Below are 70,214 nucleotides of genomic sequence, written 5' to 3'. Positions count from 1 at the left end.
GGGCTGCAGCGGCAGTCTGTGATCCTGCTGCCATTCATGAACCTCCACCAGATGCCAGAGCATGTCCGTTTGATCCCGCAGTAGCCCCAGCGTTGCCTCATGCCGCCTCTGATCTTCCTGCCACCACCTCTCCTCACGTTCATCGGCCACTTTCCTGTACTCTGCTATTGTGTCCCTCCACACATTCTGCTGAACTCTGTCAGTGCGGGATGACTGCATGAGCTCAGAGAACATGTCATCGCGCGTGTGTTTTTTTTTGCCACCCTATCTGAGATAGCCTTTGGGATGGAGGAGGGAGGCTTGAAACATTTGCAGCTGTTGGAGGAAAAAAAGGGAGTGAAGTATTTAAAAAGATACATTTTACAGAACAATGGCTATACTCTTTCATGGTGAACAACACTATTCATATTACATAGCACATGTGATTTTGGTACAAGGTCGCATTTTGCATCTTATATTGAGTGCCTGCGGCTTTGGTGTTAGAGATCACACATGCGGTGCCGGGCAACAGAATTCGGGTTGCAGGCGGCCATGGTAAGCCATAGTCTTTCGGCTTCTGCAACCTTCATAAGAGCAGCGCCCTCCTCTCCCCTACCAAGCAAAGCACACTGAGTTGGCCATTTAGTGCTGCAGTTTTCCTGTTAATGTGCAGCAGCAGAAACCAAACTAACCCCCCCCCATCCAATTCTCTGGGATGATTGCTTTACCCCTCACACCACCGCGTGGCTGGTATAAGGGAAGATCCCTGCTAGCCAAACGCGAACAGCTCAGTGCCAATGGCCTCCCCCCAACACCGCGTGGCTAACTGCAGGGAACATTTCTGTTCAGCCACAGGCAAACAGCCCAGTAGGAACGGGCACCTCTGAATGTCCCCTTAATTAAATTCCCCTATTTCAACCAGGTTACCATGAATGATGTCACTCTCCTGAGGATAACACAGAGAGATAAAGAACAGATGTTGGTTGAATGCCAGCAAACACCGGGACCATACGCTACCAGGCTTTGTCATGCAATGATACCAGATTACTTGCTACTAGCATGGCGTGGTAAAGTGTCCTACCATGGAGGACAGAATAAGGCTGCTCTCCCCAGAAACCTTATGCAAAGGCTTTTAGAGTACCTCCAGGAGAGCTTCATGGAGATGTCCCAAGAGGATTTCCGCTCCATCCCCAGACATAGAATCATAGAATCATAGAATATCAGGGTTGGAAGGGACCTCAGGAGGTCATCTAGTCCAACCCTCTGCTCAAAGCAGGACCAATCCCCGACTAAATCATCCCAGCCAGGGCTTTGTCAAGCCTGACCTTAAAAACCTCTAAGGGGCTGGTGATGCCCCCCCCAATATATTTGAGGCCTGGAGCCATGAAGGGAGGCAGAGCTACCCAGCTCTCTGACTGGCTGGCACGGCGGAGCTTGCTGGCTACGTTGAGTGAGCAGCATAAATTTGCTGGGTTTGACTTTGGGAGACAGGAGATGCGAGTGCAGAGGAGGGGGGCTGGGAGAGCAGCCAGCACCTGGGGGGAGGGGCCTGCCCCCCCAGCTAGCCCTTGACCCAGAGGTTGGGGATTTCCCCCAGCCAGCCCAATCTCCACCCCATCACCCTGGGGAGAGAGAACTTTCTGCTCTGCTCCCATCCCCATCCCAGGAAGTGGCAAGTGGGAAAAAAGATGGGTCCATGTCACCGGCAATGTATTGGGCAGGGCCCTCCATAGTGTCCCCTCCAGCAGCCGCAGCTTGGAGGAGCAGCTCAGGATCAGCATCTCTGGTGGGGATGGGCCCTCGGCAAATTCCAGCCAGGATGGCACGGGATGCCCTGTGTGAGAGACCTATCAGTTCCTGTGACCTTCCCCCCTACACTCCCTCTGCACACACCTTCCTGGTGACACAAGGGATGTCTGCAACATTCCAGCCCTGCCAAAATAACAAATGCTGTGGATAGACCCTACAATAACAAACCAGTCTGGTTACAACACCTGTGCCCACCAGAGACCCCAATAACAAACCCAACGTGTATACATGTTGTTCATGCTATGGCACCAATGGTTGTATTCTCAGTGTAGCACTTCCTGTGGATTTTCCTCTCCCCTAAGTATCAGCACTTCCTTGCAGTTTTGATGAGAATTTGCACAATTGGCGCTTAGATGTTCCCAGAGCACAAGGAGTTGCAGGTCAGGACCTCAACTAAGTCTATTTTCTCTTGTGAGGGGCAACAAATCTTCACAACATGTTTTCCCCACAATTTGCTAAGCTGTGTTTGTGAGTCAAGCTCCTACAATAACAAACCAGTCTGGGTGCAGCCTCTGTGATCACTACAGACCCTACAATAACAATCTCTGTTTGTGGCCCCAGCCATGCCAGGGCTGGCATGTACAGGGCGAAGGTGGTCCCAGTAGCTCCCACATACCTGGGCAGTCTCTGTGCTGGGATAATGGGCATCCCCAGAAAAGTTGGAGGGACTCGGTGCCCTTGGGGCAGTGAGGTCCCTGGCTGGTAGCAGCTAGTCCTGTCCCCGGGTCTCTCCCTTGTAGGCAGCTCCGGCCTCTTATCCCTGAGCGAATGAGCCATTAACAGAGTCTGTGCCTGACCAGGAGCTGGGACAGCCACATCCCTGCAGTTGCAAGGCATGATCGAGCTCCTTCTGTGGGCAGGGAGGAGTGAGAGCATTGGGGTAAGCGGAGTGGGACTAATACACACAGGGCAATGCACACCAGGATATGCCAGTCCCAGCCTCTGCCAGCAGGGGGCGCTGTAGGGAACAGGACAGGAGCCCCCCATTTCTGTTTCAGCTGCTGAACTGTTCTCTTGTCACACAGGATGACATGAAGCTGCTTCCAAGCAGAGTGCCCTGGAACATCCATCTGTGGTGAAAGTATTTGTGGACTCCCAGCATCCTGCAGACAGGCCTGAGCCAGCAAAGAATAAACACCAACTCGGCTCAAGCGTAGGCAGCTAGGGAATTCATGCCCCAAACACAGAAAAACATTCTATTCCCAGCTTTGCTTCTAACCTACCATGTGACCGTGGACATGTCCCTGGTCTCCTTCTACTTCAGTTTCCCCACACACCCTGTGTCTGGCTTGTATATCTCTAATGTGACTGCTTTAGGGTAGGGAGTGTCCCTCCTCCCTGGAGGGGGAGAACTGGGACCTTTGCACTGAGATGGATAAATCAAGGGTATACAAGGTGAGTGAGCTAGTATCTTTGATTGAACAACTTCTGTTGGGGAGACAAGCTTGCAAGCGCCACGGAGCTCTTCTTCCGATCTGGGAAAGGTCCACAGAGCATCGCAGGCACATACAGGGTGGAGTGAGCACATTGCAAGCGACCGGTCACGGTGAAGTTGGCAGTTAACAGGTCTGCAGGACACAGGAGGCTTGGTAGTTTCCAGATTGTTGTAATGAGCCATAAATCCAGTGTCTCTGTTCAGTCCATGAGTATCCGTGTCTAGCAGCATTATGACTCTAAGCTCCCAGGCTCACCTTCGGAAGGCATCGTGCAGGTTTCCTTTGAGGACGAGGACTGAGAGGCCAGATATGGAGTTTCAGAGTAATAGCCGTGTTAGTCTGTATTCGCAAAAAGAAAAGGAGTACTTGTGGCACCTTCGAGACTAACCAATTTATTTGAGCATAAGCTTTCGTGAGCTGCAGCTCACTTCATCGGATGCATCGGGATTTGGATGGTACAATTTAGATAGGGGCAGGCTTGGCGCTACCAAGAGGGCAAAGGGGACATTTCTCCCACCCTCCAATTATCTTCAGGGAGCCTCACCTGCAAGGACAAATACAGGACAAGTTCCCACTGATAACCAGTGGAAGTGACAATGACAAAATACTGACACAGGAGCCTCATTGTACCTTTTTAAACTAAAAATCCAAGATTTCCCAGGGATCAAACTAAGCCCTGGGAGATTTCTTGGTTGTTTAATAAATAGCAACATCCAGGGACCCCAATATACCCCTTTCCCCCAATAACGGGACACTAGCACTGGCTTAATTATAAGCAACAGGCACTAATTTTTAAAATATGCACAGTTATTACCTACATACACAACTATAAATTTATTTGCAAATGGATTTATAGAATAATGATTCTCGTTATTTTTAAACTGTAGATTTTTGTGGGACTTGGGGCTTTTGAAGTGCAGGGCAAAGTAACTTCCCACTCCCCTCCTGGTGTTACTACCCGAAGCCTTGCTTTTTAAAAATATATTTTTAGTAGGGCTGTCGATTAATCACAGTTAACTCACGTGATTAACTCAAAAGTTAATTATGATTAAAAAATTAATCGCGATTAATTGCAGTTTTAGTCTCACTGTTAAACAATTGAAATTTATTAAATATTTTTGGATGTTTTGCTACATTTTCAAATATATTGATTTCAATTACAACACAGAATACAAAGTACCGTGCTCACTTTATATTACTATTTTTGTTACAAATATTTGCACTGTAAAAATGATAAACAAAAGAAATAGTATTTTTCAATTCACCTCATACAAGTACTGTAGTGCAATCTCTTTATCATGAAAGTGCAACTTACAAATGTAGATTTGTTTTGTTACATAGCTGCACTCAAAAACAAAACAGTGTAAAACTTTATAGCCTACAAGTCCACTCGGTCCTACTTCTTTTACAGCCAACCACTAAGACAAACAAGTGTGTTTACATTTACGGGAAATAATACTGCCTGCTTCTTATTTACAATGTCACCTGAAAGTGAGAACAGGCGTCAGCATGGCACTTTTGTAGCTGGCATTGCAAGGTATTTACGTGACAGATCTGCTAAACATTCATATGCCCTTTCATGCTTCGGCCACCATTCCAGAGGACATGCTTCCATACTGAAGTCACTCGTTAAAAAAATAATGTGTTAACTACATTTGTGACTGAACTCCTTAGGGGAGAATTGTATGTCTCCTGTTCTGTTTTACCCAATTCTGCCATATATTTCATGTTGTAGCAGTCTCGGATGATGACCCAGCACGTGTTGTTCATTTTAAGAACACTTTTGCTGCAGATTTAACAAAATGCAAAGAAGATACCAATGTGAGATTTCTAAAGATAGATATAACACTCAAACCTAGGTTTAAGAATCTGAATTGCCTTCCAAAATCTGAGGGGGACGAGGTGTGGAGCATGCTTTCAGATGTCTCAAAAGAGCAATACTCAGATGCGGAAACTACAGAACCCAAACCACCAAAAATGAAAATCAGCCTTCTGCTGGTGGCATCTGACTCAGATGATGAAAATGAACATGTGTCGGTCTGCACTGCTTTGGATCGTTATTCAGTAGAACCCGTCATCAGCATGGATGCATGTCCTCTGGAATGGTGGTTTAAGCATGAAGGGACATATGAATCTTTAGCACAACTGGCATGTAAATATCTTGCAACGACAACTACAACAGTGCCCTGTGAATGTCTGTTCTCACTTTCAGCTGACATTGTAAACAAGAAGCAGGCAGCATTATCTCCTGCAAATTGTAACCAAACTTGTTTGTCTGAGTGATTGGTTGAAGTAGGACTGAGTGGACTTGTAGGCTCTAAAGTTTTACATTGTTTTATTTTTGAGTGCATAATTCTACATTTGTAAGTTCAACTTTCATGATAAAGAGATTGCACTACAGTACTTGTATTAGGTGAATTGAAATATAATATTTCTTTTGTTTTTTACAGGGCAAATATTTGTAATCAAAAATATAAAGTGAGCACTGTACACTTTATATTCTGTGTTGTAACTGAAATCAATATTTTTGAAAATGTAGAAAACATCCAAAAATATTTAAATAAATGATATCCTATTATCATTTAACAGTGCGATTAATCATGATTACATTTTTAATTGTGCAACTAATCACGATTAATTTTTTAATTGCTTGACAGCATTAGTATTTTTTATTAACAACATGAAATCCGCTCTTGGAAAGTCTGGAGGGGGAGGGAGGTGGCGGCATTCATTTTGTCCGAGTGACGAAACATGCCGAGAAAACATTGGCAGCATTGTTTCCTGCTTCCTGGGGTTTTCCAATTGACTTTTTATTTTTTTTTGCATTGTTTATTTTACATTTTACAATTATTCATGAATTGTTTCCCCATGCTGCAGATGTATTCCTGACTTATATTACCAGAGGAATAGGCCTGTGACCTGAATGCCAGCGAAACAGCACACAGGTGTGCATTATTTTTAATATTTGCACTATTAATAATTTGAAATACAAAGCACAACAAAACTTTTTCCCTTCCTATATAGTGGGAGGTACTAATATACATTTAAACAACAACACTAACTTAGACTCATTTGAGGCCAAGTAGATTTTTACCAAAGTGGGGGCTTTGGGGCTTTTAACTGTGCTTCAAGCACCTATTCGGTGTTTAACAAATTTATTAATTTTGGATTGCTTGGGGTTTGATTATTTTACTAGGACCCCTTGGCTTAAGAGCCTATTGTGGTGTGGTTTGTTTGGTTTTTTGGAGGGGAGAGGCTGACTTGCCTTTTTTAATACCTGTACTGCTTCTGGGGTGGGACATAAGGGGCACCTGACTCTACCAATAAATTGTATTTTAACACCTCTTCTTTAAATCTTACATAAACTCTGAACCTTTCCCACCCATCGGTGTCCAAATGTGCCACTATTGGACAAACGAGAGGTGACCAGCCTCCCTATAGGGAGACAATGGGTGGCGCGCTCAGACTCGGGGTCTTTCCTTCGTGCCCCGTCAACTTTCACAGGAAGTTTGGGGAGGCAACCCATTTCTTTATTTTGTTAGCTCTTACCCTCCAGTATTTTTTTGCAATTACAAGAACTTCTATTTAGGCCACTTCAGTTCTTCAGATGCCTTAAGGGCTGTGAGCCAAAATCTCCACCAGTTCTCAGGGTGTGTCGGGAGCATCTTCCATAGAACCCTGTCAGTGAAGTCAATCAGCACTTTCAATTCTTTTAAAGCATTAATTTTTAAGATTCCTACTTGGATAGCATAAAGGGAGCCTGCAAAGTCCTTTGCTTAATGACAGGTTTCAGAGTAGCAGCCGTGTTAGTCTGTATCCGCAAAAAGAAAAGGAGTACTTGTGGCATGTTAGAGACTAACAAATTTATTTGAGCATAAGCTTTTGTGAGCTACAGCTCACTTCATTGGATGCATGTAGTGGAAAATACAGTGGGGAGATTTTATATACACAGAGAACATGAAACAATGGGTGTTACCATACACACTGTAACGAGAGTGATCAGATAAGGTGAGCTATTACTAGCAGTAGAGCGGGGGCCGGGGGGGAGTGGGAAACTTTTGTAGTGATAATCAAGATGGGCCATTTCCAGCAGTTGACAAGAACGTGTGAGGAACTGTCGGGGGGAGGGAATAAATATGGGGAAATAGTTTTACTATGTGTAATGACACATCCATTCCCAGTCTCTATTCAAGCCTAAGTTAATTGTATCCAGTTTGCAAATTAATTCCAATTCAGCAGTCTCTCGTTGGAGTCTGTTTTTGAAGGTTTTTTGTTGAAGAATTGCCACTTTTAGGTTAGTCTCTAAGGTGCCACAAGTACTCCTTTTCTTTTCACTTTTAGGTCTGTAATCGAGTGACCAGAGAGATTGAAGTGTTCTCCTACTGGTTTTTGAATGTTATAATTCTTGACGTTTGATTTGTGTCCATTTATTCTTTTACGTAGAGACTGTCCAGTTTGGCCAATGTACGTGGCAGAGGGGCATTGCTGGCCCATGATGGCATATATCACATTGGTAGATGCGCAGGTGAACGAGCCTCTGATAGTGTGGCTGATGTGATTAGGCCCTATAATGGTGTCCCCTGAATAGATATGTGGACACAGTTGGCAACGGGCTTTGTTGCAAGGATAGATTCCTGGGTTAGTGGTTCTGTTGTGTGGTGTGTGGTTGCTGGTGAGTATTTGCTTCAGGTTGGGGGGCTGTCTGTAAGTAAGAACTGGCCTGCCTCCCAAGATCTGTGAGAGTGATGGGTCGTCCTTCAGGATACGTTGTAGATCCTTGATGATGCGTGGGAGAGGTTTTAGTTGGGGGCTGAAGGTGATGGCTAGTGGCGTTCTGTTATTTTCTTTGTTGGGCCTGTCCTGTAGCAGGTAACTTCTAGGTACTCTTCTGGCTCTGTCAATCTGTTTCTTCACTTCAGCAGGTGGGTATTGTAGTTGTAAGAATGCTTGATAGAGATCTTGTAGGTGTTTGTCTCTGTCTGAGCGGTTGGAGCAAATTCGGTTGTATTGTAGAGCTTGGCTGTAGACAATTGATCGTGTGGTGTGATCTGGATGAAAGCTGGAGGCATGTAGGTAAGCATAGCGGTCAGTAGGTTTCCGGTATAGGGTGGTGTTTATGTGACCATCGCTTATTAGCTCCGTAGTGTCCAGGAAGTAGATCTCTTGTGTGGACTGGTCCAGGCTGCGATTGATGGTGGGATGGAAATTGTTGAAATCATGGTGGAATTCCTCAAGGGCTTCTTTTCCAGATGATGAAGATGTCATCAATGTAGCGCAAGTAGAGTAGGGGCATTTGGGGACGAGAGCTGAGGAAGAGTTGTTCTAAGTCAGCCATAAAAATATTGGCATACTGTGGGGCCATGCGGGTCCCCATGTTTATTTTCCCCCCCTCAAACTGTTCCTCACACGTTCTTGTCCACTACTGGAAATGGCCCACCTTGATTATCACTACAAAAGGTTCCCCCCGCCCCCGGCTCTCCTGCTGCTCACCTTACCTTATCACTCTCGTTACAGTGTGTAGGGTAACACACATTGTTTTATGTTCTCTGTGTACATAAAATCTTCCCACTGTATTTTCCACAACATGCATCCGATGAAGTGAGCTGTAACTCACAAAAGCTTATGCTCAGATAAATTTTTTAGTCTCTAAGGTGCCACAAGTACTCCTTTTCTTTTTGCAAAGTCCTTGTGGCTCATACATTTTCTGGCCAAGGCCACTACATCTGCCAGAATGAGACCGGGGGTATCAGCTATCCTCATCAGCTATCCCAAGGCTGTACTCTGGTTTGGCAGACCTACCGATTTTCCCTGTGGCCCTAACCTGGTCAGGGGAGAAAGGCCTGACCTTTACCCATTCCTTTCATCCTTGGCTACACTCTTGGGGACCAATTTTGCTGACCGTGGTGTTTACTATTGGGGTTATGGGCAGGGGCTTCCGCAGCCTTCTAGTATCTGGAGCAAAGGGCCATATGGGTACTGCCCAAAAGGGCCCAGGGGAAAATCATTAATCTTCCCTTTCATAGTTATAACAAAGAAGATACAAAGCAGGGTCCCCCCACCCTATTTCCCCCCAGACTATGAGCTCCCTTTATCACAGCCACTATTCCCCTTTGCCTCCCAACTCTGCTTTAAGGGCACAAATGTGTCTCTTGCATTCTCCATGGTCTGCCTGAGTCTTATTATTGGAGTCCTTTAATAAGGCTGTAACCACTGCCTCGCTTTCCTCTGTCTGCCTTTTCAATTCATATACTTTCTGCTCCAGCCTTTCACTCACTTTTTTTACTACTACACATTTCCTTCTGCATTGCCACTCTCTGTGCTGCCTGACTCAGAGTCATAGCCCTAAGGGTATCTGACTGCCTTTAGGCTATCTGCTTTCTTTTCTAACTCCTTTACTTTTGCCTTTAACTGATCTAGTTTTTTATTTACTATTATTGCAACCATTTGCTTACAGAGCTGCAGGAATGCCCCAGGGCTGGTGAAGGCTCCAGGCTTCCAAAGACTATTACTATTTTCCTATACAAAATTTGTCAAGCTGTTACTCAAAATTATTTCCAACGTTTCCATTTTTTCAGATGTTCCCTTTTCTTCTGAAATATTTTTTTATTAGATCAGGCTACCAGCTTGTGTCCTAGTAATGGATTGTAGTTTGTGAGTCAGTTTACAGATACAACATGGGAATTACAGGTTGCGACCCTGTCCCACCATCCTCTAGTCCCTGTTGCAACAAACTTTGTACCGATCGTCCCCTTCCTCTCCACCATTCCTGGCTGGCTCACCAAATTTGTTATTAGGACTTATTTGAACATGATACTCTGGTAACTAATTTTTGTCTTCCAAGCACTTTCAGGAATTAAATCAATGGGGACACAGAACCTCCCTCTGATAAATGATTGGTACAAACAAGAGTGCTTTCACTTAAAGCTCCTTTTTTATTAAGGCTCAAGCACACACACATATGCAACTGCCATAGTCTAGAGCACCCCAGATATGGTTACCCAGAGTCTGATGTGGTATCAAGTGTTCAGCGGCAGGTTTCCGGTGACCAGCCATCCTTCCAGCTGCTGGGGAGTAAGATGTCAGTCTGCTAGGTCTTAGAAATCTTCCTTGAATTGCTCCAGATTGCACACTTTTCAACTAATGTTTTTAAGTTACTCAAAACAAAGTACATATTTATAACTTATAGTAACCTCTACTAGGCTAACATTTTCCTAGCAACAGCAAAAAACAAAACAAAAAACCCACTCCACACCTCATAATGTTATTTATCAGCAAAGTAACTCCTAGTCATAACAGTAAGATACACAGATCCAAGGTAAGTTATTTACACTCTTTAAAAAAAAATTAAATAAATTTGTACAAAGGTGCAGCTGTACAGCTATTTGTCTGCTTTACTTAGGCAACAACCACATTATTTCTAACTATGTAGTGTTCTCATTTTTAACTAATCATAGCTGAGTACACAAAATGGCTGCGGTTGTATCAAGTACAGGTTACTTGAAGTCCACACTCTTGTAACAGCACAACTTGTCCCAGCTGAGAGTTCCTTAAGTGGAGAGAGATGTTGGTGACTCCAGGATCTTTCCATGCTTTTCTAACAGTTCCAGATTGTATTTCCTCTCCCTCTTCGGTTCACTTCTGGGCTTCAGTTTCTTGATGCTTTGGCTCCATGGCACTCCTATGGGAGGCTTCTTCAGCTTACCATGCAGCAGCTGCCTCTGTCTCCTTCAGCTTTTTTCCAACTGCTTCTTTCAGTCTCCTTTCTACCTGCCACTTTTGGAATTTGTGTTCTCTCTCTCTTCTGCCTTCAATCTGGCCAGATCTAACTTTGCAGTTGTTTCACTGGTGTTCATTTTTATGCTTTCCTGTTTCTATTTCCCTCACCCCAAATAAGCAAATAGAAAACAACAAACAGTAACCTCTCTTTGACCGTTTCCAGCCACCATACTTGAGACCCTCTTAAAATCACTGTACCAGTGCTTAACGTATACACTTCATTTAAAATAACTATCTGTGCATATATCCTGCCAACTATACCATTATGACATTGTAGTGGGGCAGTTGCCCCACTTTGGCAGAGGAGGGGTTAAAGCAGGCTGGCGAGATCCTGTGCTGAACCTGGCCAATCAGAGAAGGGCAGAAAGGCAGCCAATTAGGGCCAGGCTGGGCCCTATATAAAGGCTGCAAAGCAGCGGAGACAGCAGTTTCTCTCTGATAAGCAAGGAAGGAGGACTGGCTTCTAGGGATAGCACCTTAGCTACAGCAATGCTGGGCAGGCTCAGGGGAGCAGAGCAAAAGCTCCAGCCTGATACCTGCCAGGCTGAGACCCCTGAAAGGGCTGAGAAGGTGCAAGGGCCAAAGGGAAGTGTCCCAGGGAGCATGAGCAGTAGATGGGAGAGAAGAAAGGCAGGACATGGCCGGGACCCAGAGTAGCGGGTGGGCCTGTGTCATGTCCGCCCCAACACACACACCTTATACTGCACCTGGCTGTGGAGGAGCATGGCCTGATACAGACTGTGGCTGGCCCCTGAGGCAAAGGGCTAGACTTTGGGGCTGCAGTTGGCCACGAGGGCAGGTGCAGACTGAAGGGTGCTGATACCCCCAGAAGGAGAGAGAACTAAATGGGGCACGGCCGGAGGGCTGTGTCCAGAAGAGGATGCCGCAAGCCAGGGAGCAACGCGAGTCCCAGACAGCACAGCAGGGCAGACAATGGGTGAGACACCACCTGCAGAGGGCGCTCCACAGCTGGACAGAGCCAATTCTCAGTACAACGAGCAGGAGGTGCTGCAGTGGTGAGTGTGTGCTCCGTTACAGTAATCATGAAGGGTACTGATGTACAGCTGTGTCCCCTGAATTCTCTAGCCTGAGGTGCCTTTTACACTGCTTTGCTGTGAGAGCAACTGCTCCTGGACTGCTCTCACACAGCCTCCAACATGTAAATCACTCCCACCTATACTACATGAGTGGTATAGCTAGTCATTTACAAATTACACAACAGGGCAACATCATCAAACTCCCAGTCCCAGACATGTGCCCAGCACCCTCCTGGACAAAACAAGCTCATATAATGTCCATTTATGAATAGAAAATGATGTGCACAAATCTTGTTATTCCAACACTTCAATCCAAACACACTGATCTATATAAAACAACAAAACATCTTAACTACAGAAAGATGTATTTTAAGTGACTACAAGTAATGAGGCATAAAAGTCAGATTTTGTTACTTGTGTTTTGCCTTTTATTTTGTTGTAACAGTTAACTTAACAAACGAAGTGAATACAAAGCAAAGGTATCTCTCACAACAGGTTCCAGCAGTCTTACTGGACAAAACCTTTCAGTCAGGATCTTCCCCCCACCAACCCGAGTCCAATGCTGCTTCTTTTGCTCTTCTGGTGTTGATGAGGCTGTGGGTAGAGAGTAAGGGAGAGATGATTTGGGGCATCTGCCCTTTCCCTTGCACAGTAATTATCTCGAGCTGATGTTCAGGAGGCAGAGTCTGTGTGGCCAGGAACCTGAAGCTGCTGCTTTGTTAAAATGTAGATTTTTTTTTTTTTTAATTTTTTTTCTCACACCCTCTCTCCTGCTGAAGAGTACCCACTGAATTAGGGGCGATCCATTTGATCGAGTTGACACATGGCTGAGGCATTGGCTAGCCTTTTGTCTCGGAGAACTTGTTTGCGACTGCCCTCCAGAACATTTTGGAACATGTCTTGGTAAGATCATATAGTGCAATCTTTTGTACTAGTATTGCCTCACATATTTATCAGGACAGTAATGATCAGCAAATCATGAGTTTTCAAATGATACCTTACACAATGTGCTTTGCACAAAATGTATCAATCTTGGAAAAGGAGTGAACATAGGGATAGAGATCATCACACTCTTCCTCCCCCCACCCAACAAACTTAACTCTGCCCTGTGGCTAGCCAGGGTTCCCATCTCCCCAGCAGGAGCAGGGTCCTGTGGGGCAAGGCCAAGAACAGAGCTGAGGCAGGCAGGCCAGGAGATCCCCATGGATATGGTCCCACTCTGCGCTCTCTAGTGCTACCCACAGGGCTGGCTGCCAAAGATAGGCACCATCTGTGTCTGTGCAGCACCTGATGCAGTGACGCTCCTACCCCTGACTGGACTCCAGGATGGTACCCCAGCAAAACCAGAGCCCTGCTGTGTTTCCATTTCCCCCTGTCCTGTCCTTGGGGAAGGATCAGCAGCACATCAGCATAAACAGGGAACCTAAACTGTCTCCATCCTCCCTCCCACAGCATGCCCATCACTGTTGCACCTGATTATATCAGGCACCTGTCCCCAGACCAGTTAGTGATGAGTCTCTCCTGCCTTCCCCCTGGGCCCCAAGGACCTCTCTAGTCCCCCTCCCCCACCAGACAGACACCTGCTCAGTCCAACAGCCCCAGAATTAGACCCTGCTGTGCTACCACCGCCCCATACTCCTTGCATTGGAGACTGTAGTGTGCTCCCTTCCCCCCCATGTCCTCAACTGCCAGAGTGAGACCCAATTTTTCCCTCCCCCTGCACCTGAGATCCCACTGTACTCCTCTCCTCCCCCCATATCCAGCATCCCCTACGCCCCAGAGTGAGACCCTGTCATGCTCCCCTCTTCCCCATACCCAGGGCCCCCATGTATCCCCCTCAATTTTAGAGATCAAACTGAGGGAGGGGTCTGGTCCTGGCCTTGCCCCCTGTTGGGCATCCACCATCTCCCCCTAAACTGTTCACGGGGAAGTAGGGGGTCCCTGCTGAACCATTCACCCTGCTCAGTGGGTTGGGGAGGTGGGAGGATTATCCGAGCCCCAATTCACTGGCCTACAGGAGTCCCTCTCCTCTCCTATCCAGAGGGGATTGCTTGGGGTGCCCACCCTGCCCTATGCCCCATCCCTCCTGTGTGCACCCCAACCCCTTCCCCCCATGTCCCCATCCCTTCTGTGTGAGCCCCCACAACGCTCTATCCCTGCTGTGTGTGCCCCCATGTTCCCCATCCCTTCCCCCCTCTGCTCCCAGCCCTGCTGCGTGTGCCCCCCATCCCTTCCCCCCTCTGCTCCCATCTCTGCTGTGTGCCCGCGTCTTTTCAGCCCGGCCATCCCTACCCCGTGCTCCCCAGCTCCGCCCCTTCCCCCACTCTCTCCCTCCCCGCGCGGCGCTGTGCTCGCCCTATTAAGGCGAAGGGAAAGCAGCGGCCCCATTGGCTGCCGGTCTGGAAGGTGGGGCCCCTTGGGGGGGCGGGGCCTCAGGACCCCCGCTGGGCTCTCGGGTGACGGGTGCTGGCGCCGATCGCAGCCGCTGCCCCGGGAAGGCGGCCACGGTATCGTATCGTCCCGTCCCCCCTCCCCAGAGCTGGGAGCGCAGGAAGGGGAGCCCCCAGCCCCGCCCTGCGGACGGAGGGGGCGGGGCTCTGGTTTGAGACTGGCCTGGCAGGACTCCTGGTTTCTAGCCTGGCTTTGGGAGGGGAGCGGGGTCTAGGGGTTACAGGGGAGGGGGCTGGCCTGGCCTGGCAGGACTCCTGGGTTCTCTCTCCCCTGGCTTTGGGAGGGGAGCGGGGTCTAGGGGTTACAGGGGAGGGGGCTGGCCTGGCCTGGCAGGACTCCTGGTTTCTAGCTTGGCTTTGGGAGGGGAGCGGGGTCTAGGGGTTACAGGGGAGGGGGCTGGCCTGGCCTGGCCTGGCAAGACTCCTGGTTTCTAGCCTGGCTTTGGGAGGGGAGCGGGGTCTAGGGGTTACAGGGGAGGGGGCTGGCCTGGCCTGGCAGGACTCCTGGGTTCTCTCTCGCCTGGCTTTGGGAGGGGAGCGGGGTCTAGGGGTTACAGGGGAGGGGGCTGGCCTGGCCTGGCAGGACTCCTGGGTTCTCTCTCGCCTGGCTCTGGGAGGGGAGCGGGGTCTAGGGGTTACAGGGGAGGGGGCTGGCATGGCCTGGCAAGACTCCTGGGTTCTAGCCTGGCTTTGGGAGGGGAGCGGGGTCTAGGGGTTACAGGGGAGGGGGCTGGCCTGGCCTGGCAGGACTCCTGGTTTCTAGCCTGGCTTTGGGAGGGGAGCGGGGTCTAGGGGTTACAGGGGAGGGGGCTGGCCTGGCCTGGCCTGGCCTGGCAAGACTCCTGGTTTCTAGCCTGGCTCTGGGAGGGGAGCGGGGTCTAGGGGTTACAGGGGAGGGGGCTGGCATGGCCTGGCAAGACTCCTGGGTTCTAGCCTGGCTTTGGGAGGGGAGCGGGGTCTAGGGGTTACAGGGGAGGGGGCTGGCCTGGCCTGGCAGGACTCCTGGTTTCTAGCCTGGCTTTGGGAGGGGAGCGGGGTCTAGGGGTTACAGGGGAGGGGGCTGGCCTGGCCTGGCCTGGCAAGACTCCTGGTTTCTAGCCTGGCTTTGGGAGGGGAGCGGGGTCTAGGGGTTACAGGGGAGGGGGCTGGCCTGGCCTGGCAGGACTCCTGGTTTCTAGCCTGGCTTTGGGAGGGGAGCGGGGTCTAGGGGTTACAGGGGAGGGGGCTGGCCTGGCCTGGCCTGGCAAGACTCCTGGTTTCTAGCCTGGCTTTGGGAGGGGAGCGGGGTCTAGGGGTTACAGGGGAGGGGGCTGGCCTGGCCTGGCAAGACTCCTGGGTTCTCGCCTGGCTCTGGGAGGGGAGCGGGGTCTAGGGGTTACAGGGGAGGGGGCTGGCATGGCCTGGCAAGACTCCTGGGTTCTCGCCTGGCTCTGGGAGGGGAGCGGGGTCTAGGGGTTACAGGGGAGGGGGCTGGCCTGGCCTGGCAAGACTCCTGGTTTCTAGCTTGGCTCTGGGAGGGGAGCGGGGTCTAGGGGTTACAGGGGAGGGGGCTGGCTTGGCCTGGCAAGACTCCTGGGTTCTCGCCTGGCTCTGGGAGGGGAGTGGGGTCTAGGGGTTAGAGCAGAGTGTAGCTCGGGGTAGTTAAGTGTAATGGTCATTAGTTTTGCCACCATGGGGCATCTCCCTCAGGCTTTTCTTGGGAGCTGCCCCAGGGCCCAGCCCTCTTTCTCCACTGACCAACGTTCCCCCTCCCCCCTGCAGCTGGGAGCCATGGGCAGGAAGCGGCTTATCACCGACTCCTTTCAGGTGGTGAAGAGGCAGCAGCGGGACCCTGACACCAAGGAGGGGACCCTACAGCCAAGTGAATGCCTGGCCCATGGAGGGGCAGGGCCCCCAGAAGATGGGCTCATACCCCAGCCTGGCAAAGCTGGGGCCCTGGATGGCACAGCCGGATCTCGGGATGCAGGTAGAGCAGGGATTGGAAGCGGCTTGGGGGTGGGTGTGGAGCCATCTCAAGCTGGGGGATGCAGAACTAGGGTTGCCAACTGTCCACTCGCACAAAACCAAACAATCTTGCCCTGCCCCTCCACCGAGGCCCCACCTCTGCTCACTCCATCCCCCTCTCCCCACCCTCACTGACTCATTTTCACTGGACTGGCTCGGGGGTGAGGGCTCAGGGTGGGGTCAGAAATGAGTTGAGGGTGTGGGAGGGGGCTCCAGGCTGAGGCAGTGGGTTGGCATGCGAGAGGGGGTTAGGGCTCCAGCTGGGGGGTGTGGGCTCTGGGGTGGGGCCAGGGATGAGGGGTTTGGGGTGCAGGAGAGGGCTGTGGGCTGGGGGGGTGGAGCCGAGGGGTTTGGAGTATGGGAGGGGGCTCCAGGTTGGGGCAGGAGGTTAGGGTGCACAGGGTGAGGGCTCCGGCTGGTGATGTGGGCTTTGGGGTGAGGCTGGGGATGAGGGATTTGGTATGCAGGGGGTGCTCTGGGCTGGGACCGAGGGGTTCAGAGGATCAGGGGTGGGGTAGGAAGTTGGGGCTCGGAAGGGGGTCAGGGGTGCAGGCTCTAGGCAGCGCTCACCTCAAGCAGCTCCTGGAAGCAGCAGCATGTTTCCCCTCTGGCTCCTATACAGAGGCAAGGCCAGGTGTCTCTGCGCGCTGCCCTTTCCTCAGGCACCACCCCCACAGCTCCCATTGGCTGCAGTTCCCAACCAAAGGGAGCTGTGGGGGTGGCACTCGGCACAGGGACAGTGTGCAGAGCCCCCTGGTTGCCCCTACGTGTAGGAGTTGTGGGGGGGACGGGACGGACATGCTGCTGCTTCCGGGAGCCACATGGCACAAAGGCTAACAGGGAGCTTGCCAGCCCTGTTGCATGGCGCCACCAACCAGACAGTTAATGGCCTGGTCAGTGGTGCTGACTGGAGCTGCCAGGACCCCTTTTCAACTCAGTGTTCCAGTCGAGAACTGGACACCTGGTTACCCTCGGCAGAACAGCTTCAATAGCTGCAGGGTATGGGGGGGGCGGAGCTGTTTTGGGAGGTGCAAAGGAGTGGAGCTGTCTCAGGGCTGGAGGAGTGCAGGGGGCAGAGCTGTCTCAGGGTACATTGCGGGGGTACAGGAGCGGAGCCGTCTCAGTGTGGGGGATGAAGGGGCAGATCTGTCTCAGGGGTTGGGGGTGTGAGTACTCTCTGCTTTGTTCCCATGCTACTCACTGTCATCCCAAAGTGGTCAAGCCAGGGGTGCAGACTGGAGCTTGTTTCAGCCTTCCAGCTTGGGGTGGCTCGGTGACTCAGACCGAGTGGGCAGTGCTCTCAGAGCCGGGGCTGGGTTCAGTCCTGGGGAGGGGCGACGTTGTCGCTGCAACATACCCCACCATCTGGGCTGTGGGAGAGCCAAGCATCTGGGCGGGGGAGATGGACAGACCTGGAGCCATGGACAGACCCATAATAACCATTGCCACTCCATCTCCCCCGGGCCACTGGGAGCTGGGCCAGCCGCAGTTACTGGCCTGTGTTCTCAAGCCATGACCCCTCTGACTTGGCCCTGGGGGGAACTGCTGGGCCCGGGGTTTCCTGGCTCGCACTGTGTTGTGGGGGGGTGCTGGTGGGCGTGGGCCTATTTCCACAGCAATGCTGATCTGTCTGTCTGTCCCCATCTGCTGCTCAGAGGCAGTGCCGGTCCCAGCTGATGTCCCCCCAGGTGACTCCCTGCACCCGGCCCAGCTGGAGATGCTCAAACAGTTCGACCTCAGCTGGGAGTATGGACCCTGCACTGGTGAGAGCCCCGCCCCCTCCATCCTGAACCAGTGAGAGTCCCCCACTGATGAGCTCTCCCTGTGCCACACAGGTGAGAGCCTTGCCCCCTTCTGCCCCCACACCAGTGATAGCCCCACCCCCTGAACTGGTGAGAGCCCCACCCCTTCCATCCTGTACTGATGAGCCCCACCCCGCTCCATCCTGAACCGATGTGTGTCCCTACCCTTTCCCCTCCACAACAACAGCCCTGCCCCTTTACCCCCCACATTTATGATAGCCCCACCTCCTTCCCTCCCCCCACACATTCATGATTGCTTGGCCCCCTATCCCTGCACTGACAGAGCTGTGCCCTGACCCCAGTGCAGTGAGGACCACACAGGGCCTCCCCATGAGGCCAGCCAGCTCCTGCTGAGGGGTTGCCAGGCCAGCTCGCTGCTTGGCCCCTTTTGGGGCAGCATGGGGGGAAGCCCCTGGATCATCCTAGTCACCCTGTGCCTTGCCCACTGGGGCTGCTTCCTTCCCCATCCCCAGGTGGCCAACGAGGCCATATACTGGGGGACGTGATGATGGGAGCCTGGGCCAGTGGGAAATGAATGCCACGCCACCTGGCCCACTGCTGCTAAACAGCACTGTGGGCCTGAACTCTGGGGTTGGGCTGGATTGGAGCTGGTGTCCTATTCTCTGCCCTCCTGGGCCAACCAGCCTGAACAGAGCCAGCACCCCCTATAGGGGAAGGCCCCACATCCCTTCTGTCACAGATCCACAGGGTGAGCACTACACCCCAGCTTTGAAATAGTCTGTTGGAGGACCCCTGTCAATGTGCCTGACCCCCAAGGGGTCCCAAGCTTCCTCAAGGCCTTAGCGCCTCCAAGACGCTGGGTTCTGGGCTCCTGCTTTGCACCATGAACTCTGCCCAGCAAGTCCAACTGAGACAGATGCCTGGTCAGAGACTGTCCCCCTCTCCAGGGCCCCAGGCACCCCAGCCAGTGACATGGGGCAGCTTTTCCAACTAGGGCAGGGTTTGTTAACCTGCTGGCATGCGGCACGGGGAGTCCTCAGGGCAGCACAGAGAAGCAAAGGTCACAGAGCTGAGCGCCCAGTCGTGCTGTGGTGGAATCCTGTTTGGCTCTGGCTCCCCAAAGTCTGGCTCTTAGCCCAGCTGCCTGGCCCGTCAGTCCGATGCCAGAGCCATGCTGAGTTCCTGGGCTCCGCCTGCCGGGAAGGAGGTGTCAGGTGCTCACTCCTTGGGGTGCCCGTTGTCTTTCCAGACCCCCCGTGGACGTGGGCCAGGCCTTTCATGGCGGCACCCAAACACCAAGTTTCCTCTTCTTGGTTCAGTTGTCTGGCAATCCCTGGGGGGAGGGGAGGAGCTACAGCTTCCCCCCATTTTCTCAGGGCTGGCCCCCCGATCAAAATTGAGGGGGCAGCACTCCCATCCTCCCTGCTCAGGGCTGAGCCTGTTCTGCCATTTTAAAATGAAGCTCTATAGGGAAGGATCTGTGCAGCACCTGGCACAATGGGGGCCCTGATCTCGGTCAGGGTCTGTGTAGCACCCAGCACAGTGGGGGCCCTGGTCTTGGTCGGGCTCTGTGCAGTGCCTGGGACAATGCGGAGGGCACCTGGGCCTTCAGCTGTCTGCGTCCTCCTGCCACCCTACCCCCCATTAACCTTTCACTCTCTTGCTGGCAGGGATCACCCGGCTGCAGCGATGGGAGCGGGCTGAGTCCCTGGGGCTGAGCCCCCCTGTCACGGTGCGGGAGACACTGCTGGAGCATGAGGGAGACGCGAGGTTCATGCACTGGTTGGTTTGGGGTCCAGCCCCTTCCCAGGGGGCTGCAGGGCATCTGCAGATGTGTGTGTGGTGCTTTTCCAGCTGCTGCCCAGCAGCGTCAATACCCTGGGATAGTAAATCTCCCTTAAATCTCCCTGAAATGAGCCCTGCTGCATGTGTGTGAGGGGAAACATGATCAGTCTCCTGGGTGCATCAGCTGGAACTCAGCTCCCACACCCTTTGCTCCCAGCAGTTTGGCTTGGAAGGAGCTTTGTGCATAGATCTGAGGAACAAGAGGGCTCCACAAATGATCATTGCAGATCTAGGGCATCTCCACACCCCTTTGCAGGCTCAGGATCTGCTTCCTCCCCACAACTCCCAGTGGAAAAATGAACCCTCTTCCCTCGCAGTTATGAAGCAATGCTCCTCCTGCAGTGACACCTGCCGGAGTCTGCAGAGAGCCTAGACCCAGAGCTCCCACATAGGAGTGTTGGGGCATTAATCCTGAAACCTATTGAGGGTGATTCAAAGGTCAATACAGTTGGTGTCCGCACTGACTGTGAGAAGAGAGCCCCCTGACTGAGCCCCTCACCCTGCCCCCTACAGCACAGCACCCCCTAGTGCTGCACTAGAGCATTGGTGCCAGCAGTGACTACGAGGGGAGAGTGCCACAGCTGAGCCCTGCTCCATGCAGCCCTTGGGGTTTCTTGGAAGTTCTCCCAGCCAGTGCCTACCCCCTCCCAGCTCTGCTTGGGGCTCAGAGCCCTTGGCTCTGAGGGCTAGGCAAAGAGAAAGAAGAAATGAACGGGTTTGAGGGGAGAGTGAAAGATCTGGGCCCCCCTTCCCCGGGCTGCAGGCTGGCCATCCCTGAAAGCCAGTAGTTGTGGGACCCAGCCACATCATTTCCCTAAGTCAACTGTAAAATTGTCTCCTGCAGACCCACCACAGCAGCGCTGCGCGGAACCAGCTGCATTCCGGACCCTCCAGCCCTGGCTGGGCCCAGTGGAGGGAGTGGGAGGGGTGGGATGCAGAGCCAGGGACCCTGGGGAGTAACCACATTCTCTCTGCCTTCCTCTGCAGCCTCTGGCATGACTACCCACTCTGAGATGAGGCAGGGCTGGCGTTGCCATACAGCGAGGAAGGGGGAATCATGCTGCCGCTTGGACTCCACAGCACTTTACTCTGGTTCCTGATTGGAAAATAGCTCTGTGCTTGTATTGGGGGGGTGGGGGGAGAGGGTCCCCTGGTGATTGCAGTATGGGGTGCCCAGGGCCGACATTGGATGGGCAAACCCAGGTCCTGACAACCCAAGACCAAGCCGTGCTTTGTCCCATCAGATCGAGAGGGCCGTATTCCAGATTAAAGGGCCTGTTTGAGAACCTCTGAGGCCTGGTGAATTCTACAGCCTAGGGCAAGGCAGGTGCAGGAGAGCCATGTGTCTCTTCTGAAAAGTGTGGGCATTGTGGGGAAACAGCTGACTTCAATGCATACAGAGTCCCTCTAGAGATGGGCAGGCCAAGCAGCCACCTTTGGAGCCCTCTAGTTATCTCTGCTCCAAAACACTGAAGCTTGCATCTGGTCTGGACCCTTATGTCTAGCTAGCGTTGTGCTGTAGAGCCTCCTAGTATACAACTAGTGCTGCCATGTTGGAACCATGGTGTCTCCTAATGTTCACTCATCTTGTGTTGTCTAGCTTGTGCAGTTAGAACCATGGCATGGTATGTATTTGAGAAGCAGTCACAGCCAGTTAGGGCATGTGCAATCTAGGCCCACAGTGCATGTTCTAGAGCGATGGTGTGACCAAGTAAGGCATGTGGTCTAGAACCATTTGGCTATGCCATCTGCTCTGTAACACCATCTTGCTAATGCACATATTCTAGATCCATTTGGCACCAGGCTTGCCTAGCTGACTTTGAGCTGTTGCTAATCAGTTCCAGAAGCAGATTTGTCTCTATCCAAGGCACCAGCTCCAGAACATCAGTGCACCTGTCTGATCTAGAACATTTTCCTGTGTGGGTGAGTTCCAGCACACAGCTGTTCAGCTCTACCGCCTGTGAATCTAGAACCACACTGTGGTGTCTTGTGAGAGCCTTTGTGGGCCCGGAGCACAACCAAGTCATGGCCTGGGGCCTGGCCCTATAAGAGTGACAGCCCACCCAGCAGCTGCAGGGGTAAGTGAGCCTCAGTGCATGAACCCCTGCCCCACACACAGGCCAGCAGGAACCCCCAGGGAAGAAGCACTCATCAGCCCAGGCTACTTGGAGCAGCCCATACTTCACAGTACACAAAGAGCATTCGCAAAAAGAAAAGGAGGACTTGTGGCACCTTAGAGACTAACCAATTTATTTGAGCATGAGCTTTCGTGAGCTACAGCTCACTTCATCGGATGACAAAGAGCATTGTCATCCAGTGACAGGGGGAGGGATAGCTAAGTGGTTTGGGCATTGGCCTGCTAAACCCAGGGTTGTGAGTTCAATCCTTGAGGGGGCCATTTAGGGATCTGGGGCAAAAATTGGGGACTGGTCCTGCTTTGAGCAGGGGGTTGGACTAGATGTCCTCCTGAGGTCCCTTCCAACTCTGATATTCTATGCAGAGTGGGCGAAGGGCTGGCTCTGGGGAATGGGAAACAGAGGCTTTCCCTGCTGGGGCCCTGGACTGTGCCTGCAGGGTGTAGCACATGGAGGGCCCCCTGTGCCAGCAGGCCTGGGGGATGGCTGCTGGCTCTTGGCCTTGCCCAGTGCAGCTCCATGGGCTGAGCTGGACTGAAGCTAGAGCAGGCTGGGCTTTTTGGGGTTAAACATTCACCATGTACCCTCTCCCCAACCTCTGCCCTCTGCATCACAGGGAAACTGAGACAGGGAGCAGGCTTCCACCCCAGGTCTGCCTCCCCAGGCCTGCCAGTCCCCTAGGCACTACCATCAAGCAAGAATCATGGGGTTAGGTGGGGGTGGGGGAGGAAGGCGCTTCAGAGCTGGGTGAGGGGGAAGGGGAGTAGAAGGACCCAGCACCCCAGAGTGGTGGGCTCAGCAACAAGGGAGCCCTGGAGGGGGGCAGGGTTTGGGGATGTTGCCAGCCCCAGCAGGGAGCTGTTGCCCTAGTGCCCAGGGCTCAGAGCTGGGTAGCTGCTGGCCCATGGGCCCATGTGGGTAGCCAGCAGCCGCAGCACCTCGGTGGGGCTGAATCTCTGACCAGAGTGGTTATGTCAGCAAAGGGCAGGGGCATCCCCAGAGAGACATGCAAGGAAACCAGAGTAACCCATCCTCCTGGGGCCAGGCCAGGCCCATTAGCACCGCCCTGGTGCTACCTGCCCACCTGCCACACCCTGCAGCGCCCTCTGCTGGGACAGGCTGGGACTGGTGTAGCCAGGAGCTTCCCCCCCCCCAGCCAGTGCTCCTGCCCCACTCCCTGCACTGCCTCCTGCTGGGAGCCACATTCCCATGAGGCAGGACAGCTATCACAAGTCAATCACTGAGATTAGTTTCTTGTGTGCCCTCCTCCCCCAGGCCTGGGGGCCTATCAAACCTCCACCTGGGGCTAATGGTTCCGAAGGGGGCAGGGATGGGGCTTTGCTCTGGCAGGTGACTGCTGCTGCCTGGGGGCCCAGGAGCAGGGTTGAGACACTGGGGGTGAGGAGAGCAGGTAGGATGCAGTAGCTGGGCCCCACCCCATAGACATTGACAGTTCCTAGGGCAGGGGCTGGCTGAGACTAAAGGGAGAGCCCGGGTTAATCGCTGGCAGACCCCTGGCTGGCCCACTTCCTTAGCAGCACTTTAGTGCCTTCTGGCGGGCAAGCAGGGGAGGGCAGGTGTCTCCAGCTGCTCCCTGCTTGTCCATTCCCCCCCATTTTCCCCTGCAAGGAGAGATCTGAGGCACTGGCCAGTCCCACATGCTGGGGGTTTAATACAGCTCCTGCTATCGCTGTCCAAACAGAGCCACGACCTGCCAGCATCCCTCTGCCCCCATGTGGGGGTGCTAAAGGGAACCCTCTACTCATCCCTCCAGCTCCCCTTTACTGGAGGTGTATAGGGGAATCCCCAGCTCTGAGAGATCCCCCTCTCTATGGGTGCTGCAGGGGATCCTGCTCTGAGCCACCCCATTCCCATGTCAATGGGGGCTAAAGCGATCCCCAGCTTTGAGGGGCCCTCCTATTTCACTCTAGTGATGCCCAGCTATGAGCCCCCCACTTCCACCTTCTCTGTGGATCAATCAGCCTCCCCCATCTAGGGCTGTTACAGAGGGCCCCCTGTAGCCCCCACATGTCCGTCCAGGTGCTTCTGGGCCCATGGTAGGGTGGAGCACCACCCAGGAGGCGAAGATGTCCGAGTCCTTGCCATCCTCTCTTCTCCGCAGGTAGGCGGCATCGGGATGTCCTCGCGCGGCACGGTGGGGCCCATTAGCTGTGGCCCTTGCCATGTGGGGGGCGGCAGACGGCCTGCAGGGCCTGCTCGGGGAGGCGCGAGGGCTGGGTGAGGATGGCTGTGAGCTTGCTGAGCTGTAGGAGGGAGCTGGAGATAGCTGGGGCGGGGGAGGGAGAAATTAGCACCAGCTCCAGATGGAAACCGCCCACCCACATCCTTATTCCAAGCCTATCAGCCCGAAGACCCTGAGCTGGGTTTGGCAGGCTAGGCAGAGGAGGTGGCTCAGAAAGCCCTGCCCAGTGATCAGGTTGTGAGGGAATGCCCAGGGGGGATTGGGGGTGATATTGAATCCAGGCCAGGCACATTCCAAAGCAACCAGTGATTCCGGAGCCAACCTGATTTAGGGTTTGGACCCCAACTGTAGGGATCTGATTCAGAAAGGCTTGGGCTAGAGGAGTGGTGTCTAATGGGTAGACTGGGCAGGGAAGCTGGGAGCCAGGACTCATGGGTTCTAGTCCCAGCTGTGGAAGGGGAGTGGGGTCTAGTGGTTACAGCAGAGGGGTGTCTAGGAGCCAGGACTTCTGGGTTCTATCCCCATCTCCACCACTGATTGGCTCTGACATGGGTTACTAAATCTCCTCTGTGTGCCCTGTGGATTAGGACACCCCCGTCAGGCTGGCAGGATGAATAAGTGCCCATCTCTTGGAGCTCAGGGGGCCCTAACTCAGGAGACAGGGTTTTCCTGGAGGCTGAGGGGATCACAGAAGCTCCTTAAGAGGCTGGAATCCCTTTTCCCTGGAGTGGGCCCTTCCCCCGAGCTGCTGGGGGTGTGGGGACGTACCAGGGCGCAGCATAGGCAGGGCACAGTGCTGCTCCAGCCAGCCCAGCACTGACTGGCAGAACTCCTTGGCACTGCGAGTGGTCACCGCCACCCTGTAGCTCTCAAATAGTGGCTTGATGAGCATGCTGAACTGTGGGCAGAAGGGAGTTAAGGAGAATCCCCCTGCCCTGGAGCTAATTGAGGGGACCACGAAGGGCTGGCTTAGCCCCCACCCACCACCTGTAGGGCCATCTGCTCTGTCCTGCCCTCCCTAACCCAGGAAGGAACACCCCAACTCTTCAGGGATTGCTATTGGCCCCAAAGCCCCTGTCCTGTCCTGACCCACCCCCAGAGACCCCTCCACTCTGCCCTGGGAAGAGCCATCCCTGCCCCCTCCCAGCCAGGGCCCTGTGGTGTCCCTGCCCCTCCTTTTATAGGGACAGTCCTGATTTTTGGGTCTTTTTCGTATATAGGCTCCTATTACCCCCCCACCCCCGTCCCGATTTTTCACAATTGCAGTCTGGTCACCCTATGCCCTGGACACAATCATGCCAGTGGATACGAGCCAGAAGCGCCAGTTCTGCAGGGTGCGCTGGCGCACATAGTCGTCATACAGTTGGGCTGTGGGGTCTGAGCACAGAGGGGCAACCGGGATCCCACTGGGGGGCAGCTGGCGCTGGAACTCCCTGGGGTGAGATGGGGGAGAAGGTAAAACTAGTCCAGGGCACAGCCCCACCTCGTCCCTGCACTCACCCAATGGCAGCGCTCAGCTCCTTGACCTCACCCCACAGGCCCTGCCCCCTCCCCCTGCGCTCACCCAATGGCAACACTCAAGCTGCTCGATCTCACCCTGCAAGCCCCACCCCCTCTCTGCACTCACTCAGTGGCGCTGCTCAGCCCCTCGATTTCACCCCACAGATCCCGCCCCTTATCTGCATTCACCCAATGACAGAGCTCAGCCCCTCAATCTCATTCCTCAGGCCTCGCCAGCTCCCTGCACTTACCCAAAGGCGGTGATCAGGTTCTGCCCCCTCCCTGCACTTACCCAAAGGCAGTACTCAGCTCTTCAATCTCACCCCATAGGTCCCATCCACTTCCTGCACTCACGCTATGACAACAATCAAGCCCCGCCCTCATCCCGCACTCACCCAATGGCAGCGCTCAGCTCCTCAATCTCACCCCGCAGGCGCCGGGCCGTCTCCTGCACCTGCCGGCGCTCCTGCTGCAGCCGCCCCACATACACCACGCTTCTCTGCAGCAGCATGGCCTTGCTGAGCTGGGGGAAACAGGCGAGCATGAGACACAGCACCCATCGACGGGCAGAGAGGGAGATGGGGTGGGACAGACAAGGGACTAGGACGGGCAGAGAGGGATGAAGGGCAGGGATGGACATAGAGGGTACAGGGAGCAAGGGACAAGCAGAAGGGGAGATGGGGAGGGAGGGACGAGGACCAGGGATGAGCAGAGAAGCGGGGAAGGACAAGGGTGAGGCACAGACAGAGAGAGAGGGATGGATGAGGGACTGGGCAGGCACAGCAAAGTGGAGCCAGGTGTTCTAGCACCCCCTGCTGGGGAGAACCGGGCCGCGAAGTGGGATCGGAGGGCTGGATAGTAGGCATGGCTGGGGGCACCACGTGGCATGTACCTTAACACTGGGCTGGGCCAAGCCCGGCAGCACCAGGCTGGCAAGGGTGTTGAAGGCGCAGCTGATGTTCATGCGCCGGGCGTGGTCGGCAGAGGTAAAGCCAGCTCTTTGGTTGCCCTGCAGGATCCAATCAAAACTAGGCTGTGAGCCCCGCCCCAAGGATCAGGGCTGTGAGCCCCGCCCCAGGGATCAGGGCTGATCCCTCTCCAACAGCACAGAGCCAAGAGCTAACAGAAGGGGCGCTCATGCCTATCCACCTCACACATGGCACCCGCTGGGGCACTGGGATCAGCACTGAGTATGAGGAGAAAGCACCCCCCTACCAAGTCCCCCACCCCACTTCAGGCAGCACAGCACCCACTAGTGCCACACTGGAGTTAACACTGACAGTGAGGGACAGGGCCCTCTACTGAGCCCTTACCCTGCTCCCCGCAGCACCCCTGGCTTTCCCTGGAAAGTCTCCCTGCTGCCCCACTCAGCAGGGAGGGGCCCAGGTGTGGGTGGTTTGGCAAGGGCCCATGTTACCTTGGTGCTGGGGAGGCTGCAGGGCTGGTGGAAAGTGTGGGGTCCAAGGCGCTCAGCTCTGTCTTCGGACTTGGCATCTGGGGGAATCATAGACTTTAAGGTCAGAAGGGACCATTATGATCATCTAGTCTGACCTCCTGCACAACGCAGGCCACGGAATCTCACCCACCAACTCCTGTAACAAACCCCTAACTTATGTCTGAGCTACTGAAGTCCTTAAATCATGGTTTAAAGACTTCAAGGTGCAGAGAATCCTCCTGCCCCACGCTGCAGAGGCAGGCGAAAACTCCCCAGGGCCTCTGCCAATCTGCCCTGGGGGAAAATTCCTTCCTGACCCCAAACAGGGCGATCAGCTAAACCCTGAGCATGTGGGCAAGACACACCACCAGACGCCCAGGAAAGAATTCTCTGTAGTAACTCAGATCCCACCCCATCTAACATCCCATCACAGGCCCTTGGGCATATCTACCGCTAGTAGTCGAAGATCAATTAATTGCCAAAATTAGGCTATCCCATCATATCATCTCCTCCATAAACTTATCAAGATTTGTCTTGAAGCCAGATATGTCATTTGCCCCCTCTGCTTCCCTTGGAAGGCTGTTCCAGAACTTCACTCCTCTGATGGCTAGAAACCTTTGTCTAATTTCAAGTCTAAACTTCCTGATGGCCAGTTTATATTCATCTGCTCTTGTGTCCACATTGGTACTGAGCTTAAATAATAATGCTCCCTCCATGGTATTTATCCTTCTGATATATTTATAGACAGCAGTCATATCTCCTCTCAGCCTTCTTTTAGTTAGGCTAAACAAGCCAAGCTCATTGAGTCTCCTTTTATAAGACAGGTTTCAGAGTAGCAGCCGTGTTAGTCTGTATTCGCAAAAAGAAAAGGAGTACTCGTGGCACTTCAGAGACTAACAAATTTATTTGAGCATAAGCTTTCGTGAGTTACAGATCACTTCATCAGATGTATCCTGTAGCTGTAGCTCATGAAAGCTTATGCTCAAATAAATTTGTTAGTCTCTGAAGTGCCACGAGTACTCCTTTTCTTTTTTCATAAGACAGGTTTTCCACTCCTCGGATCATCCTAGTAGCCCTTCTCTGTACCTGTTCCAGTTTCAATTCATCCTTCTTAAACATGGGAGACCAAAACTGCACACAATATTCCAGATGAGGTCTCACCAGTGCCTTGTATAACAGTACTAACACCTCCGTATCTCTACTGGAAATACCTCACCTGATGCATCCCAAGACCGTATTAGCTTTTTGGACTGCCGTATCACATTGGCGGCTCATAGTCATCCTGTGATCGACCAGTACTCCGAGGCCCTTCTCCTCCTCTGTTACTTCCAAGTCATGCATTCCCAGTTTATAACAGAAATTCTTGTTATTAATCCCTAAATGCATGACCTTGCACTTTTCACTATTAAATTTCATCCTATTACTATTACTCCAGTTTAAAAGGTCATCCAGATCTTCCTGTATGATATCCCGGTCCTTCTCTGTATTGGCAATACCTCCCAGCTTTGTGTCATCCGCAAACTTTATTAGCACATTCCAGCATTTTGTGCCAAGGCCAGTAATAAAAAGATTAAATAAGATTGGTCCCAAAACCGATCCCTGAGGAACTCCACTAATAACCTCCTTCCAGTCTGACAGTTCACCTTTCAGTGTGACCCGCTGAAGTCTCCCCTTTAACCAGTTCCTTACCCACCTTTCAATGTTCATATTGACCCCCATCTTTTCCAATTTAGCTAATAATTCTCCATGTGGAACCACATCAAATGCCTTACTGAAATTGAGGTAAATTAGATCTACTGCATTTGTCTAAAAAATCTGTTACCTTCTCAAAGAAGGAGATCAGGTTGGTTTGACACTATCTACCCTTTGTAAAGCCATGCTGTCTTTTGTCCCAATTACCACTGACCTCAATGTCCTTAACTACTTTATCCTTCAACATTTTTTCCAAGACCTTGCATACTACAGATGTCAAACTAACAGGCCTGTAGTTACCCGGATCGTTTTTTTACCTTTCTTAAAAATAGGAACTATGTTAGCAATTCTCCAGTCATACGGTACAACCCCTGAGTTTACAGATTCATTAAAAATTCTTGTTAACAGGCTTGCAATTTCATGTACCAGTTCCTTTAATATTCTTGGATGAAGATTATCCAGGCCCCCCGATTTAGTCCCATTAAGCTGTTCGAGTTTGGCCTCTACTTCGGATGTGGTAATATCTTCTGGGGTCCCTTCCAACCCTGATATTCTATGATTCTATGAATATCTACCTCCATATCCTCATTCCCATGTATCGTCCTACCATTATCCCTAAGATCCTCATTAGCCTCATTAAAGACTGAGGCAAAGTATTTGTTTAGATATTGGGCCATGCCTAGTTGGCAGCCGGTGTCAAGTGGAGTGCCCCAGGGGTCGGTCCTGGGGCCGGTTTTGTTCAATATCTTCATAAATGATCTGGAGGATGGTGTGGATTGCACTCTCAGCAAATTTGCGGATGATACTAAACTGGGAGGAGTGGTAGATATGCTGGAGGGGAGGGATAGGATACAGAAGGACCTAAACAAATTGGAGGTTTGGGCCAAAAGAAATCTGATGAGGTTCAATAAGGATAAGTGCAGGGTCCTACACTTAGGATGGAAGAATCCAATGCACCGCTACAGACTAGGGACCGAATGGCTAGGCAGCAGTTCTGCGGAAAAGGACCTAGGGGTGACAGTGGACGAGAAGCTGGATATGAGTCAGCAGTGTGCCCTTGTTGCCAAGAAGGCCAATGGCATTTTGGGATGTATAAGTAGGGGCATAGCGAGCAGATCGAGGGACGTGATCGTTCCCCTCTATTCGACACTGGTGAGGCCTCATCTGTAGTACTGTGTCCAGTTTTGGGCCCCACACTACAAGAAGGATGTGGATAAATTGGAGAGAGTCCAGCGAAGGGCAACAAAAATGATTAGGGGTCTAGAGCACATGACTTATGAGGAGAGGCTGAGGGAGCTGGGATTGTTTAGTCTGCAGAAGAGAAGAATGAGGGGGGATTTGATAGCTGCTTTCAACTACCTGAAAGGGGGTTCCAAAGAGGATGGCTCTAGACTGTTCTCAATGGTAGCAGATGACAGAACGAGGAGTAATGGTCTCAAGTTGCAATGGGGGAGGTTTAGATTGGATATTAGGAAAAACTTTTTCACTAAGAGGGTGGTGAAACACTGGAATGCGTTACCTAGGGAGGTGGTAGAATCTCCTTCCTTAGAGGTTTTTAAGGTCAGGCTTGACAAAGCCCTGGCTGGGATGATTTAACTGGGAATTGGTCCTGCTTCGAGCAGGGGGTTGGACTAGATGACCTTCTGGGGTCCCTTCCAACCCTGATATTCTATGATTCTATGAATATCTACCTCCATATCCTCATTCCCATGTATCGTCCTACCATTATCCCTAAGATCCTCATTAGCCTCATTAAAGACTGAGGCAAAGTATTTGTTTAGATATTGGGCCATGCCTAAATTATCCTTCACCTCCACTCCATCCTCAGTGTTAAGCAGTCCCACTTTTTTCTTTCTTTTCTTCTTATTTATATGGCTATAGAACCTTTTCCTATTGCTTTTAATTCCCTTTGCAAGGTCCAACTCTACATGGCTTTTGGCCTTTCTCACTTTATCCCTACATATTCTGACCTCAGTAAGGTAGCTTTCCTTGCTAATTCCTCCCATCTTCCACTCCTTGTAAGCTTTCTGCTTTTTCTTAATCACCTCTCTGAGATGCTTGCTCATCCAGCTTGGTCGACAATTCCTGCCTATGAATTTTTTCCCCTTTCTTGCTTCTGATAGTTTCTGCAACTTGACATGAAGTAATTCCAGGCCTCCTCCGCCTATAGATCCACAAATTTTTCAATCCAATCCACTTCCCAAAGGAGACAGGGAAACATCTAGGGCAGATGATACCAAACTGGGAGGAGAGGCAGATACGCTGGAGGGTAGGGATAGGATACAGAGGGACCTCAACAAATTAAAGGATTGGACCAAAAGAAATCTGATGAGGTTCAACAAGGACAAGTGCAGAGTCCTGCATTTAGGACGGAAGAATCCCATGCACTGCTACAGACTAGGGATTAAGCGGCGAGGCAGCAGTTCTGCAGAAAAGGATGTAGGGGTTAGAGTGGACGAGAAGCTGGATATGAGTCAACAGTGTGCCCTTGTTGCCAAGAAGGCAAATGGCATTTTGGGCTGTATAAGTAGGAGCATTGCCAGCAGATCGAGGGACGTGATCGTTCCCCTCTATTTCGCATTGGTGAGGCCTCATCTGGAGTACTGGAGGAACCAACTAGGGGCAGAGCTCTTCTTGACCTGCTGCTCACAAACCGGGAAGAATTAGTAGGGGAAGCTAAAGTGGATGGGAACCTGGGAGGCAGTGACCATAAGATGGTCGAGTTCAGGATCCTGACACAAGGAAGAAAGGAGAGCAGCAGAATACGGACCCTGGACTTCAGAAAAGCAGACTTTGACTTCCTCAGGGAACTGATGGGCAAGATCCCCTGGGAGAATAACATGAGGGGGAAAGGAGTCCAGGAGAGCTGGCTGTATTTTAAAGAATCCTTATTGAGGTTGCAGGGACAAACCATCTCGATGTGTAGAAAGAATAGTAAATATGGCAGGCAACCAGCTTGGCTTAACAGTGAAATCCTTGCTGATCTTAAATATAAAAAAGAAGCTTACAAGAAGTGGAAGATTGGACAAATGACCAGTATAAAAGTATTGCTCGGGGATGCAGGAGTATAATCAGGAAGGCCAAATAACACCTGGAGTTGCAGCTAGCAAGAGATGTTAAGAGTAACAAGAAGGGTTTCTTCAGGTATGTTAGCAACAAGAAGAAAATCAAGGAAAATGTGGGCCCCTTACTGAATGAGGGAGGCAACCTAGTGACAGAGGATGTGGAAAAAGCTAATGTACTCAATGCTTTTTTTGCCTCTGTCTTCACAAACAAGGTCAGCTCCCAGACTGCTGCACTGGGCAGCACAGCATGGGGAGGAGGGGACCAGCCCTCTGTGGAGAAAGAAGTTGTTCGGGACTATTTAGAAAAGCTGGACGTGCACAAGTCCATGGGGCCGGATGTGCTGCATCCGAGAGTGCTAAAGGAGTTGGCGGATGTGATTGCAGAGCCATTGGCCATTATCTTTGAAAACTCATGGCGATCAGGGGAAGTCCCGGACGACTGGAAAAAGGCTAATGTAGTGCCCATCTTTAAAAAAGGGAAGAAGGAGGATCCTGGGAACTACAGGCCAGTCAGCCTCACCTCAGTCCCTGGAAAAATCATGGAGCAGGTCCTCAAGGAATCAATTCTGAAGCACTTAGAGGAGAGGAAAGTGATCAGGAACAGTCAGCATGGATTCACCAAGGGCAAGTCATGCTTGACTAATCTAATTGCCTTCTATGATGAGATAACTGGCTCTGTGGATGAAGGGAAAGCAGTGGACGTGTTGTTCCTTGACTTTAGCAAAGCATTTGACACGGTCTCCCACAGTATTCTTGCTAGCAAGTTAAAGAAGTATGGGCTGGATGAATGGACTATAAGGTGGATAGAAAGCTGGCTAGATTATCGGGCTCAACGGGTAGTGATCAATGGCTCCATGTCTAGTTGGCAGCCGGTATCAAGTGGAGTGCCCCAAGGGTCGGTCTTGGGGCCGGTTGTGTTCAATATCTTCATAAATGATCTGGAGGATGGTGTGGATTGCACCCTCAGCAAGTTTGCAGATGACACTAAACTGGGAGGAGAGGTAGATACGCTGAAGGGTAGGGATAGGATACAGAGGGACCTAAACAAATTGGAGGATTGGGCCAAAGAAATCTGATGAGGTTCAACAAGGACAAGTGCAGAGTCCTGCACTTAGGACGGAAGAATCCAATGCACCACTACAGACTAGGGACCGAATGGCTCGGCAGCAGTTCTGCAGAAAAGGACCTAGGGGTTACAGTGGACGAGAAGCTGGATATGAGTCAACAGTGTGCCCTTGTTGCCAAGAAGGCCAATGGCATTTTGGGATGTATAAGTAGGGGCATTGCCAGCAGATCGAGGGACGTGATCGTTCCCCTCTGTTCGACACTGGTGAGGCCTCATCTGGACTACTGTGTCCAGTTTTGGGCCCCACACTAAAAGAAGGATGTGGAAAAATTGGAAAGAGAGCAGAGGGCAACAAAAATTACTAGGGGGCTGGAGCACATGATTTATGTGGAGAGGCTGAGGGAACTGGGATTATTTAGTCTGTAGAAGAGAATGAGGGGGGATTTGATAGCTGCTTTCAACTACCTGAAAGGGGGTTCCAATGAGGATGGATCTAAACTGTTCTCAGTGGCACCAGATGACAGAACAAGGAGTAATGGTCTCAAGTTGCAGTGGGGGAGGTTTAGGTTGGATATTAGGAAAAACATTTTCATTAGAACGGTGGTGAAGCACTGGAATGGGTTACCTAGGGAGGTGGTGGAATCTCCTTCCTTAGCCGTGGTCTACACTTGGAGCTGAGGTCGAATTTAGCAGCGTTAAATCAATTTAACCCTGCGCCCATCTACACGATGAAGCCCTTTTTTCAACTTAAAGGACTCTTAAAATCTATTTCTTTACTCCACCCCTGACAAGGGGATTAGCACTGAAATCGGCCTTGCCGGGTCGAATTTGGGGTACTGTGGATGCAATTAGATGGTATTGGCCTCCAGGAGCTATCCCAGAGTGCGCCATTGTGACTGCTCTGGACAGCACTCTCAACTCAGATGCACTGGCCAGGTAGACAGGAAAAGGCCCGCGAACTTTTGAATTTCATTTCCTGTTTGGCCAGCGTGGCAAGCTGCAGGTGAGTGCAGAGCTCATTAGCAGAGGTGATCACGCAGAGCTCATCTGCAGAGGTGACCATGATGGAGTCCCAGAATCACAAAAGAGCTCCAGCATGGACCGAACGGGAGGTACGGGATCTGATTGCTGTATGGGGAGAGGAATCTGTGCTATCAGAACTCCGTTCCAGTTTTCGAAATGCCAAAACATTTGCCAAAATCTCCCAGGGCATGAAGCACAGAGGCCATAACAGGGACCCGAAGCAGTGCCGCGTGAAACTTAAGGAGCTGAGGCAAGCCCACCAGAAAACCAGAGAGGAAAACGGCCGCTCTGGGTCAGAGCCCCAAACATGCCGCTTCTATGATGAGCTGCATGCCATTTTAGGGGGTTCAGCCACCACTACCCCAACCGTGTTGATTCCTTCAATGGAGAGGGAGGCAACATGGAAGCAGGTTTTGGGGATGAGGAAGATGATGATGATGAGGTTGTAGATAGCTCACAGCAAGCAAGCGGAGAAACCAGTTTTCCCGACAGCCAGGAACTGTTTCTCACCCTGGACCTGGAGCCAGTACCCCCCGAACCCACCCAAGGCTGCCTTCCGGACCCGCCAGGCAGAGAAGGGACCTCTGGTGAGTGTACCTTTTTAAATAGTATACATGGTTTAAAAGCAAGCTTGTTTAATGATTAATTTGCCCTGGCATTCGCGGCCAGTACAACTACTGGAAAAGTCTGTTCACGTGTCTGGGGATGGAGCGGAAATCCTCCAGGGACATCTCCATAAAGCTCTCCTGGATGTACTCCCAAAGCCTTTGCAAAAGGTTTCTGGGAAGGGCAGCCTTATTCTGTCCACCATGGTAGGACACTTTACCACACCAGGCCAGTAGCACGTAGTCGAGAATCACTGCAGAACAAAGCATTGCAGCGTATGTTCGCTGGCTTTCAAACAACATCCGTTCTTTATCTCTCTGTTATCCTCAGGAGAGTGATATCATTCATGGTCACCTGGTTGAAATAGGGTGCTTTTCTTAAGGGGATATTCAGAGGTGTCCGTTCCTGCTGGGCTGTTTGCCTGTAGCTGAACAGAATTGTTCCCCCCTGTTAGTCACGGGGATAGGGGAGGGGGGAGGGGTTAGCCACATGGTCGGGGGAGGCAAAATGCGACCTTGTAACGAAAGCACATGTGCTATGTATGTAATATTAACAGCAAGGTTTACCATGAAAGAGTGTACCCATTGTTCTATAAAATGTGTCTTTTTAAATACTACTGTCCCTTTTTTTTTCTCCACCAGCTGCATGTGTTTCAAGGATCACAGGATCTTCTCCTTCCCAGAGGCTAGCAAAGATTAGAGGGTGAAAAAAACGCACTTGCGATGAAATGTTCTCTGAGCTCATGCTGTCCTCCCACACTGACAGAGCACAGACGAATGCGTGGAGGCAGACAATGTCAGAGTGCAGGAAAGCACAAAATGACCAGGAGGAGAGGTGACGGGCTGAAGAGGGTAAGTGGTGGGCTGAAGAGAGGGCTGAAGCTGATAGGTGGCGGCAGCGTGATGAGAGGAGGCAGGATTCAATGCTGAGGCTGCTGGAGGATCAAACAAATATGCTCCAGCGTATGGTTGAGCTGCAGGAAAGGCAGCAGGAGCTCAGACTGCCACTACAGCCCCTGTGTAACCAACCACCCTCCTCCCCAAGTTCCACAGCCTCCTCACCCAGATGCCCAAGAACATGGTGGGAGGGCCTCCAGCCACCCAGCCACTCCACCCCAGAGGATTTCCCAAGCAACAGAAGGCTGGCATTCAATAAGTTTTAAACTTTTAAAGTGCTGTGTGGCCTTGTCCTTCCCCCCTCCACCACCCCTCCCGGGCTACCATGGCAGTTATCCCCCTATTTGTGTGATGAATTAATAAAGAATGCATGAATGTGAAGCAACAATGACTTTATTGCCTCTGCAAGCTGTGATCGAAGGGAGGAGGGGAGGGTGATTAGCTTACAGGGAAGCAGAGTGAACCAAGGGGCCGGGCGGGGGGGTGGGGGCGGTTCATCAAGGAGAGACAAACAGAACTTTCACACTGTAGCCTGGCCAGTCATGAAACTGGTTTTCAAAGCTTCTCTGATGCGCACCGCACCCTCCTGTGCTCTTCTAACCGCCCTGGGGTCTGGCTGCGCGTAACCAGCGGCCAGGCGATTTGCCTCAACCTCCCACACCGCCATAAACGTCTCCCGCTTACTCTCACAGATATTGTGCAGCGCACAGCAAGCATTAATAACAGTGAGAATATTGGTTTCGCTGAGGTCTAACCGAGTCAGTAAACTGCGCCAGCGCACTTTTAAACGTCCAAATGCACATTCTACCACCATTCTGCATTTGCTCAGCCTGAAGTTGAACAGCTCCTGACTTCTGTCCAGGCTGCCTGTGTATGGCTTCATGAGCCATGGCATTAAGGGGTAGGCTGGGTCCCCAAGGAGAACTACAGGCATTTCAACATCCCCAACAGTTATTTTCTAGTCTGGGAAGAAAGTCCCTTCCTGCAGCTTTTGAAACAGACCAGAGTTCCTGAAGATGCGAGCGTCATGTATCTTTCCCAGCCATCCCACGTTGATGTTGGTGATACATCCCTTGTGATCCACCAGTGCTTGCAGCACTACTGAAAAGTACTCCTTGCGGTTTATGTACTCGCCAGCTTGGTGCTCCAGTGCCAAGATAGGGATATGAGTTCCGTCTATGGCCCCACCACAGTTAGGGAATCCCATTGCAGCAAAGCCATCTAGTATGACCTGCACATTTCCCAGGGTCACTACCCTTGATATCAGCAGATCTTTGATTGCGTGGGCTACTTGCATCACAGCAGCTCCCACAGTAGATTTGCCCACTCCACATTGATTCCCGACTGACCGGTAGCTATCTGGCATTGCAAGCTTCGTCAGGGCTATTGCCACTCACTTCTCAACTGTGAGGGCTGCTCTCATCTTGGTATTCTTGCGCCTCAGGGCAGGGGAAAGCAAGTCACAAAGTTCCATGAAAGTGCCCTTACGCATGCGAAAGTTTCGCAGCCACTGGGAATCGTCCCAGACCTGCAACACTATGCGGTCCCACCAGTCTGTGCTTGTTTCCCGGGCCCAGAATCGGCGTTCCACCGCATGAACCTGCCCCATTAGCACCATGATGCCCACATTGCCAGGGCCCGTGCTTTGAGAGAAGTCTGTGTCCATGTCCTCATCACTCTCGTCACTGTGCTGACGTCGCCTACTTGTCCGGTTTTGCTTTGCCAGGTTCTGATGCTGCATATACTGCTGGATAATGCGCGTGGTGTTTAATGTGCTCCTAATTGCAAAAGTGATCTGAGCGGGCTCCATGGTATGGCGTCTGCACAGAAAAAAGGCACGGAACGATTGTCTGCCATTGCTCTGACTGATGGAGGGGTGACTGACGACATGGCTTACAGGGTTGGCTTACAGGGAATTAAAATCAACAAAGGGGGTGGCTCTACATCAAGGAGAAACAAAAACAACTGTCACACAGAATGGCCCCCTCAAGGATTGAACTCAAAACCCTGGGGTTAGCAGGCCAATGCTCAACCCACTGAGCTATCCTTCCCCCTGCTATTTCAGGCAGGACTGAATCCCCATTCAACTTTTCAAGGTGCCCCTGACAGACCTCACCGAAATGATTGTTGGCCGTTGATTTCACGGAGGGAGGGAGGGGGGAACAAATGAATACAAAACAAATCTGGTGTATTTCTTGTTTTGATCCACTCCATCTATCTTTTACATCTTTGGCTGGCAGCAGACGGTGCAGTAGGACTGCTAGCCATCCCCATCTCCTGGCTGCTCAGCAGAAGATGGTGCAATAGGACTTCTAGCCATCCTCATCTCCTGCCTGCTTGGCAGAAGACGGTGCAATAGGACTGCTGGCAGGACTAAAGAGAATGACCTGGTCGAGTCACTCCTATTTTAGTCCCTGCGCCCATATCTGCCCAGGCGCTCCTGACCGACCTTACCGAGGTGGCCAGGAGCACCTCGGACATGAGGAGGATGGTCATCAGGCCTATTGCACCGTCTGCTGCCACAAGGCAATGGGCTGCTGCTGTGTAGCAATGCAGTACCGTGTCTGCCAGCACCCAGGAGACGTATGGTGACAGCGAGTTGAGCAGGCTCCATGCTTGCCGTGGTATGGAGTCTGCACAGGAAAAAAGGAACGAAACGATTGTCTGCCATTGCTTTCATGGAGGGAGGGAGGGAGGGCCTGATGACATGTACCCAGAACCACCAGCGACAATGTTTTTGCCCCATTAGGCATTGGGATCTCAACCCAGAATTCCAATGGGTGGCGGAGACTGCGGGAACTGTGGGATAGCTACCCACAGTGCAACGCTCCGGAAGTCGACACTAGCCTCGGTACTGTGGAAGCACTCTGCCAAGTTAATGCATTTAATGCACTTAGAGCATTTTGTGTGGGCACACACACAATCAACTATATAAAAACGATTTCTAAAAAACCGACTTCTATAAATTCGACCTAATTTCATAGTGTAGACATACCCTTAGAGGTTTTTAAGGTCAGGCTTGACAAAGACCTGGTGGGGATGATTTATTTGGGGATTGGTCCTGCCTTGAGCAGGGGATTGGACTAGATGACCTCCTGAGGTCCCTTCCAACCCTGATATTCTATGATTCAGGTCGCTCATGTGGGCAAGATCCTGATGCTGCTCCCCAGAGCCCAGTAAGGCACAGTGGGTGAGCCATCCCACCCCAGCACTTCTGGGCACATGTGCTATTGAGGGAACCTGTCAGACACTGCCCAAGTGGGTTCAGCTCCCAGTCCCCTTCTAGGTCTGTTCATGTGGAGGAGAGAAGGCTCTAGGCCCCACACTCCCAGGATCCACCCCCAGATCAGTGATGCCGTGAACCCTCCCCAGCACCACCCTCGCCATGGGGAGGAGCCTAAAACTGCAGGCTCCCCACCTCGTCCCCAGCATGGCACATTCCAGATCAGCCCCAGGCAGTGCCAGCCTGGGGCCAAACCAGCGTCTGACCCACAGACCTGCCTTTCTTGGGTGTGATCACCCACTGGTGCCACTGAGCTGGCATCCCCATATTTGGACAGCCCGGGCCCCACACCAGCAGGCAATGCAGGGTGAGCCACCCCCTAGTCACCCCATTCCCCGGAGCCAACCCCCTCCACACACAAACAGGTGTCCCAGCCAGCCCCCCCCAAGCCAGCCCCCCAGATCCCCCAGCCAGCTCACACCTTGTCATCACCCCAGATCCCCCGTCCAGCCCCCAACCTTGCCAACCCCCCAGATCCCACAGCCAGCCCCACACCTTGCCATCACCCCAGATCTCACAGTCAGCCCCCTCCTTGCCATCACTCCAGATCCCACAGCCAGCCCCCCACTTTGCCATTCCCCCCGATCCCCCAGCCAGCCTCCATCTTGCCAGCCCTTCAGGTCCCCCCAGCCAGCCCGCCAACCTTCCTGTCCCCTCAGAGTCTCCAGCTAGCCCCCACCTTGCCATCACCCCAAGTCCCCCCAGCCAGCCCCCCAGATCCTCCAGCCAGGTCCCCCCCAGCCATCCCTCCAGGTCCCCCCAGCCAGCTCCTGACCTTGTCATCCCCCCAGTCCCCCCAGCCAGCCCCCCATCATGCCATCCCCTCAACACGCCCTCTCTTCAGCCACCTATGAACCCACCAGGTTCCCACTCCCTAGATACTTACGAGCCAACCACCACCCTGCCCTTCCCTCTTCGTACCCACCCCAGCCTGATGCTCTTCCCCAACCCCATCACCCCTGTCCCGTCAGCCCCGAGAGCCAAGCACCCACAGCAAGAGCCCATGTGATGAGGGGCCTGACAGCAGCACCCCCCATCTTACCAGTGCTGGAGGAGGCAGTGACAGAGCGAGGGTGGATGGGATTCTCCATCAGCAGAACACCTGCAGGGAGCTCCAGGGGGGCACAGACCTAGAGGGGAGAGACGAGGAGGGAGTCAGCAAGGGAGGACAGAAATCTGCCCCAGCCACAAGCACTGGGGGAGAGTGGGGCACCACTAAACCCAGAAGCGTTAGCGGAGTGATTCCTGTGTAGATTTAAATTGTATGACTCATCATCAGGAGGTGCTGTGACATCAGGGAGGGGGAGGAGCTTATAGATGCCCAGCCCAGCCCTCCCCAGCAGGGGGTGCTGTGACACCAGAGAGGGGGAGGAACCTGCACTGCCCAGCCCCACCCTCTCCAGCAGGAGGTGCTCTTACCTGGGAAGAGTCCCTGGCTGGAGTGAGGGGCTGTGGCGATGGGCCTGGGGGGAAAAGAAAGTGGGTAGAGGAGGAGTGAGGCTCATCCACAGAGACCACAGCTCCTAGGTAGCCACCCAGGGCAGTGTCTCTCCAGCCCTGGGTCTTGCGATGGCCATCTGAGGGGGGAGGGGGGAGAGGCTCCCCTGTACTGTGGACACCCCCACCCACTCCTCCCACCAGCAATTCCATTGTTCCTCCCCCACCCAACAGCCCTCCCCTGTACCCCCACACCAGCAATACCCCTTATGTTCAGCCCCCTGCAAACTCCCCCCCCTCAGTGCCTGGTCCCCCACCCCAACAGCAACCCTTTGTGCCCAGCCCCCCACAAGCAATTTCCCCCCACACTGACCTGTGACAGCAACACCCCCAGGCATGCCCAGTTCCCCTGCCCCACGCACCCATCCCCACCTGCCTGCCCCTAAAAGCAATGCCCCTGTGCCCACTCTCCCCACACCCACTCCCCTTCATCCCACCACAACAGCCCCTCCCCAAGTGCCAGGCAGGCAGGCTGCGCTGCCCACACAAGCACATACCTGCTACGAGCAGGCGGGTAAGGAAGGCACTGGGGACTGCTGGGGGGTGGGTGGCAGTGGGCGCTGGAGCAATGTGCTGCAGTTGCCAGGACCTTGCCCCGTTGGGCAGGGGTCCAGACGCAGGCATGGCAAAGGTGCCCCCGGGCGAAGGAGGGTGTCGGGTGGGTGAAGGGGGCTTTTCGGCAGCCGTGTGGGTGATGACGGAGAAGACGAGGGTGGGCTGGGGGTGCTGCGTGGGAAGGCTGGGCGGGGGCGGGCTGACCCGCAGCGGGGAGGTGGGGAAGAGCGGCAGGAAGGTCTGGTGCCCGTTCAGGGGTGTGAGGGGCTCCAGATCCAGGGGGAAGGAAAGGGAGGTGAGGGAGCTCCTGTGGAGAGGCAGCTCCTTAGTGCAGGTGGTCACGTCCGCGTCACAAGTGCTGGACAGAGAGACCAGTGGGGCAGCAGCTGGCAGCAGCGTGGAGGCCTGGGGGAAAGAGAGAGAAAATCAGCCTTGCCTTCCTCAGCAGGGGGCTTGCAACACTAGGCCAGGAGGAGGGGCCTGTACCACCCAGCCCTGAACTTCTAGCAGGGGGCCTGTGACAGCAGGCCAGGTGGAGGGGCCAGCTCTTCCCAGCCCTGCCCTCCCAGCAGGGCGGGCTGTGACATCAGGGAGGGGTCTGCACTACCCAGCCCTGCCCTCCCCAGAGGAGGGGTGCTGTGACACCAGGGAGGAGGTCATAGACCTTGCAGTGAAGGCAAAGCATAGGCTGCAATGTGGTGCCAGCTGATCTCTGCAGACAGAGGGTGGGGGCATTGCTGAGCAGTCAGAGGGCAGCTGCTACTTGCTACTCACCTGGGCCACAGGCTGGGGGCGACAGGCAGCAAAGAAATCTGTGAAGGGAAAGAGAAAAAGCATGAACTGTTTGTGACAAAGAAGAAAGGGGGTGGAGAGATGAGGGCAGGGGGAAGACAGAGAGAGAAAATGCAAAGGACCCTGGATAAATCAGAGCAGAATAACCATAATAGGAATGATTATAATTACATCACAACACTTGGTACAAATGGCAGCTACAAAGCTCAGACTTGGGGGACCCCAGAGCTGGGATTGCGGGAGCTGTGGGTCAGGACTGAAGGGCATCGGCAGAGTTGGGGGTAGGCGGAAGCTCAGGGCTAGGCTAGCAGGGGGCTGCAGGTTGGGATTGAGGGGTGTCGGCAGAGCCGTGTGGCTGCAGGGTACACAGGATTCCCTGCTGCGCAGTGGCTGGGGCCGTAGCAGTGGTGACTAGGGTGACAGCTGTGGGTTGGTGTAGTGTGTGCATGGTAGTTCTGAGCGTATGGGCAAACCCCTTGATGAAATGGTGGCTCACTGGCCCAATTACCTCATCTTGAATATGGGGAGGTGGCCTGGAGACACTACATATCCCAGAATGCACAGCTTCAATTTGACCTGAGATACTTCACTGGGTCCATGCAGGGACCCAAAGTCTCGGCTGGCTGCCCCTTGGCATCAGGGACGTTCGCAGTTGGGGCGTGGCCATCCAGCTAGCCTGGGCAGCATCTGGGCCCAGCCCCAGGACCAGAAGCAGGAAGAACAGACGTGGGGCGCCCGCTCTGAACCTTTCTTGGCAGCGGCTACATGAGCGACAGACAGGAGAAGTTTCAGGGAGTCAGAGGCACTAGATGCGACAGAGGAGGCACAGCTGAGCCGCTGGAGGCTGGGGCTGGCGGCCCGCAAGGGAGAGCTGGCCGGGGTGTCTGTTGGGTCCAAGCGAGGTGCAGGGAGAGAGACAGAGAAAGACTGAGATAAGGCTCCTTGGCATACAGCTCCGGTGTCCTGCCAAGGCCCTGCAGCAGGAAGTTCCACTGGTGTGTCCCATGCTGCGGGGGCAGCTCTCTGTCCACAGTCACTTCACAATCTCCCTGCCACTTCCCTTTGATGAGCCCATCAGACAATGCCAGGCCTGTGGGCCAAACCCCATTCCCCACCCCCGAAGCCTGCCAGTCCCCCGCGCTGGCGCTGGATTGGAGCTGGAATCTCCTAGAGAGGAAAGGGCCTGTGTGTCCCATTTCCCATCCCTCTGAGCCAGCCTATGCCCTGTCCTGGGGCTGGCTCAGACTCAGCACCCACTAGAGGAGAAAGGCCCCATGCTGGGATAGCTGCCCTAGGGCACAGAGAGCAGGGGGCATCTCTTTCAGGGCAATGAATAGTTTTAAGCTTCCTCTGCAGAGGCCAGTCTGTAGAGAGTACAACGCCCTGCCCCATGAGGGGCAGGTTTCAGGTGAGATACTGGGTGGCTCTCTCCACAATGGTATCTCCACCTGGCCTGCAGCGTGTGAGGTGGCAGAAGTCTGGGCCTGGGACGAAGGGCCGTCTCTGCAGCCAGCTGAGCTAGCAGAGGGTGGGTCACAGGCCAGGCCATGAACAGCACTCAGCTGCACAACCTGCCCGTGGGGATTTCCAATTCCTCCCAGCAACAGATTAACAGTGTGCTCCAGCATGGTGGGGAGGGGACGCCCCCGGCCTGACCCAGGGCGGCAGGGGAGGGGACGCCCCTGGCCTGACCAAAGGCGGCCGGGAGGGGACGCCCCTGGTCTGACCCAGGGCGCCAGGAGGGGACACCGTGCTGATTCCCTCTATCACCAGGCAGCATGGTGTTTGGAACGCCCCCCGCCCCGTCGCCGTGTGCCAGGATAGCCAACCTCACCCCAGAGGGGATCCGTGCACAGTGGCCAGTGCAAGTTACCATGAATGGGGTCCAGGGTGTCCATGAAATCCTCTCCAAAGTTAGGATGCAGCTGGGTTAGGGTGGGCTGAATCATGTCTGCGTTGCCTTGGTGAGCTGGGGAACACGGTATGGTGATGCGGGTCAGACACAGCACCAGCTGCACCCATCCCGCCCAAAGCAGAGCCCTGCCCAACCCACCTCGCTCCCCTCAGGCACCAGACTGCCAGGCAGCGAACGAGGACTCTACGGGGGCCCATTCACACCCCTAGATAGAGAGAGCGGCAGATATCCGGAGACAGGAATGCCTGGGGGATACGGGGGTGAGGGGGGTCAGAGCTCAGGACCACCCCCTTTTAGCACTTGGGGGCCAGGGGATGCAAATGAGAGAAGGAAGCACCTATGAAGCATGGGGGCAGGGCAGAGATCCAGAGAGGGGAATCCCTCTGGGAAGGGGAAGAGATCCAGAGACAAGAATTTCTATGGAGAGATGGGGAAAGGGGGCTGAGACCTGGAGAGGGGAATGCCTATGGGGCATGGAGAGGGGAATCCCCTGTGTTAGGGACATTGATCAGTGCTCACCAAGGCTGCGGGGGTTGGGCCCCACATACGGGTTGCGGCTGTAGAAGATGGTGTCGGCCAGGTCAGAGATGAGGCTGTCCAGGGTGTCCAGGTCGAGCTCCATGGGGCAGCTGCCCTTGGCCTCACTGCTAAGCCCCTCGCCCGGGGCAGCATGAGCCACTCCCTGCCCGGGGGGGGGCGGGGGGAAGGGGAGGAGAGAGACACAGACTGATAACTGGTGACTCAGATCCTGTGACAGATGGGACAATAATCGCCAGCACCCTGAACAAACCTTGCTGAGTTAAGGTGAAGTGTCTTGGAAGGTTGTTGTATTATTAAAGCTGTGTCCGGATTACTGTGGGAGGATGTAACTCCTTTAAGGGGGAGACAGGACTAATGCAAACCCTGGGAAGTGGCACGTGCTCAAAGGACTCTCTAAAATGATGGGCTAGACTAGACTGATCTTTTAGTTAAGTGGGTTTCCTAGGAAATACTTGGGTGGGGGGGGATGCAAGTTAGTGGAGTTACCATTTTGAAGTGGCGCCTTGGGGAGAAACCCATTGCCTGGCTGATACCCATTCATGGTCACTTCAAAGGGGATAAAGGAGGGACTCCCTAACTCCTGGGGGAGCTAGTTCTGATTGACAGCTGCTATGAACTGGTGACCACAGAAATATCCCTGGGTGAGGTCTGGAGGACTGATCATCGGCCAGAGCCCTTGCTGGAGTTGGGGTGATCTCTGGTAAGCTTATTACCAGTGTGTAACTTGTGTTATTGTTTTCATGTTTTCTCTGTAATGCTTTTACCTTAAGAATAAAAGTGCCTACTCAGAAAAGCCACGTGATCACTTGTAACTGCTAGCAATGTCATTGTTATTCGTCTCTAATGAGATTGCCCAGCACAGATGCTGGCCTGTTTAGACAGTCTGCTTTGCTGGGGGATATCACAGCACAGTCAGGGGACTGCACAGCCTGGAAATGTCCTAGGCAGGGCGAGGGAGATGTGTGTCTCCACCCAAGAGAGGTGGCATCTGAGAAGCGTGCAGCTGAGAGTGGGTGCCCTTGCAGGACCACAGAGGGGGAATACACGTGCAGATGCATCTTACGCTGGGGCTTTGGAGTGCCATTTAAAGTGGATGGGGGCAGCAGCATAGATTTGGTCCCCCTGCCACTCCTCTTCCCTTCTCATGTGCTTCCCCCGACCCCCCCTCCACCAGCCTGACCTCCCTGGCCTATGAACCCGTCCATCCACCACCTTCAAATCTGAGTTTGATGCACCAGGTTGCAGTGCCACTCGTGGCTAGGCCATGGCCCAGGAGGTCCCCCACCTAGCTCTGCAGCCGATGCCATGTACCAAGACAGGGTCAGGAGCTCGGGCTGTGGGGGAGAGCTCCCAGGTACCTCAGTCCCAGCTTCTCCCAGCAGGAGGTGCTGTAGGGAGCGGGGCAGGAGTGCTGGGAATGGGGGGAACTCCGGGCTACTCCAGTGCCAGCCTCTCCCAGCAGGAGGTGCTGCAAGCTGTAGGGACAGAGCAAGGAATCTGTACCTGGGTGGATAAAGACTCAGGTTTATCTTTCTTCTTCTGGACCTAAACATTAAACAAACAGGAGCTTTAAAACCAACACATGGTCCTTGCCCACCAGTCCAAGGCATCGTGTCCTCTGGCATGGGGCTGTTTGCCCATTCACTCCCCATCCCCAGCAGGCTGGGATTTCACTGAGCCAGCCTTTGCTTTCTCAATCACGGAGGTAAATTTGGGTGATCTGAGAGGGAAGTGGGGAATCGTGCAGGAGCCGGGGGGTCCCACAAACTTAGTATTATAGCAGTTGGGGAGATCTACAGAGGGCTGTGGGCAGGCAGGGGTGGCTGCTGGCAGAGATGACAGCCAGCTGTCCAGTAATGGAGGGATGGGGAAAGGGACTGATGGATGGATGGAGTACGGATTCCAGGGAAGCCCAGAGTTGGGCATTGAGTCACCCCTAGATTGCAGGGCAGTAATGGCAGTTTCTCTCTACCTGGAGACTGCTCAGTGCCCTCTTCCCCTTACTTGGCATAGAGATCTCAAAGCATTTTACACCCAAGAGGGAGGGGGGCTCAGTTTTACTCCTGATGGGCACGCCACAGAACCCAGCCCCCACTGCTGCCAACTTTTCCCTCGATGGCAGTGGCAGCAGAGAGGCTGAAGACTGAGCAGGTCTGGGGGCCACAGCATCTACTGCTGCCTGGGCTGTATATGCTTTGGCATACAGGACAGCGGCCTCTGGGCCTGCTAGCAGACCAGGGCACTGTTCAGAGCAGTGGGAGGACACCAGAGATGCAGGGGTGGTGCTGGTGGGGTCTTACCCGTGTGCAGAAGTATGTCCGCCACTTGTGATACTCCCGAATGACCACTCCAATCTGGCGCTTCCAGTACTTCCCTTCCATTATCACGGCCTGCAAGGCAAGGGCAGGGTGGGGCTAGGGCCAATCGGAAAATGGGGGTGGGAGGGAGTTTCCACAGAAAATTCAGATTTTTCAGCAGAAATTCAAAAACCAAAAAATCTCAGATATAAAATTAAATATTTCAATTAATAAATGCTATGGCCATGCCTCATGAGAGCTGTAGTTTGATTGCCCCATGCTTCCATTCTCCCTTATAAACTGGCCTTCCTGGTTGGACTACATTTACCATGAACACCACAATCTTCCCTCTTGGCAAAGGAAGCAGTGCATTGTGGGCATCCCTGACCACAGTGCATCATTGGAGATGTAGTCCCGCTGGGGAGCACAGTCCAGAATGGAGACTAGGGACATGAGGAAACCGAATCACAACTCCCATGATGCATCACAACCTGACCTCTTGGAGACAGGAGTCTGTGCATCATGGAAGTCCCTGGCCCATGGTACATAATGAAAGATGTAATCCAGCTGGGGAGTCCAGCCAATGGAGGAGACTGAGGGACAATTCCTACAAGGCACCACGGCAGCACTGCCAAATCACATTTTAATTTTTGGGCATTCCATTTTTCAATGAAAAAATCAGAATTTCCCTGCAAAGCAGAGAATTTTTTTGGAAAATTCTGTTTAGTGGAAAATCCATCTTCTGCCAAAGGTAGTTTGGATGGAAAAATGTCAGAGAGCCCTTATGAGGACCCAATCTGGGGAGAGTGGAGCGGAGAGGTGACCCTAGGACTATTGGTCAGAGTCCTCTCAGAGGGGAGGGGCAGGGTAAGTGAGGGGCACCCCTCACGGGGTAGGGGGCAGGGAGGACCTATGAAGTAATCTGCGTCACTGGTGCAATAAAGTCTCTTGCAGGAGAGGAGCCCCTTGCAGTGCCCCTCATCAGGGCCGGTGCAAGGAGGTTTCACGCCCTAGGCAAAACTTCCACCTTGTGCCGCCCACCGCCCCTGCGCTAGCTCCCCCCCCCCGCCCTCAGGCACCCCCCCTGCGGCAGATCCCCTCCGCCCCCTCCCTCCCCTCGACCCGGGCAGCCCTCCCTGTGGCAGCTCCCTCCCTCCCTCCCCTCGGCCCAGGGAGCCTTGTGCAGCAGCTCCCCACCCCAGCTCATCTCTGCTCAGCCTCCTCCCCGAGCATGTGGCCGCTTCTCCTGCCTCCCAGGCTTGGGGCGCCAATCAGCTGTTTGGCGCGCAAGCCTGGGAGGGAGAGAAGCAGAGCGGGGTGGTGCTCAGGGGAGGAGGCGGAGCAGAGGTGAGCTGGGGCGGGGAGCGGTTCCCCTGTGCGCCGCCCCCGTTACTTGCTGCAGGCGGCCCTCCCCGCGCCCCCTTGCCTCAGCTTACCTCCGCTCCACTGCTGCCCCCAACCACTTGGCGCCCTAGGCAACAGCCTAGTTTGCCTAGTGGTTGCACCGGCCCTGCCCCTCATCCCCATTCACTCACTTCCGGTTTGCGGTGGTCGTCCCCGTCACTGCACTCCAGCGGCGTCACAAAATTGCACACAGGGTTCTTCCTCCTCTCCACATCTGCAGGGGGCAAGAAACAACAGTTGCCTTTGCTATAGCCTCCTCTGCCACAGACCAGGGAGCACTCCCACGGGGATTATGCAATAGGACATGGGGCCTTTCCCCTCGAGGGGCCCACCGACTCTGATCTGGCCCCAGGGCAGGGAGACTGGCTGTCTTGGGGGTGGGGCGAGGGAATGGGACATGGGACCTTTCCCCTCTAGGGTGGGGCAGTGGCTGAAAGCTCCTTATGTGGTGCTCTGTCTAGTGAAGCAGGTTCTTGCTGCCCTGAAAGTGGCGTTGCCTCGCCCACGCAGCTCAGAGCCCTGGAGACTGAGCAGCCCCTCTGGTATGATGGGCTGCTCTGCTTGGTCAGCTCACCCTACCACTGCCTGCACTGTGCCCACTCTGGGGAGACTCCAGAGCCCCGTGTGCCCCTGGGCAGCCCCAGCCCCCACTCACACTGCAGGTACCATGCCCTCCAGATGGCATTATTGAGCCGAATTTTGTCACGTGGCAGCAGCTTCAGACCTTTGAACGTTTTCCATTTGGGGGACACGATTTTCCCACTATGAAAAACAAAAGGAATAAAATCCTTTAATGATGCAGGTCCAGAGAGAGGGGGATGGGGGTAGGGAAGGGCAGAGCCTAACAGGAGAAGCAAGCCAATGACAGAAGAGAACAGAGATGGAGAAGGGTCAGGAATCCTGTACAGAGCAGGTCAGTATCCCACCAACCAGGCACCCCATGGATCCCCTACAGAGCAGGTCAGTATCCTCCACGAGATACCCCCGCTCACCCCATACACCACCCCATGGATCCCGTACAGAGCACGTCCGTATTTCACACCGGACACCCCCGCTCACCCCATACACCACCCATGGATCCTGTAAAGAACAGGTCAGTATCCCCCACCAGACACCCCGGCTCATCCCGTATACCACCCCATGGATCCCATACAGAGCCCAATTTCTCCCCATCCACACACAGGAAAACCTCTGACCTGCGTTTGGCGATGCTTCAAGCCCAGGCTAGCTGATCCAACTATGGGAATAGGTTAGAACCCAGGCTCTGGTATAATTTGGGCTGGAACCCACCCGCTTTGCAGTGAGGATGCAGGCTAAATAATTTGAGTGCTGATAGTCCTCCAATGCCTTCCCACAATTCCACACAAGGACAGACAAATTCTGCTGCAATTGACACATCTGACTTGGAAAGAATCTGAGTGTCTCAGCACAAAGAACCAGCGGATACTCAATCTGACATACACAGGCAAGTGCAGAAGCAGTGAGGACGTGACACCTGGGCTAAGCCAACCTGGGTGCCAATCACCCAGAGCTAACTGTGCAGTGAAGACATGCCCCAGGAGATGAAGAGCATTAAGAAATGCAAAGACTCTCAGGGCTTCTCCACGTGGGGATGTTTCTTTGATGGATCTAGTTTTTTTGGCACAGACTGCCTTGCATCCAAACACACAAGTTCTTTTTTCATCATTATCTGATGTCTTATCCTGTGCTGGAAGTTATCATCATCCACATCATAAGGGTAAGCCACAAAGGCAAATTACATGCCACCTAGCTCAGTCTCTACCTAGGTCCATAAGACAGTCTAGCTGTATGTTCAGTCTGTGTCCATCATCAGAAGTCTTCCTGCACCACCAAACCTTTTGGTGTCCTTGTGACTGCTGGCCATGTAGTGACATTCCTTGGTAAACACACTTAATAATTTGTTGGTCTTCCATCCTAGTAATATGTCTGTATTAAGAAAGCCACTGAGCCTGAACCTGCGCTGATGGTGACAGTTCAACTACGAATCTCCCTATTGCTAATCTTGCCCTGCCACTTGATATGGAGCAGCTGACGAAGACAACAAGAATCAAAAACATCCTTCTGCTGCTCTTCAGCCTTCCTCAGTGCCCACATTTCACTGCCACAAGTTTCCTGGAGTGACCCTGGAGAGCCCTGCTTTGGAAGTGACATAACTCTATTCCAGAATGAGCTGTAAGGTTTGTGTGGATGCATCCCAATTTTGGATTATCTACACTGCTTCAGATAGCCCTCCCTTAATGCATTACTTCACATGATCTAATGGTCCCTTCTGGCCTTAAACTCTATGACTTGTATGCCCTCCACTGCTCCAGGAACATATTGACCATATGTCACACACACACACCTAGGTTAAATACCAGCATACCCTCAAATATGCACCTTTGCGATCACAGCTCGTGGCAAGCTCACATCCCCCAATCCCTTATAGCAAGCTATGCCCTGTACTTCCATACATCCCGTACAGAACAGGTCAGTATCCCCCATCAGACACCCCGGCTCACCCCATACACCACCCCATGGATCCGTGTGGTGCCATCCAGAGGTCCGGGACTTCTATGGGATGGAGAGCATGTCCAGTTCCATCTACCCAAGAATCACCATAATGCAGATCTATGTGGCTATGGCAGCATATGCAGGAGAAGGGGCACTCTTGGGATAAGGCCCATCACCAGGAGCTCCGTCAGAATTGCAAAACCAAGACCCTCCAGGACATGTACTCACTGTGAGGAGCTGGACTGTATTTTTGCCAGGGTGCCCACTGAGGAACCCCTGTATGCTGGATTGTTTGCCCATGCCATCAAGAGGCACCCTGTCTATCACGGACCCTCAGGAGATTCCCCCAGACAGCCAAGATCTCTTTGGCATACCAAGCGCTGAAAAAAAGACCTAAGGAAAGCCAGTGCTGGAGACAGCCCCTGAGATCCAGCTTGACAATGCGGAACGGGCCTCAACCATTAAGGGTTATATGCTGTGTTACAATAATCTGTCTAGGTTCCGGCTCTATAGGGGGATGTAAACAACTCCTATCCAGGTACTGGCTGGGTACTGCCATGTTAGGCAGACAATGTTCTGCGGGAGGACAGATGTGTCCATTCCTGGCCAGCATCCTTAGTTCTCTGCCTGCTTGGCTTTATTCCTGACATGCTCAAAATGGCATGAGCACCACAAAATTGAAGCTAGAAAGGGTTTATGTCCTGAAATAATGAATTCCACATCCATGGCCCAAACGTGCCAGTCCCCACTCCCCTTCCAGTGCTGCTTGATGCTCCCTCCTGGTGGACTGGGGCAACCCCCATCTCCTCCCCAGTGTCATGTGGTTCAAGGTGGCAGCAAACTTTGATGGAGCTCAGTGACAAATCCAGGATTTTTAATTCAGCAAGTACTTGAGTATGTCAGTGAGGTACCAATGTGGACACAAGAACAAATGGATATAAACTGGCCATCAGGAAGTTTAGACTTGAAATTAGATGAAGGTTTCTAACCAACAGAGGAGTGAAGTTTCCTATACCGGAAACCTACTGACCGCTATTCCTACCTACATGCCTCCAGCTTTCATCCAGATCACACCACACGATCCATTGTCTACAGCCAAGCTCTACAATACAACCACATTTGCTCCAACCCCTCAGACAGAGACAAACACCTACAAGATCTCTATCAAGCATTCTTACAACTACAGTACCCACCTGCTGAAGTGAAGAAACAGATTGACAGAGCCAGAAGAGTACCCAGAAGTCACCTACTACAGGACAGGCCCAACAAAGCAAATAACAGAACGCCACTAGCCATCACCTTCAGCCCCCAACTAAAACCTCTCCAACGCATCATCAAGGATCTACAACGTATCCTGAAGGACGACCCATCACTCTCACAGATCTTGGGAGACAGGCCAGTCCTTGCTTACAGACAGCCCCCCAACCTGAAGCAACCACACAACAGAACCACTAACCCAGGAACCTATCCTTGCAACAAAGCCCGTTGCCAACTGTGTCCACATATCTATTCAGGGGACACCATCATAGGGCCTAATCACATCAGCCACACTATCAGAGGCTCGTTCACCTGCGCATCTACCAATGTGATATATGCCATCATGGGCCAGCAGTGCCCCTCTGCCATGTACATTGGCCAAACCAGACAGTCTCTACGTAAAAGAATAAATGGACACAAATCAAACGTCAAGAATTATAACATTCAAAAACCAGTCGGAGAACACTTCAGTCTCTCTGGTCACTCGATTACAGACCTAAAAGTGGCAATACTTCAACAAAAAAACTTCAAAAACAGACTCCAACGAGAGACTGCTGAATTGGAATTAATTTGCAAACTGAATACAATTAACTTAGGCTTGAATAGAGACTGGGAGTGGATGGGTCACTACACAAAGTAAAACTATTTCCCCATGTTTATCCACCCCACCCCCACCCCCCACTGTTCCTCAGATGTTCTTGTCAACTGCTGGAAATGGCCCCCTATCACTACAAAAGGTTTTTTCCCCCCTGCTCTCCTGCTGGTAATAGCTCACCTTAAGTGATCACTATGGTTACAGTGTGTATGGTAACACCCACTGTTTCATGTTCTCTATGTATATAAATCTCCCCACTGTATTTTCCACTGAATGCATCGGATGAAGTGAGCTATAGCTCACGAAAGTTTATGCTCAAATAAATTTGTTAGTCTCTAAGCCACAAATACTCCTTTTCTTTTTGTGAATACAGACTAACATGGCTGCTACTCTGAAACCAGCCTTCCAAGGGGAGCAGAGGGGGCAAAAGACATATCTGGCTTCAAAACTAAGCTTGATAAGTTTATGGAGGGGATGGTATGATAGGATAGCTTAATTTTTGGCAATTAATTGATCTTTGACTATTAGCGATAAATATGCCCAATGGTCTATGATGGGATGTTAGATGGGGTGGGATCTGAGTTACTACAGAGAATTCTTTCCTGGGTGTCTGGCTGGTGAGTCTAGCCCACATGCTCAGGGTTTAGCTGATTGCCATATTTGGTGTCGGGAAGGAATTCTCCTCCAGGGCAGATTGGCAGAGGCTCTGGGGTTTCTTTGCCTTCCTCTGCAGCGTGGGGCATGGGTCACTTACTGGAGGATTCTCCGCACCTTGAAGTCTTTAAACCATGATTTGAGGACTTCAATAGCTCAGACATAGGTTTGGGGTTTATTACAGGAGTGGGTGGGTGAAATTCTGTGGCCTGCGTTGTACAGGAGGTCAGACTAGATGATCATAATGGCCCCTTCTGACCTTAAAGTCTATGACTCTATGAGATTGCGAGACAGGCGTTTTTACTGCAGCAGCAGAACATGAGAAAGCATTAGAAACTATATTTTGAATCCCAGTTTGATCAGTTCTCCAAGCACCTGGCACTGCACAGCCCTCGCAGAGAGAGGGGCTATCAGTGCTAAACACCTGGCAAACCTCCAAGGAAGAACACATTTGCTAGATCCCAGCAGAGGGCAAAAAGAGTGGAGGGAAGGATTCGCAATGCAGAAGAACAAGGAAGAGAGAGGAGCACAGGGAGCAGTCTGAAAGAGTGTCAGATCATAAAAACCACTTGGGAATCATGCTAACGAAACTCAGAAATGCACGTCTCACTGTGAAAGTTTCAAAATGCAAAATACGAACAGTCAAAGTCCCTCATTTGGGGCATTGGGTAGGAGGGTCAAATTTCACCAGATCCCTTGGAAGTGGAATCCATCATTGCCTGGCCTATACCCCAGTCTAAAAGACAAGTCCAGTCTTAATATAGATGTGGGGTAATAAATAGTGATAATATAGTGGCAGACTCATTTGTCCAGACAAGAGGCTTCTGAACCAACCAACCTACTGCATCAATGTAAGAGGAGAGGTGTGAGCCATGAATCTCTTCATGCCAACTGGCATGGGGCACAAAGGGAGTACACAGGTGTTACAAGAATCTCCTTTGTCTGGTATGTGCGTTCTGATTCACCAAAGAATGTCATGTGAGGTCTCAAATAAAAGCTGGTGTCACAGTGGTTAACAATATCATGATGAAACGCATGTACAGATTGTTGACCTACAACCTTGTCCTGAATGTTTGCTATATTGCTTAAAAGTTATATTATAATGATGTTAAGCGGCAAAATGGGTCAGTCATCAGAAACCTAATTATGGTCACCTAGACCACCACACCTGGACAAAAGGCAGGATTAAGTTTATTATGGTCATGGAAAGGGTCACATATGGCCATAGATCCATGTGGGTTATATAACTTAAGGGTATAAAGATCTAAAGATTTACCCTAAGCCAGCAGTAGTCAATTATTTTTTTGTCAAGGTCCAAATTTCTTGGTCAAGATATAGTCAGGATGCAACCTCCAGAGAAAATAATAAAAAATAATAACAATAGTGATGATAATAAGTAAACACAAATATTTTGGGGTCCGTTCATAAATGTCTGGCAGTCCAGATTTGGCTCACGGTCTGCCTATTGACTACTCGATCCCTAAGCCCTTGGGTAGATGGGCTTCCCAAAACGATGTCAACTGAAACAGGATCTGTTCTCTGATGTGCTCGATGATTCCTTCGATCTTTGTTTTCCTCCATTTTAGGAATATGAGTTTGTTCATAATCCTAAAAGCTATCTCTCTGTTTGGAGGTTCATGTTGTTTGGTTATATTAATGAATGGACTTATTTGGATGTTAAATAAAGCATTTATCTATATCTGTTGTGTGTCTCATGAATCCCATACTCAAAAACAATTGGCTGTGTAGCTGCCTGAAGGGAAGAACCTGTGATAATAATAAATATTATTGGTATAACTATGTCGCTCAGGAGTGTGAAAAATACACATCCCTGAGTAATGAAGTTAAACTGATCTAATCCCCGGTGTAGACAGTGCTAGGTCAACAGGAGAATTCCTAGCTACTGCCTCTTGAAAAGGCAGAGTACCTACCTCAACAGGGAGAACCTCTCCCAGTTGGTATAGGTATCATCTTCATTGAAGCGCAACAGCTGTGCCACTGCAGTATTTTAAACACAGAGAAGCCCTCAGGAGCGTGACTTTTTCACACTCCTGAGCAATACAGCTAGATCAACCTAAATTTTAGGCACAGACCAAGCCTAAAAATCCTTAGTGGAGAGGTTTTATATGTACACTGGAATCTGGAGCTGTCATAAACATACAGCTAAGGGTAGCACAAAATCCCTCCTTTACCTGTAAAGGGTTAAGAAGCTCAGATAACCTGGTTGGCACCTGACCAAAAGGACCAATAAGGGGAGAAGATACTTTCAAATCTGTTGGGGAAGGTTTTTGTTTTGTGTTTCTGTTGTTCTCTCCAGAGACAAAGAGAGAGACCAAGCAAGTAGTCCAGCTCCTACTGAATGATACATCTAAAATTACAGAAATAGTAAGTAATAGCAAGGAAATGTGTTAGAGTATCTTTCGTTTTAGCTTGTGAATTTTCCCTATGCTAAGAGGAAGGTTTATTCCTGTTTTTTGTAACTTTAAAGTTTTGCCTCGAGAGGAATCCTCTGTGTTTTAAATCTTATTACCCTGTAAAATTATCTTCCACCCTGATTTTACAGAGGTGTTTCTTTTGCTTTTTTTTCTTTATAATAAAAGTTCTGTTTTTAAGAATCTGATTGGGGTTTTTAATGTCCTAAAAACCCAAGGGTCTGGTCTGTGCTCACCTGGTTTACTCTCAAGCCTCCCCAGGAAAGGGGGTAAAGGGGCTTGGGGGGATATTTTGGGGAAACAGGAACTCCAAGTGGTCCTTTTCCTAAATCTTTGTCTAACTCACTTGGTGGTGGCAGCAATACTGTTCCAAGGACAAGGAAGAATTTATGCCTTGGGGAAGTTTTTAACCTAAACTGGTAGAAATAAGCTTAGGGGATCTTTCATGTGGGTCCCCACATCTGTACCCCAGAGTTCAGAGTGGGAAGGGAACCCTGACAGGAGCTTTCTTAACAATTTACAAGTGATGAGCCTATTCATAGGCCTATGTCCCATCTTTGTAAACTGCCTTTAGAGATGTCTTTGTTCTGTTGGGGTTTTCTATATATTGGGCATTTCATTTAGGCAAAACTTTAAACCCAAGCAAATACCATTGTTTAAAGTTTGGGACAGTGTAGCTTTTAAACACTGTAATTTCTATTGCACTATATCTCTTCCTCTTTGATTAAGACAAAAGCAAAATGTTTTTGAGAGGTGGGGTGGGGACAGGGGTGGGATTGATGGAGGCTACAGTTTTAAAGGCACTATGCATATTCGTAGAGCAAAGCGCAAGAGTAGAATTAATGTCCCCGCAGATTATTTTTCCCCACAGAATAATTGATTCTGATGGGGAGGTGAAGGAAAGCTGTAATTACACCCTTCACCCACCAGGGGCTGATGTGGTGCCAGAAGAGAAGTCAACTGACTCACAGGCTGGAGCAGTCAGCCACAGAGAGGGACAGGGCAGAGGCTGCCTTCCTCCCAGCACTCTGCCCGCAGGGCCAGGTGAGGAGGCACGGGATATGAGGGGACAGACCGAACGGGGCACACAGGGCTGCTGGGGGGTCACACAGATGGGGATGCAGAAGGGCTAGTGGGGGAATAGACTGGGGCAGGGGCACAGAAGCTAGTGGGGTGACAATATTGAGCCAGGAGCTGAATGAGAGAGGAGGTGCAGGACCACATGGGGACAGGAGGAAGCAGGGACACATGGGGACAGGAGCATCTATGCCTGGATGAATGGGAAGTGGGGGTGCAGGAACACATGAAGATAGGGGCAGCTATGCCTGACTGAGTGAGGGTGCAGGGATACCGGGGCATAGGGTGGAGGTGCAGGGCCACATGGGGACAGGGGAAGATGTGCCTGACTGAATGGGGGAGGCTAGGGGTCAGCCAGGGTCTGCCTGGGAAGGCTCCCCAACTCCCTAACAATCCTTTCCCCTAAAAAAAAAAACAACCTGTTCCATACTTCTCCCACCCACACCCAACAACCTTCATGTTCACTCCCAGGCTCCTTCCCAGCAATTACTTCCCTCTCCCTCAGCTCCTCCATTATCCCTGATTCCCCCAAACCTTCGCACTGTTTCTGAGGGCTGCGAGAAATATGTTTCTGTATTGTAGTTTAAATGAATTATTACTCAGAGTTCTGTATTAATATGCCTAGTAAGGAATTTATTTGTCAAAAAACATTTCTTGAATCTTACTTGCTGACAGGTATTTTGAAATAAATTACCAAAATAATTGAAACTGGCATGATTAGATTGTGTTATTTTGACAAATAAAATATGCTGAATGTTAAAATACTGTGCATAAAAACATAAGTACATACGAGTGATTGTGCACAGAATTAATTTTTTGGCACATAATTTTTAACTTTTTGGCACAAAATTCCCCCAGGAGTATATACAATGCAGAGTTTTGTGTAAGGGCAGGAAAATTTAATTATTTGGAGCTACTTCAATGTGATAAATAAAATGGGGAAAAAAGTATTTGTTTTGCAGAAAGTTCTATAAAAATTGCTACAAAAGTGAAGACACTGATGCATTTTGATTATATCACAGGACTTTTTTATCAATCAGAAAAAAAGTTTACACTTGAAGTTTGCACCTCTGTGGCTGCACAGTGTAGCTATTGGCTTCCCTCTCACCATCAGTCTTTTTATGCTTCATGTTTAGGTACTGCAATTCTTTTAGAGCCCCAATGTGTGTCTTGGGGTACTAACAAACAAAAGTTTTTGCTGCTTTTGAGGTAATTCTATAAAATATCACTAAGGCTGTAAAGACAAGGATATTGATTATGTTCTAATGTTTTTCCATCTCTGTCAGAAAGGACCAGTCTCGCAGTTTTGCCCTAGTATGGATATTCATTCCTCCTGAGGCTTTTGTATGTGTTATTTATTTACTCTTTCTGACTGTGAAAAGTAATTAGAAATTTTTTAAAAAGGGATAACATAATGCCTCATGAGGTTGGGAAGAGTTTCTGCATGACACGTGTTTACCCTTGCTAAAGCACAACAACTAACAATGAACAGATACAAAATTATTTGAGCATAAGCTTTCGTGACCTATGAAGTGAGCTGTAGCTCACGAAAGCTTATACTCAAATAAATTTGTTAGTCTCTAAGGTGCCACAAGTACTCCTTTTCTTTTTGCAAATACAGACTAACACGGCTGCTACTCTGAAACCAGATACAAAATTGTTTCAATAAATAAAGATTTCAAACATTTGTTAAAATGTCGCTCAAAATCCAGACCACCTCTCTTATCCTAATGCTCCGTATTGTCATGTTACCGTTAACATAGGTTACTCTGTGGGTGTGTTTTGTGACTTTTAATTTTGTTTGTTTTACTAAATGTGTCATATGAGTTAATAATACAAAATATTTACTGCTAAGGCATGTCACATACATTGTATTTTAAGAATATTTTGTTTGTATCCACTGCCTCTCAAATACAAAAATAGTTTTCCCTAATACCCAGTTTCTGCTTTTATTTTACTTATTAAATCCAAGTTTAATCAATTTATTTAATCGACATTCCATACCATATATTCTGAAAGAGTTACAACAAAAAAGGCATAGTTTGTGGAAAAAGTAGTGAAGTGTTATCAACTCTTTTTACATAAAACAGTTTAAACTAGTTCTTCATTTTGTCAATGCCATTAGATTTCCTGTTAGTTAGCTCTGTCTGTGTGTTATCTAAAACAATGCTGAAAAATAAGTATGAATGTGTGTGACTTATCTATAAAACAAACATAACTAGAATTATGCTTAAGGTAGTTTATCTATAAAACAGTTTCCAATTTGGTTTGAATCTATGATTCTATGTTAATTGTTTTGAGAAAGAGGAGGGAAGGGTAGATGTAAGTGCTCTGTGCTGGGGTGGGGGGAGAAATAGCGTTCTTATCTTTGACTAAAAGTTATCTTTTTATGTAAAATAGTTTAAACTAGTTGTGCATTTTGTCAACACGGGCTGCATTAACCAATTCTACACCATTCAATTTCTTTTACGTTAGGCTGTGTGTATTTTGTGTAAAATAATGCTGAAAAAACAAGTATGAAAATGTGTGTGGGAAGGTGACTTATCTATAAAATATAAAACTGGTTTGAGTATGCTTACAGAAGTTTATCTATAAAATCGTACACAAGTTGGCTTCATTGTATATTTAATTGTTTTTGGGAAGAAAGGTGGCAGGGAGGGGTGAGTGGTGCTGTGTATTTGTGTGTTGTTTGCCCTTTATTTATTTATTAATAAGCCCTTCAAAAAGTTTACAAAATTTAACAGGCCTCTAAGTCAACAGGCTCAGTCTTCCATTTTTTAAAGACAAATGCTAAAGGCATTACCAAGAAAGAGAAAATTTTATTCCTGGTACAGGGTTCAAACCAAATAAGGCTAATTGCTAAATTTATGGCTAATTACAAAAGAAATCTACACGCATGCTCTTTTGACTGGTATTTTACCTCTAATTTACATTTTAATATGTTACAACCAGTAAAGTACTGTGTTCACCATGACAGGAAAATACGGGTCAATTAAATATCAGTGGATAAATCTATAAAGTGCTGTGCTCAGCGTGCTTCTGGAAAATGGGATGCATTTTAATATTTTATGCAATATGTTTCCTTAAGACACCCCGTGATTAAAGAATATCTTTTGATTGGCTCAGCCAACGAACTTTTGTGCCATTTGGACAGAAACAGTCTGTGGGGTGAGATGCTTCTCTCTATCTTCTTTCCTTTCATTCTGTTTTAAAACTTTCTTGGTTATCTCATGTCTGTCCCTTGGAGTATGTAACAAGCTATCTGGGTATAGTTTCTCTCTCTATCGCTAATACTTTGACTTCTGTGCAATTGTTTTATCAACTTTATTTAGAATTGTACTAACTGCATACAATTATTTGTTTTTAAAATGTATGCTTATGTGTATTAATACGTCTCCTTTATTCCTCTTTGTACAATTATTTAATGACTTTATTTAGAAATGCACTAACATAAAAAGAATATTTTCCTCTAAAAATGCATGTTTTTATATATACACACACACTTCTTTATTCTGTTGTTACTAAGATTTTGTAAATTATTTAATGACTTTTAAAAATAAAATAAATGCATAAAGCCATATTTTTCTCTAAAAATGCATTATTCTATATAAAGCTTTCCCTTTATTCCTTTGACCTTAAGGTTTTATTTAAAATTGACTAACTGCTTATAAAATATTTTTCTCTAAAAATGCCTGTTATACAGAGAGAGAGAGAGAATTCTGTCATTACTGTACTAAGATTTTTGTAAATTATGTAGTGTCTTTATTTAGAAATATACGGTGTTAAAATTATTTTTCTCTCAAAATGCAAGTTAACACTTCTCTATCTGTCATTCAGACTTTGTATACCTGTTTACTTGATAGTATTGAGAATTGCACTAAATGTGTAAAAAAAAAATCTTTTCCTCTAAAAATGAGGAAAAGACATCAAAGCTATATTTTCACTTGTTCTAATGCATTAAGGACAAATTAAATTAAAAAAAAATTAAAGCCTTTTTTTCAAAATGGCCAACCACACCAAAAATGCACACATCCAAAAATGAGAGCTAGGGGGTAGGTCATAAAGCAAAAAGGGGGGTGTGTGGAAACCTGTCAACATTTATATGATGCGAAAGGTATAGAGATAAAAATTACTTTAAAGGTAGAGAAAATTCAGTGGCAGACACATTGTCCAGGCAAGAGGATTCTGCACTGATGCCTATGGATCAGCAGTTGGCTGACCCTACTGGATCAATGAAAGAGGGGAGATGTGACCCAAAGACTTCTTCATACCAACTGTCGGGGGCACAGGGGCACCCAGGAATACAGGGATCCCCTGGGTTCATCAAAAGAATGTCATATAAGGTCTCTAATGAAACCCTGTGTCACAGTGGTCTTGCCAATCATTTGTGAGATATATGTACAGAGAATATGTGAAGAGCTATGTACATATACTAAAAATTATGTTGTCTATGACTTAAGACAGTTCACCAAAAGGTAACCCACATACTCATGGCAAGCAGGAGGGAAGAGATGCTTATCTCACCCTGACTAGTCGTTTTCAAATTGAGGATTGTATCATTGGCAATGAATGTCCACTTAAAATCTGAACAAAATGCTAATCCATAGTTTATGAAGATTTGAGCAGGAAATTAACAGGAAAAGGTGAACAGCAAGGGTGGAACACTATCTTCAGATGAGCATTGAAGGTCTGATTGGATGTACTTGGGGGTACAGAGAGACACCCTGGCATTCCTTCAACCTGTGAGGACAAGCCACCAGTGAGTTTGATTTTATGAGAAAGGGTCTCAGCCAAACTAGCTGAAAACGCCGGGGTAAGTGACCATGTAGGAGATAGGGAAACGCCTTGTTAGTTAAGATCAGTCTCTAGAAAATGTGTTATGACTTTGTTTTATAAGTCGGTTTGTTTCCAGTATTCTCTCTCTGTCACATGAATCTCAGTTCTTTGAGGGATAGCCCAGTGGTTTGAGTATTGGCCTGCTAAACCCAGGGTTGTGAGTTCAATCCTTGAGGGGGCCATTTAGGGTTCTGGGACAAAAATTGGGGATTGATCCTGCTTTGAGCAGGGAGTTGGACTAGATGACCTCCTGAGGTCCCTTCCAACCCTGATATTCTATGATAATAAGCTTATTCTTGTTTTCACCATATCTAAGTGCTGTGTGTTATGTAGAGTGGAGATCCTGAGTTGAATCTGACAAGCCGCTGTGTATTATTCTTTTTGGAACAGTGAATCTAACCTGTGCAGAGAGAGTGAGGCCTGCCGATGCCTGGAAGGTATTGCAGGCGTTGCCAGAGGCTGGTGGATTCAGGGACCTGCTCTACAGCAGGCACCGACAAGCTTTCCTCACCCACCTTCCTTTCCCAAGCTGGAAATTCCCTGTAAGTGGAATTTTAGCTCTCAGTCTGCTAGGGGAGTGGGTTCCGGCTAAATGAGGCTCCCCTCACCCAAACTGCAGTGGATTCACTAAGCAGCTGGCAAAAGGATGCCTGGGAAAATCAGAGGCTGATCAAAGTCATCTGATTGTTCTTAAAGCACTTGTATGGCTTTAGATTTGATCTCTCTCTGGTCCAGGAAGTGGGCGGGGATGGGACAGCACAGTGGATTGTAACATGAGCCAAGTAGAGACGAACTGAGAGGCATCAAGCTTCTGAACTCCATTGTGAAGTTTTCCAAGTTGTCATACCTGTAAATAGGAAGCTGGCACCATGCCCCCTAGTGAGGTTTGTGGGGAAGGGGAGCCACTGATGCTCACAGATATGTGGCTGGGACCCCAAGAAGTTAAGAAAAACTTCAGGCAATGGCATCATGCATGCTGATTGCTCCATTGGTCTCCTACTGGCTTCAGGAAGCTAGTAAACAGATGGCCCACAGGACACCTCCCTGAGTTTCATGCAGGAGACCTGGGTGAGTAAAGTTTCTCTCTCCCAACCCCTCCACCTCCTCTTAAACCCTTGACCAGATCCACAGTGCACTATGTAAGAGTTCCCAGGGCATGGAGCCTGTCTTCTCCAGGCCAGCTCCACACTCTCACAGCTCCAGGAATGCAGACTTCAGGTTGTCTGTGTGTGGTAGTGTTGGTCGTGGTATGTGACTGGCAGGGGGTTAGCCTGTGTAGGGGGTGATATATGACTGGCAGTGGGCTAGGATGTGGAGGGTGGAAAGTAAATGGCAGTGGGTAAGGCTGTGGAGGGGTGTGGGGGTGGTATGTGACTGGCAGTGGGTTAGGCTGTCTAGCGGGCGGGGGTGGTATGTGACTGGCAGTGGGTTGGGCTGGGGAAGCATGTGGGGGATGGTATGTGACTGGCAGTGGGTTGGGCTGGGGAAGCGTGTGGGGGATGGTACGTGACTGGCAGTGGGTTAGTCTGTGTAGGGGGTGGGGGTGGTATGTGACTGGTAGTGGGTTGGGCTAGGGAAGCGTGTGGGGGGTGGTATGTGACTGGCAGTGGGTTAGTCTGTGTAGGGGGTGGGGGTGGTATGTGACTGGTAGTGGGTTGGGCTGTGTAGGCAGTGGGGGTGGTATGTGACTGGGAGTAGGTTAGGCAGTGTAATGGGATGCGGTGCTATGTGTCTGGCAGTGGGTTGGGCTATCTAGAGATATGGGGGGTGGTATGTGACTCAGTGTGCGTTAGCCTGTGTAGGAGGGTGCGGGTGGTATGTGACTGGCAGCGGATTAGGCTCTGTAGGGGATGGAGGTGGACTGTGACTGGCAGTGGGGTTAGGCTGTGCACGGGGTCAGGGTGTTATTTGTCTGGCAGTGGGTTAGGCTGTGGAGGTGTGTGGGGGTGGTATGTGACTGGCAGTGGGTTAGGCTGTGCACGGGGTCAGGGTGTTATTTGTCTGGCACTGGGTTAGGCTGTGGAGGAGGTGTAGGGGTGGTATGTGACTGGCAGTAGGTTACGTTGTGTAGGGGGTGGGGGGAAGTATGTGACTGGCAGCGAGTCTGTGTGGGGTGGCTAAAAAGTAGTGGATCAGAGAGATATTCCACCCTTCAGCCCTCCCATCCAGAGGATCTTAGGGCATGACCAAATACTTTAGATGTTTTGGGGGGTGGGAGGGAGAAACAGGGGGTGCTAACTGGCCAATTAGCTGTAATTCACAGTCAATTAACACCCGCAAAGTCATTCCCTGTCTCTCAGATCCCAAACTGTGCTTATGCTCCCAGTGCAAACTGAAATAATCCAGCTAAACAGTCCTCTAAATTTTCAGTGACACCGTATACAAAAATCAAATACTTCGGGCTCTGGAGGATGGAGGAGGGATTCAGGGCTGTTAATTAACTATAAATTACTGCTATTTTCAAAATTAACACCCCTGGCTTCTCACTGAGTACCTTAGGCTTATTTATAAAATTATGGAAATTTCCTGACTAAAATCTCTGTTACGGTTGAGGGTTTCCAGTGGTAACTTAACAAACACCCTATAAGGAATATTGTAGTACAAAAAAACCACAAGCCAAGCATAGCGATTGCAGCAAATTCAGAGTTAAGCTTAAACTTAAAGCAAAAGCTTTGAAAGGGTGGAAATGTACAGTCAGGCTCAGCACGGGGTGTCCTGAAGAAATCTAGCAGACAGAACTGTTCGCATCTGCACCAAAGATTTCCTTCCCTCTCAGGGGCCTACAAATGCTGTCTGACTTATCCAAGCGTTGTGCAACCACCTATACAGCCCCGTGAAAGAGATGCTCTTTCCCACTCCCTGATCTGAGAATGGCAGAGCAAAGGCAGCCCTTCTTCAGTACAATGCCATGTGCTGCCACATACGCAAGCCAGTGCAGATACTAATGCAAAGCTGATGTATTGAGTGTATACAAACCACAGAGGCCTGGAGCAGGAAATTACAGCACTAGCATGATGAAGAGAGCAAAGGTTAGAGCAGTGAGGAAGTGTCACGCTTACAAATGGCTTCCTGTGTATAGATTCATAGATTCCAAGGCCAGATCATTCTAGTCTGATCTCCTGTTTAATATAGGCCAGAGAACTGCCCCAAAAATCACTCCTAGAGCAGAGCTTTTAGAAAAACATCCAATCTTGATTTACAAATTGCCAGTGATGGAAAATCCACCACTAGCCTTGGTATATTGTTCCAGTGGTTAATTATTCTCACAGGCAAAAATTCAGACCTTATTTCCAGTCTGAATTTGTCTAGCTTCAACATCTAGCCACTAGATCATGTTCTACCTTTCTCTGCTAGATTGAAGAGCCCATTATTAAATATTTGTTCCCCATGTAGGTATTTATAGACAATAATCAACTCACCAATTAACCTTTTCTTTGTTAAGCTAAACAGACTGAACACCTTGAGTCTCTCACTATATGGCATGTTTTCTAATATTTTAATCATACACGTGACTCTTCTCTGAACGGTCTCCAATTAATCAACATCCTTCTTGAATTGTGGACCCCAGAACTGGACACAGGATTCGAGAAGGTCACACCCATGTCAAATACAGAGGTAAAATAACCTTGCTGCTCCTACTGGAGATTCATACTCCCAGCCCCCCCCCCTCCCCACTAGGATCCACGCTATAAGGCACTACAGTGAGAACTCACCCTCTCAGCTCCTGCCCACGGTGGGATCTGTGCCCCGGGGCACTAATACCATGATTCACACCCCCAGCCCTCCCGAGCAGGATCCACACCCCAGGGCACTAGCACCAGGGTTCGTTTTTCCACCCTCTCACCTGTAGGCGAGCGTCATGCATTCAAAGAGCTTGGTGAGAGAGGCGTCGATGCTGAGGGCACTGCTGCTACGAGGGCCATAGCGGTAGGTCCGGCACGTGCAGGCGTTGACTGTGTCAAAGTCGTAGGCATCCCCGGGCACTGCGGTCCCCTTGCCTGCCCCAGCCCCCTCCCTCCGGCCACTAGCCCCCAGCTCCACAGCCCCCACCCGCTCCGCCATGTTCCCCACCGCAGTCCTGCCCCCCGGGTCCAGCTCGGGGTCAGCATGCGGCTCCGACACCATGAAGTGGCCACTGTGGATGACCTGGGGTCGCGACATCCTGGGCAACCAGGGCACGCCCCTAGCAACAACCTGGCAATGCCACAATCACGAAGGCACCACGCCCCTGTTGCCAAGGCAACCAGACTGTTGGTGGGGGCTTAATCCTTCCCAAAAAATTGGTCACTGGCAGGAGGTGGAGCGCAAGCTGTAGCTGGGCCAGGCCCCTGCTCCAGGCTCCCATAGCAACAAGGAAGAAACCTCGTGCGCATGAGCAGCAGCTCCCCCTCTGCGCAGGGCATGATGGGAATTGTAGTTCCGTCACACTCTCCCACGCACTGATTGCTCGTCCGGGCAGACACAACATGGCGCCCGAGCTCAGATGCTGTCGAATAGAACTACATTTCCCGAGCTGCCCCGCGGCCGGTGGGAGGTGCTGGCAGGCGGCGGGCGGCGGGCGGCGCGCACGGGCTGCGGGAGGTGTAGTTTTGTGGCCGCAGGCGGAGGGAAGGGGTTCTGTGTGCCTGAGCCCCGCAGGCTGTGGGACGCAGTGGAGCTGGGGAGAGGGGCCAGTCTGCCCAAAGCCCCTTTCCACGCCCCACAGCCCCGTGCAAGGGGCCCTGGCATAGGGTCCACTCAGCACCATGCCGCTGGGTTAGTGGATTTAGGAGATGGAAGAGGCTTCCACCACCCAGAACCCCTGAGTCAGGCCCCTTTGTGCAGGGAGTTAAGAGGGACAGAGTTCATGGAGCGTTAGCTCTGGAACCTAATGACAGTGACAGTGTTATTTATTTCACTGCTGAGGACCAAGCTACACTGGGATACTGGGTGGAGCTTAGAGTTGTGGGTGGAGCTTGAATAGACCCCCCACATACACACTATTCCCCTCCCTCCAATCTGACCCTTAGCTTCCAAATAGGCAGTGACTTGACTCTCTCAAAATCCCAGGCCAGGAGCACTTGGCCTGGCGGTTTCTCCCCACCCACATTCTGCTCATCTGCACATGCCTGCTAGTGGGGTTCAGGCACTCGGGACCACCTCCCAAAACCTGAGTGCTTTCAGTGGGGCCACAGCCTTGACTAGCCAGGAGGGGCTGCAGGGAGGCAGACCCTGCATGGCTATACAGGGAGCAGGGCTGAGTCCCAGCCACGCCCAGATTCACCTCTTATAAGGGGCAGATTAATGCCCCCTTCCCTGCTTAGAACAAAATGATTTTTTTTTAATTTTCCTTTTTAAATGTCATCCCTCTCCCGGTCTCCCACTTTCACTGCCCTTTCCAGCCTGCACCTTCACCCCTCTGTCCATGCCAGGGGTTGGCAAGCTTGGGTCGGCCTGCAGGATTGCCCGCCGTGGTGCCGCAGGCCGCTCAGAAGCAGCCAACAACACATCCCCGGGGCTCCTGTAGTGGGGCAGAGGGCTTTGTGCATTGCCCTTGCCTCCAGGCACCGCCCCCCGCAGCTCCCATTGGCCAGGAAGGGGGAACCACGCCAATGGGAGCTTCGGGGAAGGTACCTGGAGGCGTGGCAAGGGCAGCGTGCAGAACCCTGTGCCCACCCCCCTCCCCCAGGGGCCGCGCAGGGACATGGTTCTGGCGGCTTCCTGGAGTGGTGCCGTGTGGCGCCAGGGCAGGCATGCAGGGAGCCTGCCCTGGCCCCAGTGCGCGCCACTGCCACCCCGGAGCCACGTTAGGTAAGCGGCACCGGGCCAGAGACAGAACCCCTCCTGCACCCTGCCCCCCAACTTCCTGCCCTGAGCCCCCTACCTGCACCTCGCACCCCTCCTGCACCCCTGCCCTGAGCCCTCTGCTGCACCCTGCACCCAGTGCACCCCAACTCTCTGCTGTGAGCCCCCTGTTGCACCCTGCACCCCTACTGCACCCCAAACCCCCTGCCCTGAGCTCCCTCCTGCAGTCCGCACCGCTCCTGCACCCCAACCCCCTTCCCTGAGCCCCCTCATACACTCTGCACCCCTCCTCTGCCCCATCCCTTTCCCTGAGACCATTCCTGCACACCGCACCCCTTCCCATACCCCACACTCCCTCCCGCACCCCAAACTCCTGCCCCGGCCCCATGGCCGGTGCAACCACTAGGTGAACTAGGCAGTTGCCTAGGGCGCCAAGTGGTTGGGGTTGCCAAAAAGCGGTGCCCTGGCTCGGCAGGGAGGAGCCGCCTTCCAGAGGCACTGGAGAGCCAGAGCATCGGCTTGCGGGGGCAGTGAGCCCCAGCCATGGAGGGGCTGGCGCAGCGCAGGGGGGCAGCAGCCCTGCAAAGGCGGTGGTGCCACTAGCAGGGTGCAGCCATGCCCCCTGCCCCTCCTGCCCAGGCTGCGGCCCAGCGCCACCCCCCGCAGGGGCTCCTACAGGCTGTAGCGAATGCATGCAGGTGGTGGCCCCCATGCGCCCCACCAGCTCCGCCCTCACGGCGCTCGGGTTCTGCAGCTCTCGGGCGTGTGAGCAGCCGCCGCCCCTCAGCACTCTGCAGGGGAGGGACTGTGCACAGCAGCCTGGCAGCGTGTTTTGCCTCCACGTGGAGCTAGCGTCTGACCGGCATGCGCATGATAAGGAGAGTCCTGGCCGGGGGGGCAGTCAGGGAGCAGGGGGAGGGTTGGATGGGTCGGGAGTTCTGGGGGTCTTGTCAGGGGATGGGGGTGTGGATAAGAGTTGGGACAGTCAGGGGACAGGTAGGGGGTAGGTTCCTAGGAGGGCAGTTAGGGTGGGGGGAGTCTCAGGAGGGGGCAGTCAGGGGACAAGGAGCGGGGCGGGGTTGGAGGTTCTGAGGGGGGCAGTCATAGAATCAAAGAATATCAGGGTTGGAAGGGACCTCAGGAGGTCATCTAGTCCAACCCCCTGCTCAAAGCAGGACCAATCCCTAACTAAATCATCCCAGCCAGGGCTTTGTCAAGCCTGACCTTAAAAACTTCTAAGGGAGGAGATTCCAACACCTCCCTAGGTAACGCATTCCAGTGTTTCACCACCCTCATAGTGAAAAAGTATTTCCTAATATCCAACCTAAATCTCCCCCACTGCAACTTGAGACCATTACTCCTTGTTCTGTCATCTGCTACCACTGAGAACAGTCTAGAGCCATCCTCTTTGGAACCCCCTTTCAGGTAGTTGAAAGCAGCTATCCAATCCCCCCTCATTCTTCTCTTCCGCAGACTAAACATCCCCAGTTCCCTCAGCCTCTCCTCATAACTCATGAGTTCCAGTCCCCTAATCATTTGTGTTGCCCTCCGCTGGACTCTTTCCAATTTTTCCACATCCTTCTTGTAGTGTGGGGCCGAAAACTGGACACAGTACTCCAGATGAGGCCTCACCAATGTCGAATAGAGGGGAACGATCATGTCCCTCGATCTGCTGGCAATGCCCCTACTTAAACATCCCAAAGTGCCATTAGCCTTCTTGGCAACAACGGCACACTGTTGACTCATATCCAGCTTTTTGTCCATTGTAACCCCTAGGTCCTTTTCTGCAGAACTGCTGCCGAGCCATTCGGTCTCTAGTCTGTAGTGGTGCATTGGATTCTTCCGTCCTAAGTGCAGGACTCTGCACTTGTCCTTGTTGAACCTCATCAGATTTATTTTGGCCCAATCCTCCAATTTGTCTAGGTCCCTCTGTATCCTATCCCTACCCTCCAGCGTATCTACCTCTATTCCCAGTTTAGTGTCATCTGCAAACTTGCTGAGTGTGCAATCCACACCATCCTCCAGATCAATTATGAAGATATTGAACAAAACCGGCCCCAGGACCGACCCCTGGGGCACTCCACTTGATACCAGCTGCCAACTAGACATGGAGCCATTGATCACTACCCGTTGAGCCCGACAATCTAGCCAGGTTTCTATCCACCTTATAGTCCATTCATCCAGCCCATACTTCTTTAACTTGCTGGCAAGAATACTATGGGAGACCGTGTCAAAAGTTTTGCTAAAGTCAAGGAACAACACGTCCACTGCTTTCCTTTCATCCACAGAGCCAGTTATCTCGTTATAGAAGGCAATTAGATTAGTTAGGCATGACTTGCCCTTGGTGAATCCATGCTGACTGTTCCTGATCACTTTCCTCTCCTCTAAGTGCTTCAGAATTGATTCCTTGAGGACCTGCTCCATGATTTTTCCAGGGACTGAGGTGAGGCTGACTGGCCTGTAGTTCCCAGGATCCTCCTCCTTCCCTTTTTTAAACATGGGCACTACATTAGCCTTTTCCAGTCGTCCGGGACTTCCCCCGATCACCATGAGTTTTCAAAGATAATGGCCAATGGCTCTGCAATCACATCCGCCAACTCCTTTAGCAATCTTGGATGCAGCACATCCGGCCCCATGGACTTGTGCTCGTCCAGCTTTTCTAAATAGTCCCAAACCACTTCTTTCTCCACAGAGGGCTTGTCACCTCCTCCCCATGCTGTGCTGCCCAGTGCAGTAGTCTGGGAGCTGACCTTGTTTGTGAAGACAGAGGCAAAAAAAGCATTGAGTACATTAGATTTTTCCACATCCTCTGTCACTAGCTTGCCTCCCTCATTCAGTAAGGGGCCCACACTTTCCTTGACTTTCTTCTTGTTGCTAACATACCTGAAGAAACCCTTCTTGTTACTCTTAAAATCTCTTGCTAGCTGCAACTCCAGGTGTGATTTGCCCTTCCTGATTTCACTCCTGCATGCCTGAGCAATATTTTTATACTCCTCCCTGGTCATTTGTCCAATCTTCCACTTCTTGTAAGCTTCTTTTTTGTATTTGAGATCAGCAAGGAT

The 70,214-nt window shown here is 51.3% G+C and overlaps 2 protein-coding genes across 18 annotated transcripts; one reads left to right on the top strand and one right to left on the bottom strand.

The window, feature by feature from the left end:
• Positions 1–14,388: 14,388 nt before the first annotated feature.
• Positions 14,389–23,460, top strand: POLD4 (DNA polymerase delta 4, accessory subunit). 2 transcript variants are annotated; one of them, XM_037899371.2, is made up of 5 exons: positions 14,389–14,544; positions 16,249–16,453; positions 18,147–18,254; positions 19,925–20,024; positions 21,087–23,460. In XM_037899371.2, the coding sequence occupies exons 2-5, from the start codon at positions 16,258–16,260 to the stop codon at positions 21,109–21,111; spliced, it is 429 nt and encodes a 142-aa protein (XP_037755299.1). In that variant the 5' UTR covers positions 14,389–14,544; positions 16,249–16,257; the 3' UTR covers positions 21,112–23,460. The 2 variants fall into 2 exon arrangements, with proteins under 2 accessions (XP_037755299.1, XP_037755297.1); XM_037899369.2 differs by having other exon boundaries at positions 19,925–20,036; positions 21,087–21,385.
• On the bottom strand, positions 22,333–65,803 carry LOC102948296 (MLX-interacting protein). Of its 16 annotated transcripts, none has more exons than XM_043548667.1 (18): positions 65,213–65,735; positions 48,659–48,765; positions 48,135–48,217; positions 46,603–46,716; positions 45,806–45,847; positions 44,282–44,444; positions 43,721–43,816; positions 42,594–42,731; positions 41,830–41,867; positions 40,998–41,460; positions 40,423–40,466; positions 40,046–40,133; positions 27,355–27,431; positions 26,830–26,946; positions 26,333–26,460; positions 25,747–25,870; positions 25,206–25,335; positions 22,333–24,521 (listed from the first exon to the last, which is right to left on the bottom strand). In XM_043548667.1, exons 1-18 carry the CDS (start codon positions 65,527–65,529, stop codon positions 24,400–24,402), a joined length of 2,391 nt encoding a protein of 796 aa, XP_043404602.1. In that variant the 5' UTR covers positions 65,530–65,735; the 3' UTR covers positions 22,333–24,399. The 16 variants fall into 16 exon arrangements, 15 of the variants coding, with proteins under 15 accessions (XP_043404602.1, XP_043404603.1, XP_037755293.1 ...); XM_043548668.1 differs by having other exon boundaries at positions 46,603–46,692; XM_037899365.2 differs by lacking the exon at positions 42,594–42,731 and having other exon boundaries at positions 46,603–46,692; positions 65,213–65,803.
• Positions 65,804–70,214: the final 4,411 nt, after the last annotated feature.

The sequence above is a fragment of the Chelonia mydas genome, chromosome 6 (genome assembly GCF_015237465.2).
Source record: "Chelonia mydas isolate rCheMyd1 chromosome 6, rCheMyd1.pri.v2, whole genome shotgun sequence".
In the NCBI taxonomy this organism is placed as follows: Eukaryota; Metazoa; Chordata; order Testudines; family Cheloniidae; genus Chelonia; species Chelonia mydas.
The sequence above is the reverse complement of the archived record's forward strand: the minus strand, read 5'-3'. Positions and strand labels throughout refer to the sequence as shown.

Coding starts and splice junctions, on each gene's coding strand:
- POLD4 (XM_037899369.2), top strand. CDS start 16,258: ATGGGCAGGAAGCGGCTTATCACCGACTCCTTTCAGGTGGTGAAGAGG. Junction 16,454..18,146: donor AGCCGGATCTCGGGATGCAG/GTAGAGCAGGGA, acceptor TCTGCTGCTCAG/AGGCAGTGCCGGTCCCAGCT. Junction 18,255..19,924: donor GGAGTATGGACCCTGCACTG/GTGAGAGCCCCG, acceptor TCTTGCTGGCAG/GGATCACCCGGCTGCAGCGA.
- LOC102948296 (XM_043548667.1), bottom strand. CDS start 65,529: ATGTCGCGACCCCAGGTCATCCACAGTGGCCACTTCATGGTGTCGGAG. Junction 45,848..46,602: donor GGACATACTTCTGCACACGG/GTAAGACCCCAC, acceptor TTTAATGTTTAG/GTCCAGAAGAAGAAAGATAA. Junction 44,445..45,805: donor CTGAGTCTTTATCCACCCAG/GTACAGATTCCT, acceptor CCCCCCGGGCAG/GGAGTGGCTCATGCTGCCCC.